The sequence below is a fragment of the Camarhynchus parvulus genome, chromosome Z, assembly GCF_901933205.1.
Source record: "Camarhynchus parvulus chromosome Z, STF_HiC, whole genome shotgun sequence".
In the NCBI taxonomy this organism is placed as follows: Eukaryota; Metazoa; Chordata; class Aves; order Passeriformes; family Thraupidae; genus Camarhynchus; species Camarhynchus parvulus.
The window spans coordinates 28,274,128-28,346,216 of record NC_044601.1 but is presented as its reverse complement, the minus strand read 5'-3'; positions in this window follow the sequence as shown (position 1 = coordinate 28,346,216).

The following is a 72,089-nucleotide window of genomic DNA, read 5'->3' as shown; positions in this document are numbered from 1 at the left end:
GAACCTTCAAGTTTTTCTAAATATAGCTGGAAGCACCAATAGAGAATTTTATGAACATTTGTTCACAATAATTAGGAAGTACTGATCCACTGAAAGTCTTTGGAAGGGGATTTTATCAAGCAGATAAAAACAAGTTCAATATTGGAAATCTTCTAACCAAGTATTTGTATTTCTTTTTGTGGCACATTAGCCTTGGCTGATTGCCAGACTCCCAGGCAGTCTCTCACACTGCCTCCTGAACAGGACATGAGGAGAAAATCAGATGAAAAAGCTCCTCAGTTAAAATAAAGACAGGGAGATCACTTACCAATTGTCACCACAGGCAAAACAGACTCAACTTGGAGAAAACAGCAAAATTTATTGCTAATTAGAAATAGGGCATGATGGTAAGAAACAAAGACAAAAATAAAACATCTTCCCCTATCCTCATGATTAAGTTCTTCTCATGATTAAGTTCTCTCCATCACTCTCAATTCCCCCCCTCCTTGAAAATGGCACAGAGGAGGGTTACAATCTGTCCATGATGGGTCCTCTCTGCTCCTTTCTCCTACTCACACTTTTCCACTGCTTCAGTATGGAGTCCCTTCCCACAAGATACAGACTTCATAAACTCTTCCTGTGTGGGTTCCCCACAGGCTCCAGAAGACCTGTTCCTGACAGAAAACCCGTTCCTGCGTGGGCTCCTCCCCATGGGCTGCAGCTCCTGCCAAGATTCTGCTGTGATGTGAGCTCTCCATGGATGGAGGTTTTTTCAGGATTATCTCCACCAGCCACAGTGTGGGGTTCTCAGTGAGCTGCACTGTGGATACCTGATCCACTCTGGCCCTCCACAGCTACTCATGTCTGCTCTAGTGTCCTTCCTCCTTCTCTCCCTTTGCTGTTTACAGCGCTGTTTCTTCCATGCTTTTCCAACTCTTCACTCTTAAAGCTGCTGTGCAGCATTTTCTGCCCTTTTCTAACTGCCTTCCCAAGGATGTCATTGTTCAGCTGTGGGGCTCAGCCGTGGGACTTGGCTCTGCCCTGCAGTGAGTCTGGCACACAGCAGCCCCAAGCCTCCTCACAGATCCCACCCCTGAATCCTCTCCTGTCCACTGACTACCAAAATGTGGACATGTGAACCCAACACACATTTCTAACACTTTCTTCCTGTCACATCAAGCTAGCGTGGGAAGAGTGAGAATTCTTTCTCTTTTCCTTTGCCATAAGTTCATTGTGAAAAATGAGTTAACAGGATAAACCAGGAAAATATCCATTTGAAGCTTCATGTATTTAATAAAAATCAGCAAATAATTCAATGATAACTTTTCTAGATCACTGTATTTCTAGAAAGAAAAATCATGTATTATTTTTTTCTCTGCTGTATTTCAAAGTTGGCAGCAAACTCAGGATTTCTTTACTTCTTGGAGCTGGGAAGTTAGGGCTAGGACTTTATACAGCTAGTGGCTTGTTCCAGGATACTGACATCACCTTCTACAATTTCTGTTTCAACTAAATTTGTAAAAAAGTGGGTAGAGTAACCTTTGAAGCTCTGAATGTGGCTCAGATAAAGCAGGTGAGTGATTCTGTGAGTGATTTTTGCCAGTCAATAGGGAACATCTTTTAATATGTGTTCATGTAACTTCTAGTGGTAGAAACATGCTCCTTTGCGTTGATGAGACTGAGTTCCACCCTTCATATTCAGTAAGGGAGTGTGTTTTCTCTTTCCAAGGCTGCTAGGAAATGGTTCCTTACTGAGAATCTAGAGAGCCGTGTTCCCCAGGAGAGTGTTCAGAGTTCAAGAAGTTCATCCTCTAAGTCATGACATGTTTTAGTTTGAAGACTTGTAGGGAAAAGGAAGCTGGACTCAATATTTCTTATGGGTCTCTTCCAAACTGAGATATTCTGTGACTCTGTAAGTGAGGCTACAAGTTCCACCTGTGTTGTTTCTTTTATTTGTAAAAGCCACAGCTATTCATTAAGAGCAAATCTCTCTACATGAGCATGTACTTTGTCTGAGTTTGTCTACACTTTCATCTCTGCACAGGCATTGAATTGCTGTCTTCTAATTTTAATATTGGAGATAGGTGGCATCTGTATGGGTGGATCTGCCAGTGTCTTCAGAGTTTGCACTGTAAAGTACTGGGAGAGCTAAGTATATGTGTGGAGGCTTCATATCAGTTATGAATCAATTAGATACCCTGCAAACAGAACCCAAGACAGTCAGAAAATGTGACTTGGAGAATTATACCACAGAGATGTTACTTCCAGACAGGGCTGACAAGACAAAGAAATTGAGCAGTTTGCAGAGATCACTGAGGGCCAAGGAAGTGATCTTCTGCACACAGATGTACAAACACTAACTCAAAATAGAACTGGTTTTCAAGTTAAATTTAATTATTTTTAATGCCTAGCATTATAGATGGCAGTATGAAAAGTTCCACAAACCACTGTGCAAGAAGGAAGACAGAATGTATTTTTACATCCCTGCCTGAAAGCATAGAAGCTAACTAAAAGCACAAGAAAATAAAGTGTTACCAAAGGCACTTTCCAACTGAACAGAACATGCAGACTCTGTTAGAATTACCACTGATGCTGATTAGGAAAACATAAGAGTCAAACATCTTTTCCAAGCAACCCAGACAATGTCAAATGTCTTTGATGTTTGTCAAGGACTTTCTTACTCTGGTGAGTTGGGGTGCTACCCATCTGTAGCCTCAGCAGAGATGGTCAAGAAAGCAAGTAGGGAATACTGGTTTTGGCTGTGATGGAGTTAATTTTCCTTATAGGAGCTCATATGGTGCTTTGTTTCAGATTTGCGATCAAAAGAGTGTTTGTAGGATAGGAGTGTTTTTGTTATTGCTGAGCAGTGCTTGCAAAGTGTTGTGATCATTCCCCCCAATCTCCTCAGGCTGCTCTATGATCTCAGGAATTCTTGTTAAGCCTTGGTCCTAATTAATGCCTGTGGATCATTAAGCTCCCCTCGAGCATATCAATAGTATTGCCTGTTCTCCAGAACTTCTGTTGCCAGCAACTTCTGTTTTCTAATGAATAGCTTTGGAAACTTGTTTTAAGCTGAATCACAGCTGGAGTGAAATAATATTATTGTTAGTGGACTTCTGAGGAAAATTACTGACCTCGATTGAGTCCAGGATGGAATCTGATGGGAGACTAAAGCTGAGCATCTCACCACCCTCTGAGCAGGGGTCCCAAAGGTGGCCCTTTGAGGTCCATGCCCCCAGGGGCTGTGCCAGCATGTCCCTTGGAGCAGGATGTGCCTCCTGGTGCTCATCAACCCACAGGTTTGGGACTCAAAGGAGCTTTGTCAAAAACTGACAGTGGGGCCTGGGCTGGTACGCCCTCCTCGAGGCTGATGCCTTTGCCCACTGAGAGATGCGAAGGCATCCCAGGTGTGCATTTCACTGAACTCTGGGGGAGCTTCAAACAGGGGCTTTGTAATATGCACACACACACAGAGCAATATTTGAATATATACATGCCTGTGTCTGTGTGCAGGTGTGAAAACTGACTTCAGCACTTTATAGCAAGTGTAGCATCAATGTTGCCATCTTAGATTCAAAATTTAGTTACTGTTGTGGTTATGGTAAATCTTACAGAACCGGTTTAATCAGTCAATGATTAAGTGCTGCCAAATCCTTTAGACATAAAGGACTGAGCAATTCCAAGGGTAGGTTTGGCAAATGGTCCGTTGTGAAATTTGTGACTCTGTGGAGGGTCTCCCTTCCCCTTCTGCATCCTTACCTCCTTACCTCTATCCTCACCCTTTTGCATCCCTGGTCTCTGTTGTGTGTCACTACAGATTGATTCCAGTTATCTATGTAACAGAGCAAACCTTGCCAGAGAACTTAGTCATGCTTTCACAAATTTGTTACAAAATTGCTTTTGTTTATACCGTTGACAGATTTTCTTTACGCAATCTTAACCACCCATTCACAATAACCTTCAAAGACTTTTCTGTTTGTCATGCCACCCCACAAGCAAGCAGGCTGAAAGTGCTCAAGAAGTTGGAAGGCAATACACCTGGGACACCTGATGCTGGTGACCAAAGGGATATTCCTTACCCTATGGCACCACATACAGAAAAAAAATTAGGGAAAAGAAGGAAGAAACTGGAAATTTCAGTTTGGCAGCTCTTGTCATCCCAATTAACTGTTAAAATGCTAAAGACCTGCTTTTATGGAAATGGCTGAGTAATTGCTGATGGGAATTAGAAAATAATTTCTAATTTTGCTTTGCTTGATTAGGCACCTTGTTCTTTTCCTGTTAAACTGCCTTTAACTCAACCCATTAATTTTATCACTTTTATTCTTTGGATTCTCTTTTCCATCCTCTTGGGGGAAGAGTGAGCAAGCAAGCAGCCAGGGGGTTAATCCATAATACAGGGTTTTATCAAGAAATGGAGCAGCTTGCTTCCAGGACAGAAATGGACTTTCTCAATTATCATTGCTTTTTTGCATGCTAAAGTGTACATCTAGGAAGACAGCTGGACTGCACTGGAGAGCTGTCCATGGGCAGTAAGACACTATAGGCAATTGAGGAGGACTATCTGTATTCCTAGGAGGTATGACAGAAGTCAAAAGTCTCATTTGCCCACTTTTCCATTCCTAGTATCCGCACTACTCCCTCAATTCCCATGCTTATACTCTCTAATGCCTTGCATAACACAGGTAGCTGCAAGGACAGACCTTGTTCCCTTCTCTTGACAATGACAAACCAGTCTGCTTCCCTACTCATCTCCAGTTCGCCAAGCAGAGTAAGAGGCTCAAATCATGTTCAAGTGAAGCTTTTAAGTTTAGCACTTACCAGGTAGGTGTTTGCTAGTCACAACAAACCAATTTACAGTGGCATAAACACCACTGCATGAGAAGGAACCTGACACAGAAAATCCCTTCTGTACGCAACACTCTGCGGAAATCCTACATTGCTAAAATACAATGTTTTGTCCCTGGCAGTTTTATCCATGTGTATGCTTCTACTGTGTTATTGGATAGACAGGGCTGAACACATAATTGTTTCCTCCTTCATTCTGTCGTGTCACACAAAGACAAAAAATAATATTCAAACATTCTCTTATAAATAAGGACTAGTCCCTTCTTCTCCTTCATAAACAACTGCAGTGCATTTTGCTAGCATCCTGCTTGGAATGAACACATTTAGTAGCATCATTCACCAGACATTATTTCCCATTGACAGAGATGTTCAATGGCTCTCCAAAGCAGCTCATTGGTGTGGAAGAAGGACTGTGAGGAGACAGTCTCATGTTTCAGAGTATGTTCCAGATTAGAGCCTGACTTCATAGAATCATAGAATGGTTTGGGTTCAAAGGGGACCTTAAAGATCATCTAGTTACAAACCTCTGTTGGGACACCTTAAATTAGACCAGGGTGCTCAGAGACCCAACTAATCTGGCCTTGAACACCTCTAGGGGAGGGGTATCCACAACTTCCCTGGGCAACATTTTCTAGTGCCTCACTACCCTCACAGTACAGAATTTCTTCCTAATACCTAATCTAAACTTACTCTCTTACAATTCAAAACCATTCCACCTTGTCCTGTCACACTATGTGACCTTGTAAATAGTCCCTCTCTATCTTCTTTTAAGTTTCTCCTTGGGTAGTGAAAGGCCTCTTTTTCCAGACTGAACAATCCCTGTTCTCTCAGCCTTCCCTCCATCCCTCTGATCATCTTGGTGTCCCTCCTCTGGACTCACTCCAGCAGTTCCATGTCCTCCCTGTGCTGGGACCCCAGAGCTGGATGCAGGGTTCCAGGTGGGCTCTCACCAGAGCAGAGCAGAGGGGCAGGATCCCCTCCCTCCCCTGCTGCCCACGCTGCTTTGGATGCAGCCCAGGACACGTTTTGGCTCTCTGGGCTGGGAGTGCCCATGGCTGGATCATGTCCAGCCCCTCACCCACCAGCAATGCCCAGTCCTTCTCGCTGGGCTGCTCTCCATCTGCTCATCCCCAGCCTGTGCTGGTACCTGTGTTGGTAACCTGACCCAGATGCAGCACCCTGCTGTTGCTCTTGTTAAACCTGATGAGATTCCCACATTCCCACTTCTCGATCTTCTCTAGGTCCCTCTGCATGGCATCCCATCCTTCAGGAGCATCAACAGCTTGAACAGCTTGCAGAAGACCAAGATACTAAGCATGTGGAACCAAAAACTAGTCCCATTTTACAATTGCCTGATTTGTGTGCACTAGTCTGTATGGACTTGCTTCAAATATGGAAAACATATTCAAAAGGTCACATTCTGTGACTAAGTGGATTTAAGAGTGGATGGACATGCATAGTTGGGACATTCAAACAGTTTCTTTAGAAAGTCAAACACAATATCAATATGTTTATATTCCATAGGGTTGTGAATAGGGGAAATGTTGAGAATTACATCTCTTCCAGTCTACTCAGAACCCGTGACCAAAAAATGTATCCTGTCCTCCTTATCAGCTCTGTAGAGAACTGCACTCAACAAGTCTTGGCAGAAGCAATTGGACCTGGTACAGGCACTTTGTCTCATGCTAGTAGCACTCCATTTTCCATTTAAAGAGAAGGCAGCAGCAGCCTGTTCCAAACCAGCCCTACACTGCACAGACCACTGCTTTGCTGCCCTTTCAGAGAAGCAGGTTGCCAACTGCGGTAAGGTTTCTCAGCCTTTCCTGAGCAGAGCAGTTTTCCCCCTTGGATTGCTGATTCCCAGGGATCCCTGCAAGCCCAGTGCTAGTATAAGGGGCTCGCTCCAGCTTGCTGCTCCTCCCCCTCAGACCACTGTGAGTGTTTGCATGCACACTGTGCCAAGAGTAAGGTCTCCTTCTCCACCCTTCTTGGTGCCAAAGTTCTTACACCACTGAACTACAGCTTTTGACAGCTGACCCACATTCAGAGTGAAGGTCTGGCAAACCAGAATGGTAATTTAATCTATTCATTCTAGTACTGGAGATTCTAGGGGAGACAGAATGCAAAGCAGATAATGGTTTTGCTAGACAAAAACAGAGTAGAAAAACCCAGGCTTCTAGCAACACCAGATCTATTGTAAAATATGTATTTAGAAAGGGCTTTGAAGATGAGCCAGCACTTTGCATCAGATGACAGGATATGATTACAAAGGAGTCAAACTTCAATTACAGTGTCATTACACTAAATATGCTTTTTGGGTAATGTACAACTAATTAATCCAAACCAGATTATTAATTACATTTTCAAGATTAGTACCCCTTATCTTTCATAGTCAATATATGTGGCTGGGACTCTCACTAGAGCTTGAATATTTCCATTTAAGAGCTAGAGGGGCTATGCAAATCTTAGCCTACATTTTCGTGACTTAAGACCATTAACCATTCTGAATTGATACAGACATAGATCTCCATTCTGCAGATAATATTCTGTTTATGTGAAACCACTAGTAGAAAAATATGTTACATAATTAGACACTGTCTTGTGGAGCAAAAGCAGAAATTTACATGAACTATGTATGTTTTCTGCTACTTTCTCTGTGTGACACCAAGTTCCCTCAATGAAAAATAACAAAACCCAGAAACTCTCAAATAACATGGTTCAGATGAGAAGCTGATTTAGTTTTGAACTGGAAAAGCAGCCTATTAGGAACAAGATCACAACCTTACAAAAGGCCTACAATGTGAGAGCTCTGGATTTTTGGCATTGCTTAGCCACTGCAGAGGAAAGGCAAAACAAAAAAGTTCTGATATGGACAAGGTTATCTTCAGTTTTCCCATGACACATTTTAGTTCATGGTCAGTGCAAGATTGAGAAGAGAAACCCATAGAGCATGGTGGCTCAGGGACCTCTGGCAGTTCTTTGAGAGTGACAGATATAAATGACAGTTTGTAGTGGAAAGCCAGCTTTCCATAGATTTGTCTGTGAGTATCTGCTGAACAGCAAGACAACTCTGACAGCCAGCCTCTCCAGGGGGCTTGGCTCATTCTTCTGCAATGCTCTTTTCATCTACAGAATTATTCTTTTTCAATCCTGCTTATTAAAAGAAACCAAACAAAGAAAACTTCCCTGAAATTCAGACTTTTCATTCTCAACCCTCAAAGAAGCCATTCCTTCTGGTGTTTATTTTTCACAACCCTTCACTCTTGAGGTGGTAATCTAGTTTTAGCTGGACTTGCAGCTAGCAGTTTATTTCTGCTATGAGTTCAAGGAGGATTAGAATCTGGTTGGTTTGTTTTTCTGTATTGTAGCAGGGAAGATTTGTCCAGCTTTTGTGACAGCACAAAGGGAAAAAGTAGCACTCCTTAAAATGGTGTCTGTTCAGGATGAGTGACAGAGGTGGTCTCCCAGGGTCCCTTTAAGGTCCATTTTGCAGCACATGGGGATGTCACAGAGATGAAGCCTAATAAGAATCTCAATTGAAATGGCTTTCCAGTGAATTTGTATATTGTCTGAAGCTTGAATTTTTTGGTAGCAACGCAGCATTAACTATCAGTGTTTAGATTTTTCTCTGCCATACATAATTCTCTTGATGGGAAGACACCAACAAGAATAAATGTTTTCTCATCTTATTTGACAAGACAGAGAGGAAAAATACCAGGGAAAAGGAATTTTTTATACAAGTTTCCCTTGTTTCCAGATGTCACAGATCCAAAGTTCTTTTTCATACCTCAGCTGCAGCATTTTTGAAATCTCACAGGCTAATTCTAACTCAGCTTAAGTATCCAGCTTCCCAATAAGTTTAATTATGTTTGTCATGGGATGTCATAAAATTCCCTGAAAGAATAGTTTTTTATTACAATCCTGTTTGCTGTGGCAGCACATTTGTGAATTGTATGTAACATGATTATTATTCTGACTACCAGTAAGCAGGATTAAAACATTTTTCTACAAGAATGAATTAAACCTGCCCCAAGGTTATTAGGTGCTGATTATTTATTTTCTAAGCAAGTAGATCACCTGGCAAAACTAAGTTGCTAACATTAATCAAATTGTCCTCTTGCTTTATCATAATTAACATGAAATATTTGGTCTTAATATTCTCCTGATTAGCACACAAAGCTGATGCACAGCATAGAGTGAATAAATGCAATATAGCTTTCTATGCTCTTTTACAGCTTCATTAATCCTAACATGCTATTTAGTTGATGCAATTGCCTGCGTGCTCCTCTGCAAAATCAGAGTAGACCACTGATCAGAATGAAAGAAGCTGCTGTTGCACTCATTCAGGATCCAGAAAGTGAGGGCGTTGCTCAAGTTTTGGTTGAGAGCTGGAGGACCATCTGGAGAATTCTAAACACAAGTGGCATAAACTGAAATCTATTTGCCACCAGAAAGTTTCACTTAATATCTTCATAAGTTAAATTTCCCTTGTGGCTTTTAAAACACATTTCTAGTTCTTTGTTTCCACTGAGGACAGAGAACAGCTTATCCCATTAGTCAATGTACCAATCTTCTCACCCAAGGAATCAATAATGGGCATACCTAGGTGCTGCATCCTGGATATGAGCAATCTCTCTTTTGGGTGACATCATGCTCACAGCTTTGAAGGACTACCTGAGACACAGCTTATCGCTGCTTCCTGGATTCTGCCAGAAATGCTAATGTAAAGGAAAATCATGAGAAAAACTGGAGGCATGAGAACTATAGACCATGCACCACTGCAAACATGATTTTAGAGCAAGATACCTGCAAAATGTTTTGAAACTAGTGAGAGAGTTATGTGTGCCAAACTGCTCTTTGCCAAGTTTGCAAGTCTGCATTTAGTCTGAGTCAACACTGTTGAAAATGCAATATTCTCCAACTTCTTGTGGCTAAAGAAAGGAAGATAACTTCCTCCTAGACATAACAAGGTCTCCAGTGAATTGGGGGGAAGTGTGGGAAGTACTAAGAAAGAAGGTAGACTAATCAGGTGAAATGACAGTGAAAGAAAAAAATCCATAGTATCTATCATTAGTTGTCATGTGATATCATTGACATGTCTCAAATATGTCATTGGAAGAACATGAGAGAAACTTCAGGGGAAGGGGATTCTTTTATAGCACAAAACCAGCCTTTCTATCCCTAGGTCAGTCCTCTCTACATAAGATTTCACAGATGCAGCAGTAAAGTCATACAGATGTCCTATCCAGACATGCTGCAAAGCATCTCTGCATAACCAGGACTCTTCCCCAGCTCTCTTGGCCCTTCTACTCTACGGTCTTTATCTTGGAATCAATTGCCAGCCTCCAAAATCAGTCTTGATTATTTTCTCCCTCTCCCTCCGCCAAGTTCTTTACTGGAGAGGGGACTGTGATTATCTCAGTGGTATAAGTGAGCCTTTGTGGGAAGAGTCCTGTGACTGGAATACTATGATGTATAGTAACAGGATTTTCAGCAGAGATGGGCAGGGAAGTTGGGGTGGAGGGATAGCACTCACTGTAAAGCAGGGGTTGGACTTTACAGCACTTCCAACTGGGGACATGTTGAGACTTTCTGGGTAAAGAATAGCAGAAAAATGAACAAAATAACAAAGTGGAAGCAATTCTGGAGGTCTACAATAGGTCACCCAGCCAGGATCGTGACATTAATGTACAATTATTCTGAAAGGTTTAGGGAAACCTCTAGATCAGCTGTTCTTACGGGCAAATTCAACTTCCCATGTGTGTTGTTTGTAAATAAAATGGTCTTGGGGGTGCTATGATTATTAGTGGCTGACTTGGCTACTGTGAACATTAAATGGTTATGTTTAAAGACTGGTGGCATGCAGAAAACTGTCAGCAGAGCTACTACCATGGCTTTTGGAAGTGCAGACTTTAGATTGCTCAGGAAACTAGTTAGAAAAGTCCCCTACAAACTGGTTTTCAAGGGTATTGAGGTCCATAAATGCTGATCCGTTTTAAGAGCTATCTTTTGAGAATGGAGAAACAGAAGTATGTGGAAAAATTCAAGCAAGTGAGGCAAAAATTCAGCTTGGCTGGACAGGAATTTTCTTCTGGTACATGGAGGAAAAAAAATTCTGCAGTCTTTGGAAGAAACTTTAGACTACACAGGACTACTGAGATGCTGTAGAGAGAAAATTCGCATTGCCAAAGCTTAGCTGGAACTGGCATACTATGGTAAATAGCAGAATGGCTTTTTAAAGTGTTTGTATTTTAACAGCAAAACAATTGTCCATTGCATGAGGAGGTTGGTCACCTCACAAAAAGAGGTGAAGATAAAGCAGCGACATTTAGTTCCTTCTTCACATCTGTCTTTAGCATCAATGGAGGGCCTTGTGACCTCTGGAGCTTCAGGTAGAGGACCACAACTGTGGAAATTATATGCTCACAGTCAGCTTTGAACTTGTACTGAATTTTCCACTGCAGATGAATGGACAGAAGTCTATGGGGCCCAATAGGATTCATCCCAGGATACTGAAAGAGATGACTGATGGTATTGCAGGACCTCATAGTTTATCTACAGTCTTGTTAATCTGAAGAGGTCTCAGTCAATGGGAAGCTAGCAAATATTATTCCTATTTTCAAGAAGGGCAAGAAAGCAGACCCTGGTAATTGCAGGCCTGTCAGTCTTGGTTCAATCTGGTCAAATTATGGAGAATATTATTATGGGAGTTATTGAAAAGCACTTCCGAGGAAAAGGAGTTGTTAGTCAAAGCAAACATGGGTTTCTGCAGGGACAGCCATGCTGTGCTAACTTAACATCCGTTTATGAAAAGGTTACACATCTAGTGGACAAATGAAAGGCAGTGGATCTGTGTGAGTTTTTATTTTTGAATAGTTTTTGACTCTGACTTTCACTGTATCCTCCTGGACAAATTGCCCAGCATCCACGTATTTCATGAACAGTTGCCTTGAAGCCTCTGGCTCAAAGAGCTGTAGCAAACAGGGTAACATCTGGTGACCAGTCACTACTGCTGTGCCCTGCTCTCTTCAATGTTTTGTCAGTGACCTGGACACCAGAGCTTAGTGTGCATTAAGCAGGTTTGCAGCGATACTAAGCTAGGATGAGCTGCAGACTCCCTTGAGCATAGAGTGGTCTTACAGAGAGATCTTGATAGATTAGAGTGCCAGGATTCACCAACCATATTTAACAAGGATAAATGCCTGGATTCAGCTCTTGCAATGGTGCAATCCCCGATGTCTGTACAGCTTTAGAGAGTAGAGGCTGGAGTACAGCACTGCAGAAAGGGAATTAGGGGTTTTCCTTGATGATTAGCTCAGTGTGAGTCAACAATGTGCCTGGGAGCCCAAAAGTGCTTTAAGTATTTCATTAAGGACACTGTATCTAACCAGTCCAAAGCAGTGATTATCCCATGATACTCAGATTGGTGCAGCTTCACATCAGGTGTGTGCAGTCATTTACAGTATAGGAAGGATATAAAAAATATTAAAATGTATCCAAAGGAGGGCAACAAACATGACAATACATGCCAGCTGAGCAAAGAAAGGAGGAAAGGGAGCCCATCTGATTTTGTTTTTATTCAGCTGGCACAAGAAATATTTATCCCATTGAAGAGATCATGAAGTATCAAATGCTTGGGTTGGAAGTTTTCTTGTTATTATAAACAACCAAAAAATATTTTACTTTCCTCATAGACTTTAAAAATAAATGAATATGTATATTGCTACATATGTATGAGCAAAAGTCAAGCTCATTAAAAGTTTATCCCCACAGAGAGAGAATTCACAAGCAGATCTGTTAGTAGAGAGGGATTAATACAGGAACATAATGCTTGCCACTATCTGCAGCTGCCACTGCAGTATTAAATATTCTTTTGTCCTTGAGATTGTCTTGAGATTTTCTTTCAGATATCAGAATATCCTGAGGATGCTTCCATTACTGGAAGGACTTATTTCTCCATGACATAGGTCAAATTCTACCCTAAAAACTCCTGCAGTCTATTCTTCAGTCATTCTTCATACGGCTTGTGTTCCAAGCCCCTCACCAGCCTCGTTGCTCTTAAGCTGACCAGAAGTGGTCTAATGGCTTGCACAGGTCTAAATGAAGGCAGTGCTTGGGAAAGGGCTGCTCTAGAAATTATGACCAAATTAATTCCCCTTGCAAGAAAACTTAGAGGGAAGTCAGCTCTGGGAGCAGTTGTTAAGTGACTTAATTGCTCATTTATAAAGCAGCAGCAGGGAAAAAACCTTAACTTTAAGCCATCAGGTGGTTTGCGCTGTTAAAGTATACTTTGAATTCCCATATGAGTGACATTTAAAAGGAGTTAAAGGGCAGAGTATGCATTAGTGAATTAAATTGCACAGATGGTGTAATTATGCAGAAATAAGCATCAGAAACACAGGGAAATTAGTGTTACGCTTAAAATTAAATCTTAATATATGAAAATGCAGTTAAAGCAGTCAAAGAGCCTTATCTTTCCCTTATAGTGACACTATGAGGGAGAAAAGGGAAAGGGAAAAAGGTATTAAATGAACTGTACCTTCAATTTCACTTGCAAAATCTGTAATATTTGAAGTGTTTAATCATAAATGCATGGGCTTCGTCTCTACTACAGCAAGAGAGGGAATTGTAGAGAAAACATATCGGCGGGAGAAATGCGGCATTCAATATGAACGATCAGCAAGACTCGAACTTTATTGATAGGCATACATATTTATATTGGTGTTAATGAAGCTAATGCATATTGCAAAGGCGAGCTCACAATTGGTTAGTTACTTATCAGTCAACTACGCCTACTTCTGCATTCTTATGGCTATTCTATTGAAACTTTTCTTCATATTCTGGCTAAAGCCTCTCTCCCACATCCTAATGTTGCACCAAGGGCACAGTGTCCTTTGCTTTATATGGACACTGACTGCTGACTCTTATACTTGTCTATCTCTTGCTTATTCATTGGTATCATGTCGACATGGCCTTTCTCAGCTAACCAACTGTCCACAAAATCCTCTACAATTCCCCCGTTTTTCTGTTGAACAAGCATGGTCTGATTAAATGCAGCAGATATCATTTTTTGCACCATGTTCTGTAAGCATATGCAAAAACACGGCAAAATTAACATGATTAACAAAGCTACAATGCCTACTGTAATGCCAACCTTAACAATAGAACGTAACCATGATCCTAGGCCTAAAGATTTAAGCCATCTATCAATACCGAGGCCTGATTCCACTTGTAAATTTCCAGTTAACCGTCGCAGCTCAGAGAGCTGAGAGTGGACAGACTGTGCATGGTCAGAAAGGTTCATACAGCACATACCCTCAAATTCTTCACAGCCATGGCCTTGTGCTAGTAAAAGAAAATCAATTGCAGCTCTATTCTGAAGTGTTGCATGGCGAATAGAATCGACATCAAGCAAAAGGCTAGAAATTGCCAAAGAGGTGGCATTTGTTTGCTTAGCAAGCCAGCATCCCAATTTGTTTAGGGTGGCATGAGCACCTGCAGCTGCCACTCCTGGAGTCAAAAAAGATGCTGCAATTATAGCCTCTGGGGACCAAAACTTCACATCATCTTTGCAATCAGCAGTAAATGCATGAGTCATTCTTTTACTTTGATGACGGCGGTGGCTCATATTTAGTATCATGGACATATTGGGTGTGAGTAGAGACAGCCGTCCAATTGTACATGGCCCCCCACGCAGCATCGATGGGACACCGGCCCAAGCACGGTCCCCACAAATTAAAAAGTAACCTGCTGGCAATTGAATAGGGTCATTTGATGAGATTGACACTGTCTTTGTAGTATAATTGCACCAGGCTGTTGCATTACGGTAAATAGCCATGCTAGAAGTAACAGTAGTAGAATGGTTCTTGGCTGGAAGCTGGCTTCTGTGATTAAAATTAAGACATGCATCTGCCATCACTGAACCTAACAGCTCTAACTCTTGGGGTTCCTGCGGTGCTAAGGGAAAATAGGAAACCCATTGATCCCAGCTGTCTACACTTGCTTTAGCATTGTTGGTCTTGCAGGTGGGTACATTTGAAGGACATGGCCAGGGATCTGCTGGTAGCCCAACCAAACAGGTTGTAAATGGGTTACCGGGAGAAGATAATGACAGGCAAATAGCCTCCTGGTTAGTTAAGTTTGCCAGGGTGACCCAAATATTAGTTTTGGGCTGAGGTGGGACCCATGCTTGATGGGCTTTCACTCCTCCGGCAGCGTCTGCACTGTCCATGAAGAGAATGAAAATTAGTAAAACAGCAGCATAAGTCTGCCACATCACCTTGACTTTTCCAGACGCTGCTCTGAACCACTCAGACATGTTTCTAAGGATATTTTTTCTTTCCTTTCCTCTTATTCCTCTTTGGTCTGCCCAGATTTAATCTCTTTAGGTCCCTTATACAGTCTTGCAATGCCTGGTTTGGATCTTGATCTCTTGAAATTGGACCTATTACTGTTGTCTGCGATAGAGGAATACTCCGACCACACTTAGACTGTAAAATACACGACCGAAATTGCCCTAAAATGTATTCAATTAAGTGCTGGAATTCCCACCTATACCATGCAAGAATTTTCTGTTCTGGTGATTCATACAACTGTAACCCTTGGCGACCAGGTAACCCTGTAAAGGTTTGAAGATCTCTTTGCCAGGAGTTAATCTGCCAATAAAATCTACAACGCTGGCACCACAACTCAGGTATATGAGACTGGTGTACCCACTTAGTTTGTTGACAACCCCCGCAAAAAAGCAATATCCATGCAGCACAGCGTCTATCTTGACATTTGATACAAGCTAGATTCTTAGGCCCTCTAAATTCATATGCAGAAAGCACCGAACGCAAGCTTAATATATCATCAAAAGATCAGCACTGATCAACTGCTCGATCAATGGCATAACTACATTGTCCTTTTAATTTAAGTAATATTGGTTGAAGGATGATCAACAGCTTCGTCTCCACTCGCCGACGGTCTTCCTCGCTCAGCCGATGAGGGTCCTGTTCCATTTAACACAGCTGCTCTGGTCCACTTAGCAGGTACCCACAAGGATCCCATACGTCTTGTTTCACACAATCTTTTTCCTGTACATAGTGTCGAATTACAGCAGGAACTTTACTTTCCCCAAATACACACAAATGATTTAAAACAAACAGACATCTTAACAATCTTTCTTGTGGCTTCTGATATGGATAACAGAAAAAAGGATGCTTTCTCAGCTTAATTGCCCTCTGTAGCTGTATAAACAGCTCATGCAACCTCCTATTTTGAATCTCTTTTATAGAGGCATCTTCTATTCGTTCACACACTCCTGCAACATACAAAGAATCTGTCACTATGTTAAGAGGCCTAGAAAAATGCATCATGGCCCAAACAACAGCCAACAATTCCATCGTTTGTAAAGTATCCAACTCCGAAGCCTGGAGAATCTGATGATGCCATTGTCCCTTTTCCTGCCAAGTTACAGCAGCAGTTCTGGATTTCCTTCCTGCATCCGTGTAGGCTGTTATAGCATCCGACAGGGGTTTCTGTGATCTTTTTGGGCATTGAATCCAACCCCACTGCCCTATCCAATTCAATTGTATATTGGGAATATCATCAGTGGCAATCACACTTCCGGCTCCCAACAATGCCTCTTGTAATTCCATACTGTTTATCAGGTACCAGGTCAATGTATCTTTCTTCATTGATATCCGTATCTGATCAGGCTCCTTTCCCGTAAGCTGTACCATCCGTTCACGACCCTTCTTAATCAAATCAGCCAAAATTTCGATTTTTTGAAGAAGGGTTTTATGCTGTTGAAGTGGAGGAGATATCCATTCCAAGGCCCACACCTCCCCCATTTTTCTGTTTTGCTGAGTAAGTGCACCCAATAAAAATTTAGTTCCACACCGAACTGTTAGCTGTATGGGGAGGTTAAGTGGTAAGGTAAAGGCAAATCTCCGAGTATCTTGAGGATAAAGTGCAATAGTAAAAAAGCAGTCTTTAATGTCTATAATCAATAATGGCCAGTCTTTTGGCAACATAGCCGGGTTAGGTAAGCCTGGTTGTAAGGCTTCCATAGGTTCCATTTGTTCATTTACAGCCCGTAAATCATGTAACAAACGATATTTCCCGGACTTCTTTTTAATAACAAAGATAGGGGTATTCCAGGGACTAATAGAAAGCTGTAGATGTCCTTGTTTATACTGTTCTTGCACCAATAAATGTGCTTGCTCCAGACTTTCCCTTTTCAAAGGCCATTGTTTAACCCATACTGGTGTACTAGTTGTCCAGGTTAATGGGATTGGGAAAGTCCACGCAATGGCCATTAACCCAAAGGGTGCTCATTTGTCAACACCACACCCATTTGAGCTAAAATGTCCCGACCAATAAGGCACTGCACAGTAGGGGGTAAAGGTACAATTGAAAAAACAGTCCATAAAGTTTTTCCATCAATAGTTACAGACAACATAGGTGACTTTCTTGCAAGTGTTAAACCTCCAACCCCGGTAACTGTCGCTGTGGTTGACTGTAATGGCCAGTTACAGGGCCAACAATCCGGACTAATAATGCTGGAATCCGCACCAGTGTCCAATAATCCTTCCAAGGTTTGCTTTCCACCCTGGTATTCTATTATTGCAGTGCGCTTTGGCCGATCATTCAAATTCATTGTTAATAAAGTAAGTCCTTCAGTGGAACCAAAACCCCGTTCCCCCCTCGACTGTGATTGACGAGGAGGTAATGATTTAGTCATTTGCTCCAATGGAACCAATTGTGCTATCCTTTGTCCTTTCTCAATTTGTATTGATAGAAAAGGAGTATATACCATAACACAAACTTCCCCTGTAAAATCAGCGTCTATTACTCCAGGTAAAACAAATAATCCCAGCATGGTAGCCGATGACCGTCCCAAAAGCAAAGCTCCCATAGGTTGTTCATCAATGATGATTGGCCCCTTTATTCCAGTTGGAACCTTTTCCGGCTGGGTGGTCATCAATGTCACAGCTACTGATGATGCCACGTCCATCCCGAGGCTCCCGGCGGTGGCTGGTTGAAGAGAGGCTGTGGCTGGTTGAAGAGAGGCTGTGGCTGGTTGAAGAGAGGCTTTGCTGAGGCGTTGACAGCAGCTACTTGTGTCTGGGCGCGGCGGCTGCCTGTTTTTGTAATCCTATTCCTAATTCCTTTATAGCTTCCACTAACATCGCTTGATTTCCTATGGGCATATTTGCCAATCGTTCTAATGCTTCCTCTATAGACCAATTAGCTCCAAAGGTATTTAAGACATTCCTTGTAGCCTGATTACAATTTTGGAGCGCACACTGCTTTAACAAAGCCCCCTTCATGTAATCAGGAACTCCTGCCCTTTCGATAGCAGCGGCTGCCTTATCTATAAAAGATCCAAATGACTCATCCCTTCCTTGTTTTATTCCCATGTAAGAAGGAATTCCTCCTGGCTCTTTGATCCTGTCTATAGCCAATCGCACCAGGCGCATAGCCTCTTGACACTTATCGGGACCAATTAACGCCTGCGCTTCTGTGTGAAGAAAGGGCCCTAAACCCATTAACTCGTCTAAGGTAATTCCGTGTAATGGGTCGCCTGGCTGCCTCACCACCCCTACGAATTCCTGACAGAGTGCTTGCCAGTGTGCATTAAACAAAAGCTGCTGATGTTGAGTAAAGATAAGCTTCACTATTCCTCGACAATCAGCCGGCAGTAACACCTGAGTCCCCCAGATATAATCAAGCATTTGCTTCGTAGGCTCACTGGTCACTCCAAACTGACTAACTGTAGACCGTAACTGCGACAACAACTTCCAGTCTAGTGCAGTAATTGTTGCTTGCAAACCACCCCCTGCCAGGGGTGTAAATATAACCGGACAGGTAACATCCATAGCAGCTGTTATAGCCTCGCTATCCCCCGAATTCATGATTTCTTTTGCTACCGCTGCCCACACCTCCCTTCTCTCCCTTGCAATGGCCCCCGTTAGGTCATTCCCTGCCCTAGAGGTCGGCTCATTAGGAGGAGGGGGAGAGTTTGGCCATGGCACAGGTGATGCAGACGGTGCTGTTACAGCACCCGCGGGGGGGGAGCTGCTGCTTGAAGGAGGAGCCGCTGTTGGTGGTAAAATGACTGTAGATGTGGCAGGGGGCAGCGGGAAATCAGACCTATCCCCATAACCTTTATTCTTATCTGTGCCATACTAGCTTGCTGTGCAGCCTTCTTTTCTGCCTGATACTGTAACAACTCATTATGCACAACTCGCCATAACTTTCCCATCTTTTTTGCTAATTTGTCATCATCTAAAGCTGCATCCCACAATATATCCCAAATTTACGCCACTCTGTTAATTCATGCATTGTATGAGGATTTTGAAAAAATCCCTGTGCACACCCGTACTCTAACAATGAAGGAAGCTCTTTCTGCAAATCTATGCCCTTAACCTGACGCTTTTTTTAAAAGCAAGTAAATAAATCATATGCTGCTTGCCTTTCTATTTCCATTTTTGATAAAGTCAGCGCGCTGTTGCAGCTTCACAAGGTCTCGGCAGCACGTATCAGCCAGGCTCTCCAATGAGGTCACCCAGGGCACGGCACCTTTCGCTTTTTCAGCGGTGCTTATTTGCCGTCCTCGCTGCAAAGGACCCGAACTCCTACACCGATCCACCGTGGTTGCCGTTACAGGGATCACGTCGGGGTCAACCATTTGTGGAGAAAACATATCGGCGGGAGAAATGCGGCATTCAATATGAACGATCAGCAAGACTCGAACTTTATTGATAGGCATACATATTTATATTGGTGTTAATGAAGCTAATGCATATTGCAAAGGCGAGCTCACAATTGGTTAGTTACTTATCAGTCAACTACGCCTACTTCTGCATTCTTATGGCTATTCTATTGAAACTTTTCTTCATATTCTGGCTAAAGCCTCTCTCCCACATCCTAATGTTGCACCAAGGGCACAGTGTCCTTTGCTTTATATGGACACTGACTGCTGACTCTTATACTTGTCTATCTCTTGCTTATTCATTGGTATCATGTCGACATGGCCTTTCTCAGCTAACCAACTGTCCACAAAATCCTCTACAGGGAATCAACAACTTCCATTTTTTAATTGCTACTAGGTTACAGACCTTTCTTAGTTTTGAGGAATTCTACATGAAGATAACTGCATTTCTAGACTTAGTGACAATACCTTTAAGTCGTGATTTTTAATAAGCACAGGAAATTACAAGCAGGCAGCTGATTATGAACCTAAAGAAACTGAAAAATGTAGTACTGGAGACAAAGAAATGACAGTATGGGAATTTAGTCTGAGGATGAGAGTATGATGTAATGAAAGCAGGATCACAATCAGCTTTAGGCAGATTTGTAGCACAGGCCACTGCTGGAAGTTTCCTGGCATTAAACAGTGGAAAGTATGAAATGAAGGAGCAGCATCTATCTGGCAAGATATTAATGGTCAAGTTATTCTTTAGACGAACATGTACTTATGATGCCCATCTAAATCAGTGAAGAGAGAGTCACAAATATTTTATTAAACTGATCAAAATTATGATAACTGACCAGCACAAGAATCCAGATGAAAAAAATAACTTTGATGCCAACAGGAAGGTGAAGAATGCAGAACTACTTGCTTTGAGTGTGTGGGTATCTCAGTTGTTGGGTTAGAGATCACAAGTATTTCATTGCATATCTGCCACTTAACCAGGCTTCCTCACACACCTGTTTATGAAGAAGCATCAGTCTTCTAGTACACACAGTCTTCTAGAATGACAATTCAGATTACCTCATCTTGTAAGACCTTTCACATACAAAGAGCAGACACAATGACAGAATGAAGTCCAGAATGAACTATTCACCAATCAGACCTCAAGTGACGCTATATATGGAAAAGGGGAAGTTCTCTGACTTTTGCAAAGTCATAGAAATACCACTCCATTTTCAGCACACCACCTCCTGCAGCTCCACTGCCCCTTCCTGGAAGAAGTCTAGTCAGGTTAGCAGTGCCCATTGTATTCCAAGACTTCCTTTCCCTAAGGTAAAGAGATGGTGGGAAAATCCAGGGAGTGGCCAACCAGTCATTCACTGTCTTGTGTACCGCCTGCCCAGCTGACCCAGCACTCCAACATTTGGAAGAGATTATAATAATGAAAGCACAAACCACTGGACCCCCAAAGTCACAGATACATTTTTCTTATCACCCAACAAATTCAGTGTGTGTCTGAGGTTAATCACAGTTGCCACTGTGATTCAGTTTGCACTTGTCACAAACCCAGTTCTTTCTTCTTAGTCAAAACAGCTCAAGTGTCTAGGTTCACTTCCCTCCGTGGCCTCAGCTCTTTCAGACACACATCACTTAGTAGAGCACTCGCATGTGCCAGGGTTTTTTAGTGAGGAGCAAGGAAAAGCACTTATAGGTCACAGATTCTCTCCTAAGGTTCCAGCCCTTGTTCTCAGCAGGCTTCAGACATCTCTTCAAGGGAAGCCAATGGGTTGTGCCTTTAGAAAGATGAGAGCATGTGTCCCACAGAGCTAACATCTCAAGGCACAAATGCTTGCAACTTCTTGCTGATGTGGGTAACTTTCAAACTAGGAGAATGGCAGTCAAGTGTGCCCCACACCGTGAAATATCACATGCACATCCTTCAAGAAATCTTCAAGAAGTTCTGGGTGTCAGGACCTGACCCCTGGGATATGCTGCCTTGCAGAAGTTGGTTTTCAGATTTCTGAAAGATGGTTCTTACCTGCAAATGTGTTAAGGCCCTCTTTAGGAAAGGCCTAAATTCACTAGTGCAAAGAAGAAAGTGGGGTCAGATCAGATAAAAACCTCACTACATCAAATACGAAGCAAGTGCAAGAAATACGATCTTGATAAACAGATCATTTTAGGTCAGGATTTGAACAGCAGTTTCACATGTAAATGCAATAAATACAGCTGAGGAAAGATGTAGGCATCTTCATTAAAGAATACCACTACCATATTTTATTAATCTCAGCAGTGAAAAGAGCTAATCACTAAGCTGAGTTTAACAAAGAAAAAAACTCCAGTTGATAGCTGCGTCCTTTTCCAAGACTATGTCTTCCCTTGAATGTTAATATGGGGACTTCTCTTGTCCATTCATTGACTTCATCAAACTATCTGTATGAAAAGAAGAGAATAGGATGATTTGCTACTGAATATGCTGAAATAGGAGAAAGAGTAAATTGTGTGTGAATTGAAACGAGTTTTTGACTTTTTGAGTTTCTAATTTCATTTTCATTAACACATCAGAAATACAATTTGTCCTGCTAGCTGTGGTTTCAGTAATATCAATTAGCCAGACTCAGAGCATGTGTGATTATCAAGACACGGGCATGACCTTTGAAAGATGGAAAGGTTTCTGTCTATTTTTGAATTCTCTTCTGTGACACAATTATCTCTGTGCAAGAATATCTTTCACTGTTAGTAGTATTTATTAGGCACAAATGAATTCTAGCAAAAAGAGAAATTAAATTTTATTCATAGATTCTCAACAAAATGGAATTAATGTCACATTAAAGATCACTCATAAAACCAAGAGACAGAAAGAATTAGGTTATTACTAGTGCAGGTGCAAAGATGACAATTCCATCAGCAACTGGAATTTCCACCTGCGCCCTCACAGAAAAGACCTTCCTGAATCTCCAGTTGTGGAGAAGCAGGAAGGGTTTCTCCCCTAAACCTTGGATCAGTCTCTGCAAAAGGCTCATTGCTGAAAAAAGGGGAGGAGGAGAAATATCTTCCATTCATGTTATATGCCTTGGAGTTTGGGTATACACAAGCCTTTCTCTGCTGTGAAGCAGAATCAGTAAAGTTCAAAGCAGTTCCACAAGTCAAACTCCTAAATGAGAAGCAGAAATTTTGCAAATGTGTCCCTGGAACTCATCTCACATAAGCCCAACAAAATACAAGCTTGGTAGAAAAAACCCAAAGTTAACACAAATTATTAAGTCTGCATAGTAGTAAGTATGTCATGTCACAGCTTCTTCATTCATTATCCACTTTTATTGAAACTGTTCGACAGATCTTTCCTTGAGGACTGGCTCTGGAACTTCTCTTTTAGCTGAACTTCCTAGCATGGGCCCTGGAGTGCCTTGTTGGAGTTCTAGAACAGGAAAGACCAGGATCTGATGAATCCTGTGAAGCTTTCTATTTCCATAAAGATTTGTTCCCTCAGGGTACGTACAGGGTCTCAAAGTCTAGAAGTAGAGCACTTTAGCTCTAAATAGGTAGGTCTACATTTTGTCATACAGCAAACTTTCTCAAATAAACAGCATCTGTTTCAAGGGCAGATGCATTTCTTCTGTCTCACCTGGTGCTGGACAGTCCCATCTGTTTGTGCTGATTGTTGCATGTAGTGGAAGTGACCATCGCTTCTTATCTATAATCCAAAGTCCTGTCTTCCTTAATTTCTGTGGCAATTACTTGATCCTCTAGCAACACTACCCAGCACAGTGAATGACCCAAAGACTGAACCAGAAATGTAGCTGCTTCTTGGGAGAAAAAAATGATTTCTGTAGTCATCAAGCCATCATCCAAAAAGGTTGGCTTCCCACACAACCCAGGCCTTACTTCTGTACACTCGAGCAAACCCAGTTCTGGGTACAACCCGTTCCTCTGGCAGAATGTCCCAAATGATATCCTTCTATTGTCCTTCCTCACCAGTAATTATTCTTGTCTACATTTCTTGTAAAGTCTTGAAAGAGACACTGTTCTAATGCTGCTCTGGAAGCCATAAAACAGGAGATTATAGGATCAGGAGTCACAGGAATGGTTTGCTCAAAACCAGGATGCAAGTAATTCACCTGAGAGCAGGGCTATGCTTTTGTTTTAAGGCAAGTCTGAGTAAGCCTGGCAAACTGCCTCATAAACACACAGCACCTGTCCACAGAATGCTGCTTTTCCCTCTCTTTTGAGTGACTTCTGAAGACCAGTCAGGAATTCCACCTGTGATTGCTCTAATTGCCAGTACTCTCAAATCCAGTAATCATTTCCATTTCCCAGCTACTGGCTTCACGATTTGAGGGAGCATCTGTTGAATGGTCCATGTGTCATGCAATTGCCTTCCTCACACACAAATTCAATTAAGACAGATCCCAAGGAAGTGTGGTGAATCATGAAAACTTCAAATGTGCTGGGCCTAGGATATATCACAGATGTTCCTCTGAGATCTGGAAGGAGAATTGCTAAAATTTGTAGTCTGTCTTGAGAGTCAAGACCTGGAAGTAAATTCATCTTTACCTTCTCTACCACGGTACTGACAGACCCACAAAACTGGTAATGCTACCTCACATTAAGAATTTTCCACATTCATATGGACTTGCAGCCAGCAGAAGAACAGCTGATAATGAGAAAATAATTAGTTAAAGGCAGCTTATAATGAAAATCTACAAGTCTTCTGTGAAATTTGGTCACTGAATATTGATAAAAGGTGTTCTCTACTTCACTAAGAGTCTAAGACTGCGCTTACTGATGCAGGAGTTATTTCTTCCTGCCATATATAACTTAAAGAAGGTTGAGATTTCAAATAGTTGCTGATTGTTACATTTCAATCTTGATTAATTCTCTCTCTAGAGAATCCCTGTTCTCTCTCTAGAGAATCCCAGTCAGAATTGAAAGACCAATTTGAGAAAATAAGCCCACATGTGGCTTTCTAAAATTTTCAAGAAAAGTGAGGAAGAAGGGTAAACATTCTGGTGATGCCATTTCTTAGAGAGAAAAAGAGTGTTTCTCACAACCTGCTGGGAGGGGAGAGTACAGGGAAGAGCTCACATTAAGCATCTCACCTAATTCTTTTCTTTACAGCCAGTCACATCCTATGCACCCAATTTCAGAAGCTTTCAAAGGTCTGGCAAAAATTAGGAAATACCAGAAAGTCAAATACAAATTTAAATTTAGGGACAATGAACTTCTGCTCACAGTCCGAGGTACCTTACAGGCTGATGCTAGTGCCCTGTCAGAGAAAGTGAACATGGAGTCAATTATGGTCCTGTGTGTTTGACCTGATATGGTACAAACAGCAAGCTGTATCACGTCTCTTGTTATGCTAGAATCTGTACAAACAGTAGCATTAATTTAGTGCCACAGATAAATATTCAACAAAAAGTTCTCCTACCTGTAGAACATCTGTATTTTTATAAGTTTGTTTGCAACTAGTGCAAGATTCAGCTCATACATACACACACATACACCTTTAGTGCCTCCCAGATCCCAAAGAATGTTAGGCAGTAAAAAGAATTCAATAACCAGAAGCACAGCTGGGCATCTTTTGAGTGGCAACCTCAAAACAGTGGTTTTTGTTGCTTTACAAGAGACCCAAATGAACAGTTAATTTGTTTAGTCAAATCCAAAAGGAAAGATAATGCTTTTGAAGATGTAACCCTTTACTGGCACCATTTTTTTTCTCTGTTGTCTTCAACATTCAAGCTTCCTCTTGATATGAATGGATCTTAGTGGGTTAAGAAAACCATTCATGAGGGAAAGAAGATGGGAGGAAATTATCTCGAGTGACAGAAGTAGAAAGGTTGCCAAAGGGGTTTATTTTAGAAACTAAACTCCAAATATAAAGGCTGAAGCAAGAGCTGTGTAAGTCAGCGGAAATATTGCCCTGAGCGTGTTCAAACACTGCGCTAGGAGGAACGTGTTCACTCAAAGGTAGTTGTGTGGAGCTAGACAAAAAGAGCTTGGTTTGAGACACAGGAAGGAAAGAGTATGACTTTTATGGCATTATTATCCTTCATAGCAGCATTACTGTTTAAGATGCAAGGAAAAAATACCTCCCTTCGAAATACAGACAGCTTAATTCAATACAAAATAAAGCCTATAGCTCTGGCCAAAGCTGGGATGCCCTTTTGATGCAGTACTTGAGTCATGTAAGAAGGAATGTGCTGCCTGCAGTTCTGGAGGCCTCAACCTATTGAATCTCTGAGCCACTCTTGGTCACCCTGTTGCTCACACGTTTTACTTAGGCTAGAAAAGGATCTGCTACCTTAAGGATACTATTAACACTTCACTTATTTTTGTTAGGCTTAATTAAATGGCTCTGAGTAGTAACTACCTGGGAATTAAGGTAAATGGTTTTTTAACATGAATGCAAAAAGAAAATGGCCAGGAATATGTGTTGGAAAAGGTATTGCAAATTAATTTACCAGCTTTTCTGGGGAGCAAGGCTTTATTTCTCTAGACTTAATGATATAAGACTTGGGAAAGGACAGAATTTATTTGCTTCTGTTCTGTTCTGTTCAGTACGGTCCAAACTAGACTGAACTATAATTAACATCATCAATGGCATTGCTGCTGGATTAGAGACCCTGTGATCTGCCTCTCTCCAGCGCCCATTGATTTGTTTGATTGGCCTTTCTTGAGCTGTGATTCTAGTCACCAGAATACCAGTATATCAGCACCACAGCTCTAGATGTGCACCCAAAACCTCTTTGTTGTCTAATGAGGTCAGCACTGTTAATTCAGCAGTTCTACACTGAGCATTATCCTACAATGTGTCTACATGAGCTCATACAGTGTGACAGAAGCACTATTAATCATTTAGACAGTCAGAAGCAGGCTATAATTCATCACTACACCTGCATAAAAATAACTTTATTTACATTCCTTTTGCTACTCCTTCAGGATTCCTTTTATCAATAATCTGCCCAGTATAAATATGCATAGTTGAGTTAATTTCCTTAAAATCAGACTTTGTACTCGAAATGGTCACAGAACCATTATTATCTCTAACAATGTAGCACACATCATTGTAATATTCTTTCAAATCAAATTGAAATCTAAAAACTGACTGACTGTAAAAAAAATAGTAATTGCTGTTTTTTATTACCCCAATGAATGTAGCTTGTACTCCCCAGAAGATTTCCAATGCAGTCAGTACATAAAGACGACAGACACAGCTGTCACTAGGTACATATTTCAAAGAAAATCTTTGAGAACTTCTTGTGATGCAGTCAGGGGAAAAAGGATTCTAATTCCGTGAGTATGACAGTTTCTTCATTGCTTTTAATTCTCTGACCATCTTCATTTTTGTCCACAGCTTTAGGAGCCTTCTTGATTTATTTCTTCTTTAGGAGTCTTCTTGATTTGTCGCATTCATGTGGCATCATCAGCTTCTGTTAAATGCCTGGCCTAGCAGAGACAAGAACAGCTCCAGGAAATAAACCCAACCTGACAAGAGCAGCTGATATTTAGAGGGGTTTTAATTATTTCTGAGCTATGGTAGCATGGATAGGATTTATTTGAAACTTTCTCTCATAAGAAATGTTTCAGTTTAGAGATACATCAAAGTTCAGTGGGGGAAGGGGTTCACGCTGTTATCTTAAAACAAATGAACTAAATCATCCTCTGGAGCTACAAAAACACCTCTGGTGGGCACTGGCCTTTTCTGAAGAGCTGAAGTCTCTCACATTATGAGGGCATTCAACACACTACCAGTATGTTACCAGGAGCGACTGATTTTTCAGAAATACCTGTGTCCAGCTGGCCTGCTGTTCTGGGCTTAGTCACCTTCATCCATAGGGCACTTTTTCCACAAGAGGGATCAATTCCCTCCCTTCCTGTATCCTTGGTGTTATAAGTATCCAAATGCTTAAGAGCAAGAACTCTCATGTGCCTCTTTCATTCAGCATACACAGCACACACACACACACACGCATGTATGCCATTCCTGCATAGTTCTTTGTAGGGAGAGGGAATGAGGTCCCCTGAGGAAGCAGTGGCTTGGTAGGTATGGTTGTAAGGTGGTTTGGTGGTTTGGCCTTAAGGTTTTTACAACACGTGCAGGACATGACTATTCTGAGGAGTAGTTCTTCCAAATATTTTTCAAAAGAGTAATTTAACCTTGCTATTGAAGCCCATTTAATCATGAAGCTGTAATCAAGATTCAATACTTATGAAATTAAAATATTTATGCCCTTCTGAAATTATTGTGCTACAGAAATACTGAAAAGAGATACAGGAGTGTTGTGATTGCTTGTCTCTCACTCTGAAATCATGAGACTTGTCTTTATGTAAGACATTCCTTAGAAAGATATGTAGTTAATGTACTCTCCAGCCAGACTTTCATCAACCTTTCACCACTCCATCCCAGTACCCGACTATCTTTATTGCAGAATGATTTTCTCAGGTCTAGGTTTCTTTTCTTGAAGGTTGATCCATTCTTCATCATTTCTAGGAATTCATAATATTTCAAATGGTATTTCTATGATTTTGGGCAAGCTTTCTTGGATAACTTCACTGGGGAAAAATAGAAGATTTTGGCCCCAAGACACTTTTGTTGTTCTACTTGGACTGGGCCAGCATAATGGAACGAATCTTCTGGATGAGGAAGTAGGACATAATGCTGTAAGCATGCATCAATCTTGTTTTATATTTATCATAGTACCACAGAATCATAGAATGGTTTGGGTTGGAAGAGAACCTTGAGATTATCTAGTTCTAATACCTCTGCTATGGCTAGGCCAGGTTGCGCAGAGCCCCATCTGACCTGGCCTTGAATACATCCAGACGTGGGGCATCTACATCTTCACCTATCCCAGTGTCTCATTATCCTCAGAGTAAAGAATTTCTTACTAATATCTAATCTAAAATTACTCTTTCAATTTGAACCCTTTCCCCCTTGTTCTGTCACTACATACCTTTCTAAATAATCCCTCTCCATCTTTTCTGTCTGCTCCCTTCAGGGACTGGAAGACCACAGTTGGATTATTCCAAAGTTTTCTCTTTTCCAGGCTGAACAGTCCCAATTCTCTCATCCTTTCTTCATAGAATAGGTCCTCTATCCTTCTGACTGTTGTGGTGTTCTGTTGCATGGAGGAAGAGAAAACTCCACAACTTTTAGTTATAGAGCGGTCTGTTTATTCAACGCTGGACGCAGGCCAGAGAGACAGAGACTGCTCTCTTTAAAAGGGCATGCGCCCCTTTGCGAACCCCAGTCCTCCCTTTTATCCCCCTTTCAAATGCATATGCATACAATTTCACAATAGGCTCATACATATTAATTTCTATGAATTTCACAGTGACTTTTGCTGCTAATTTTCATTATCAGAAGGAATTTCTTGTGTCCCTGTCCTGTTCCCGCAGCATCTCTGTTTTCATTTCACTGTCTCCTCGTTATCTTCTTGCTTTTTATCAAAGCAGCTTTTCTCTTTGGCCTTAACTTGACACAGAAAGGCACCTTTTACCCTTTTTACTCTAGAGGGGGATTTTACTATGCCTCAGTTCCTCCTCTGGACTTGCTCCAACAGGTTCAGGTCCTTCCTCTGCTGGGACCCCAGAGCTGGATGAAGGATTCCAGGTGGGCCCTCACCAGAGCAGAGCAGAATCCCCTCCCTCACCCTCCTGGCCATGCTAGTTTTAAAAACAGTTGTCAGCTTTTGAAATATGTGTTTGGGGTCTTTTTTTCAATTTTATTGAATCGTTTGTAATCAGGAAGATATGGCAATTATACAACACATGCAGAGAAAGCCTTCATTTTAATAAAATAACAATGATAGATAGTTTTCTTAACACAAAACAGGTTTTTACTTATGCCATTATGTCAAGTTATGCTTCAACAGAAACTGAAAATAATTAGAAGTCTGTAGTACCTCTTTAAAAATCTGCTTTTATTTATATTATCTGCTTTAAGTAAAATATACAGAGAAAAAAAATCAGAACAGGTTTTGCATCCTGAACTGATTTTTCAAACAAAATCAACAAAAATACTGAGCAAATGGGTTTAATAGACTTAAGGCCATCAATGGATTTCAAGATCTCAAAATAAGTTCCTACTCATATTACACCAGAAAAAATACCTTCTGCATCTCTTTCTCCAAACTTCATCCAGTTTCCCAACTCCCAGTAAACCAGTCACTGAAACAATTTTGGTATATTCAAGGGCATTTTTGCTTCAGTATGTACATGGACATCAGGCTTATGTCCATTGCCTTCCTGCACCAATATGGCTGGGTTTTTCAATACAGCCTTTCACAGGTCACATTTACTCATGTTCTGTTCCTGAAAGTGCATTATAGAGATAAATCACTTGATCAAATGTTATCAAATGTAGTTACCTTCAATGCCTATTACATTGTGAAATTATATCTGTTGAAGGGGTTTTCTATATTTACATTAATTTTTAGCCTTTAAATCATCAAGAAAATTTGCATTCATTTTGGAGCTACAAAGAAATACAACGACCTGAGAATGACAACAAAGTTCTCCTCAGGCAGGGATATCTGTCTTTCTCTGCAGAAACAGAAATTAGACAGAGCAGCAGACCTTTATATGTCACAGTCAGTAGATGAGGTATCAAAAAAAAACAACCCTGTACAGCAGTAGACCATTTTTTTGGTATCTTTGTTTTCCTCCATAGTTGTCATATACTGAAATGATAATGCAATTTTGGAAACCTTTCAACTACCAGAATCAGAATCTATGGAGTTGTTTAGAATTTCTTCTCTAGATTCATGCGTTCTCTTGTGACTATTTTGCAGCGGAGACTTTCCTCATTCCATTAACACCACCTACATGTCTCTTTCAGGATGTCTCAGTGCTCAGGCAAGAGAAGTACAGCTGCTTTCCACTTCCAAATGACCTTGTAAGAACCATTAGCTAGTCACGCAAGAGAGAAAAGAGCATCTGAACACAAAAGGCCAAAAATAGATTCACTTCATTTTCTAAATTTCTGCATTTCCAGACTTGTTAAAATGACTATGCATTTCAGGAAAAAAAATCACCCTTATCTACAGGACCCCTCTATGTCCTGCATTTCTTTAGCACCACAGAAAAGGAGCTAGTTCCAGCAAGGTATGAGATCTAGGTGCAGAAGGCTTACTGGATGTTCTGTAAAGGGTCTAGCTTCATGCCTACCACACAAGCCTGGATATGAACCATGTGTTTCCCTATGCAGAAATGGAACTGTTACCTGACTGTACAAAGTTTGCCAGGTTTGTCTCTTTGCAAGATTGTCACTGCACAATCAAAGCAGAACATATTGCCTTTCAGTTATGGTGGTAGTACTCAAGAGGCAAGATCAAGTTCACTGGGCCCTCTAGGCCTGTGCTACCTCTTTCTTGTAAATGTCTTGAGAGATGATAGACTACTAAAACTAAACTTTCTCCAAAGGTCTTTAACCTCAGAATGCCCAGAAAGCATGAGGTATATTCAGTGTGGAAAAGAGACTAGTACTGCTGTCTGCACTACATAAAGTCCCTTGATAGTGAGCAGTGTAGAATGAAGCCTTCTTCTTCCACAAGGTAGCCAGTGTGCACCTTTCAGCGCACACTTACTTCATCACCTCCTGGGGACATCTAGCATTAAACCCTGGTCTGAAAACAAGACAAGCCTCAAATACTAAAGATAGTGTGTCCTAGAATAATCCACAAGCATGTTGCTACAAAAGAAAGTATTTTAATCAAGTCAGCCTAACATTTAGGATATCATTAACTGTTCAAAGCCACTGACATGCAGTGCTTCTGCTAGATAAAGTATAAACCTTTGGAATAAGAAAACCGATAGGACCCTAGGAAACAGGAAACCAGAGCATACCCTGGCAACAGAAATTGGTCTTCAGGACCAGATTTGCTCTTGTGCTTCTGTTCAAAGGCAAAGTGTGAACATATACACATACAAACACACATGGGTAAATACAGGTTCAGAAATACATATGGGCTTATCTGACAGGAAAGATAAAGGTGAAAGTGTAGCAAAGAAGAGGGAGGGAGGGAGGGAGGGAAAAGAGTAAAGGAAAAAAAGGAGGGAGAAGGAGAATGATGGACATACATGAAGTTACACAAGCACAACACAACTCTCATAGATTGGTTTCTCTTAGTGGAAGACGTCAGCTGACAGGGTCTTAATGTTTGAGAGGATTGACTAGAGTGTTCTTTTGTAATTGTCCCAAACTACAAATATACAGGAATTTCTCTTCTCAAGGAAGTTAGGAAGAGAGATGAAGTGCCACATTATTGTTAGAGAGCCAATACACATCTCCCATAATCTAAATGAAGACAGTTCAACAGATATTTAGGAAAATACTGTTGTTCTTACTGCAATGCTGGAGACTGATACATTAAATTATATGGAAATCCTTTCTGGGTGACTCTGAATTCTCTGAGATTGCATCCTAAAAGAGAGCAAGTAAACATCAACATGTTGAGCTAAAAATTCTGGTTTGTTTTGGTGTGAGTCAGAGGTTTTCTGCAACAGTGACTTTCTCCATAAATAGAAAATTCTGGTTCAGTTCCATTACTGAGAAGGTATCTAGCAGATTCAAAGCATCATAGAGTTCCATGCATAGCAAGTGTGTTGAATTTTTTTGAAACAAACACGAGCTTCTTATGGTATGGCTAGTACTCATTGCACCAGAGATTGACTTCATGGTCTAGAAGATAGAATGAGGAGTCTTAAGGCTATCTTGTATTGCAAGCAAAAAACCTTCAATACAATGATGATAAATAAATGAGTGCTTTTTCAAAAAACAAAAAAACAAAACAAAACAAAAAAGAACCCCAACCAACCAAAAAAAAACCCACAAAAACAAACTAACAGAAAAAACCCAACAACACAAAAAACCCCACACCATAATAGTTTATCACTTGGCAGTAGGAATTCATTTTTATGAAATATTTTTTGAGATCTCAAAATGGGAATGTGATTATTTATTCTTTAATCTGATACAAAGCCACATTGAATTTTTCTTTCAAATCCTGAAAAACATTTTACAAGGGACTTAGGAAGATTAAATTCCTTTCAGATTACATTTAACATGTATGCCAGCTCTGATAGGGGCTTTGCTCTTCACACTGGCTTACATTTATGTCAAGTGGCAATTTCCAAGGTCTTCCAGCACTGTGAGAAATTCGGTGCTAATTAATGCTTTTTAAAAGCTTAGTAGGTTTTTTATTTTTCAATTTCAGCTTTAAAAACACAGGAAAATTTTCTATGTTGACAAATCTAGTCTGACACCAGGTCACAACTCTTCTGGAGGCATTAATAATCATCTGGAAGCCCTGCACATTTTATGTATTATGTAGTCTGGTGAAGATATTTTAACATTTCTTGTTAGACAGTTAGAATGCATTTAAGCTCTTAAAATTATGACACATTAATAAACATTGTAAGAGGGTGATGTATATACTGCAGGATATACTCAGGACTCTTTCCATCGAGGAAGGTGAAAAAAAACAGTGTAATTATTCAGAACAGTCTGTTTTCCTATCAACTGTCTTTCAAAAAGGAAAAAAAAATGTCTCTTACATAGGGTTCCAAGCAACATGAAAATGTTCTGGCTTGCTTCAGCAAGTCAAATTTTTTCTGTCTGAGCCAGTTCTGCTTGCTCTATTTGTTTTTGTATGAGTATGGCAATTTTTCAGACCTTTAGTTTGCTTGTTACTCTGTCCTGCCTCTCTTACACAGTCTGATTTGAGTTCTCCACCTGGATTATGGATACCTTACTCTGAGAAAAAGGCATTATTTATCTTGGGAAGCTTTATTTGCAGAATTGCAGGATGGGGTGTTTTGGCAGATTGCACAGAGAGGAGTGTGACAGTACAAGTTCAAATAAAATCCAAATATTGAATCAATTCTAAAATGAAATGCTGAGAATATTCTTTTTAAGCACAATCAAAATATTTTGACCCATCACTATCATTTGCTGTAGAATAATAATTCACAACATTGACATTTTCCACAGATTTGCAATTTACACAAAAATGTAGCGTGGTAGGCATTTCTAGCAATTTCCAGTACTCTCCCTTTGCTTAAAGCAGGGTCAACTAGAAAAACTTGCTAAGGGACTTCTCCAGTAAGAGTTTAGATATCTCCAGGGATCTCCCCAGCTCTCTTGTAGGCTGTACAGCTGTCAAGGGAAAGAAGTTTTTCCACATGTTAGATGAGAATTTCCTGTATATTTATGGCCGTCACCTTTTATTTTCTCACCATCCAGAAAAAGCGTGCCCCATCTTTTCTATATTTTTCTGTGAGAATGAATCACTCACGACCACACACTATGCTAGCAAAAGTGGTAACAGACAAACATGAGTGTAAACTGTGTGCCCGACACATTCAAAATTGCCTGACATGGCTTGAGCCCCAGCTGATGGTTGAAGAGAAGGATGACCTTCAGACAGATCAAACCTAAACCAGGAGATTACTGAGCAACTTTTGAACACAGGGAGAGCCAAACAGAAAAACAGAAAAGAGGCATGGAACTGTGGGGATGGGGAACACCCCTGGCGGGGAGCAGTGAGGTCAGAGCAGGAGTCAGGCCAATTTGGCATTGTAAGAAAAAGTACTGCTGGTGTCACACTCTCCATCACAGACAAAGGCATCTCCACAGCCTGGAACATCTCCCTCCCCACTGCCAGCCACTGCACTCCAGCTGGCTGGGGCTGAAGGGCATGCAACCCCAGCCCTGGGTATGCACAGGGACCACAAGACACCTTCCCATTGGAGTAGGATATTTGGACTTTAAGGAGCAGCCTAAGCACTTCTGAACTTTGTGTTTCCTACGGCACAAAGACGAATTGTGGTACAAGAATCACCTTGACAGGAAAGAGAAATGCATGAAACTCACATGCTCAAAGTGCAGGAGGGACCTACACATAACTGTGTGAATGTGGAGTAGGTGAGGGCTTTTGGAGGTTGGAAAGTGTTTATGCACATTTAGTAGTTTATCTGTTGTGATGCTGATAACAGTATGATAGACTCACAAGACGGCTGAGAATGGCTGGAACGGATCTCAGGAGTTCATGTGGTCCAACTCCCCGTCCTCAAGCAGGACAAGGAAAAGTCAAGTGCCCAGGACCATGTCAAGTGGCTTTTGAAGATTTCCAAGGAGGCATAATGCACAGTCTCTCTGTGTGACCTGTGCCAATGTTTTATTGTCCCTACAGTGAAAAATTATTTCCCAGTATTCAGGAGGAACTTCTGTGTTTCATTTAGTACCCACTGCCTCTTAATGGCCAACACTGAAAAGAGCTTGACTTTACCTCTTTTCAACTTCCTTTCTGGTCTCTGCATGCATTGGTAAGATTCCTGCCTAAACCATCTCTCCAGCTGAACAGTCTCAGCTTTCTAAATCTTTCCTGACGTGAGAAATACTCCAGTCCTTTAAGGCCACAGTGGGGCTTTGCTGGACCCTCCCAATATGTCCGTGTCTCTCTGATACTGGCGACACCACAACTGGAACCCAGTTCCACCACTGATATGATCTCAACAGCACTGAGCCAGCTTCCACCTACTTGCAGGTGTATTTATCACATCAGGATTCATGGACTTATCTTTGTCCAGTTGGCATAAGTATTCCCTGACCTGATCACCTTTTCGCATGCTCTTTCCTCCAGACTTTGCCTGGTCTCTGGGCCCTGGGATTGCTGAAGGCCAGTCTCACCAGTAAAGTCTGAGACAAAAGAGGGCATAAAGTACTCACATTTTGCAATGTCCAATCTCAGCCAGACTCCCATGTCATTCAGCACTAGGCCCACATTTTTACTGGCCTTCCTTTTGTCACTATATACTTTAAAAAGCCTTTAGAGAAGCTCAAGGCTGGATTCTGAATGTATCATTTCCTTATCAATTATGTGTACTTAATAAATCAATAAACCACTTGGATTTTCTTTGATTAAAATTAAGTGGACTCACCAGTTTTCCATTGAGATATCTGTCCAGACTGATGTAGAAGCAGGACAAGATCCCCTTCACATGCTCATTTATAGGCTGATCAAGAGCTTTTCTTTTTTTTCAGACATCTCTCTAATCTGTCCTGCTCTCAGTCCCCCCCACTGACTTGCGGAGGAAATTATGAGACATCTTCCCCTTTTTCTTCTGTTTGCCGGATAGTATTTACTAATGAATATCTTTCTCTACACCTGGAAATCCATGTTACCAATTCTCCATATGATGTGCGTGCAATTTTAACTCCTAGGAATATGCAATTGCTGGAAGAGTGTATAGCAATCCTGAGTACCTCAGTATCTGCTCATTATTTTTGCCACTTTGTAGGAAGTAGTGCACTTAGTGTGTCTTGTCTCAAAGAGGCAATTTTATTCTTCATAAGGCTTGAAGGTTTAAAGTGCATTTTACTGTGCCAATAGGAGGGTTATGACAGACATTTACACCAAATGGGAACAAGCACAAAAGAAGCACACAAAGGACATACAGATTATAAAGAAGAAATTTTAACTTTTTAAATGTCTTGTCCTAAGTTTATTCCTGTATCATCATTAGACAGCCTTCAATCCCTCCTCCAGCAAGCAGGAGTGCTAGGAATCACAAAGCTTTATCTGTCAGCTTTCTGCCAGTCCGTGATAACTAACCCTTTTTATTTTCAGCTCCTTGCAGAGTTTTAACTTTGTGGTGACAGACATGGGATGGCACAAAGCATTCCATACGATTCAACTTTTCCTTCTTTTTGTTGTTAAAGTTTCTTCATTAGTGAGCTCACAACCTCCCCATAGTCACTCTTCTTCCCCACCTGTAGCTGTTTGCTGGTTAATCTTGCAAGGATCTCTGAAGACACATGATTTAAGGAGAAGAAACAAAGCAGTCTCTCTCTAAGTCAGCTGATTTAACTCACAGACATTACTCACAGACATTTTATGAGCATCCTTTAGAGAGCTGTCTGAAAGGAAACCATGGTGACCTCAGGAAAGGAATAGTTTCAAAGTGTCATACCTCCTTCTGCTTTATATATTTTATATTTTCTACATGACTTTGTAATGTTCTTGTGAAGGTGGAGAGCTAGAAGTTGAATCATGGAAGTTTCTATAAAAAGAGTGTTTACAAGTGCTGACTGTTTCTCCTTAAATACAATTTAAACAGTTTGAAATATGAGGAGCTGTCAGCCAAGTCAGATGAGGGTACTGAAGCAGTTGTACAAGAGGTCTTGTAAAGTCCACTAAGTACAATTCAAGTAAGCTCAACATTAAAGAACCGGTTCTGATACAAAGAAGATGGCAAGATCTTTGAAATCATGGTCTTTATTTTAGACTCGGTACATATGATAAGTCAACCTATGCTGCTTTGTTTATTCCAGCTTTTTTCTGTCTAACAAAATACAAAAAAATAAATGCTTCTCAGAGCTATCCAAAGAATCAAAAACAGGTACAATTTTCTTGTTTCTGATTTCATGGGTTTTTTCCCAAAACTTCAGTGACTCTTGTCATTGGGAAGTATTTAATCAATTCATGCCAGAAGAAAGGAATTTTTCATTGGGAAGGCGAAATTAGGCTAGAAGCCATTCTTTGTGAAAAATACCCTTTAAAGCCATCCGCAAAAATATGGGAAACTGCACAAAAAATTAGAAAGTGAAGAAAACAGAAACTACAGATGCAGCACTTACTGCCATAATGAAACTAAAAATATTCATTGTTCTTAATCAAATGGCCATTATTCTTAATCCAGTAATGAATAACTCAAAGCAATAGAGACTTTGCTGGGGTAGAGTGATGTCATTGACATCACAGCTGTCAGGTGGAATCTGATCCACTAGTACACCAACAGAAGAAGTAAGCAGGAAATAATCTTTTCAAAAAATACCGCACAGTCTTTGCCCTGGCACAAGACTGACTGGGATAGTGAACTAGATGGAAAAAGCCCATGCAGTTATTCCATATCAACCACAAGCAATCTAGGTAAAAGAAAAATCTTGAAAATCAACTATAGGAAAATGTCAAAGATCCTTCAGACCAGGCATCACTCATGAACATGAGTCTTTCACTGTGAATGATAAGCTCTCAAAAACTACTCTCTGAAAGACAGAATGGGAAACTTCAGGGAAACAAGCAAAGTTCAAAGGAGCGGCGTTGTGTTGCATTTAGACCTCCTTGCACCGGTGATGGGAAAAAATGTTACTGGGTCACGTGGATGGTGTATTCCCCCTTCCTATCACACGGTTCCTCCCCATGCACCCCTGGTGGTCTGCCTCATGGGTACCCCTCCCCTCGCCCCTCCCCAGTGGCATCCCATTGGCCATGGTCCTTTTTCCCCGCCCCCTTCCCTGGGGTATAAACCTGCCCTGCAAGGAGGCCACGTCCTCTTTCCTACCTCGGTGGTCCCCGTAGCGGGAGTGTCCTGTCTCAAGCCAATAAACAGGATACCTGCACCCATGTGTGGAAGAGAGCTTCTCGTCTTTTGTCCTTTTGTCTATGCAAGTCCATGTTGGGCTTGGCTTCGAGCTGGCTGGGGTTGGACCCATATAAAGCCCAGAGAACCAACAGATCATTGCAGAGCAGGAAACATTTCTCTTCCATTGCCTAAATCCACTGACCAGTGTCTCATGGGAAATATCCTTGAAATTATTTTTATTCCTGAAAAAAGTCTGGATCCATTAAAATCACAAAGGAAAATATTCCTCAGTTTTGATTCAGCCAATTTTCTTTCATGCTTCCTCATAAATGACTTAACAGTTTAGCATCTAAGCAAGCTACTCTGATGCTGTCCCTCAGATCAGCTAAGCCACTAACTGGACATGGCAAATAGGGCAAAAGCACCATGTGAGGATGGCTGGTGTGTTCTGTTTGCCTTTGTAGCAGCTGCACCTACATGTACCTTAGAACACACTTGCCTGTACATACACATATGCTCTGTCTTCCAAGGACAAAACAGGGCACAGGCAGATGCAGACACAAGGCATAGAAAATTTACAGCTGAACTATTCAGAGTATACAGCAATCTGGGTCCTCTGGTATAGAACTAGTCAAGGAGAATTTAAAGAACATATAGCTAGAACTTAACATATATATAGAACTTAAAGCCAAGGAGAACATATTCTTATCATGTGCTTCATGCAGGCATCTGAATCAGAAGTGGAAAGGATATAAAAATCCTATGTAAAATCTTGAGTTTCCTCATAAAAAAAAAAAAAAAAAACCAAAAAAACCCCCACCAAAAATGTAGCAGTCCCTATGGACATAAGCAAGGCTCCTTGGAGGATTTGAATCAGCATTTTTACTTCCTGACTTCCTGACCCCCACCCTAGAGCATATCCCTGTAACCCTGTAGGTTAGGACTTTAACCCTTTGCCATTGGTCCAAAACTCAATCCTCCTAAATCCTATAAAAGGGGCACATTTTAGCCCACTCGTTAGAATGAGTGCAGACCGGACCCTTCGCATCAATAAAGACATCTCTGCGGAACCTCCGTCGCCTCTTCTCCTCTCTCTCGTCCGCCGCGCCTCTCGCCCTGAGCTAACTCTGCCTAGCAAGCAAGCTGAGACACTGAGCTGAAAATCACTAAGAGCTGATAATCACTAATGCTTGCTGGCAATAGCCCTGTTGCCACGCCGAGATCGCCGGGTCCTCGGGCGTTCTGTTCTCAAGGGGAACAGGGCTCCTGAGGCTAGCTGAGGCAACAGAGAGGCATTATTAAAAAAAAAACACAGCAACTTCTTTAAAAAGTCTAATAACAGGCTAGAGGAAAAATACCGCCTCTTCCTTCAGTCAGCAATAATTCTGTCAGCAGCACAGGCATAGGCATGATGGAAGTTAAAGAGGGTTCCCAAAGACATATTACTGTTTAGCAGAGTTGTTGTGGCTTTTGTGCTTGTGAGAAGTAGTAATGCAGATCCTTCCTTAAGCAAGCAGCTTGGGGTCCCAGCTTACATTTTGGGAGAGAGAAAATAGGAAGAGCTGTGAAGGGTATTAGCAACAGATCTAGTCACTCATCCAGTCTGGGAAATGGTAACACAGCTTCACTATATACCAGCTATTTCCCATGTACAGAGCTTTCTGTGGATGACAGATTTCTACAGTTTCTTTTGCTTTCTGATTTCCAACTCAGAGACTCTCTTTCTCTCTCTCATAATTCAGTACAGACTTTCTCATTGTTCTCTGGTCATTCTGCACTGGAATTACTGCATGCACATGAATTCTGCACTGGCCAGTCCTTTTCATAATCTCTTGTAAACTAGCACGTCTAGTTTTGCAGACCTTGTGCAGTCCTGTAAAACTTGACCTAGCCCATAAGGAGACATCTTTGTGAATGTAGATGAAAAATGAATAGATTATGCAGCAGGCTGCCTACAATCCTATTTAACTTGGGGTCCTGGTGGCCTGCTTTCTACTCCAAGTTTTCTCTTGCATAGCCGACTATATTTTCTCCTCCCACCCCTATGCTTTTCTGGCTCACACTGTGATCCCCAAAGCAGCTCTCCTGCCTGCCTAATTTTTTCTTCACCCACCATCCCACTCAAATGACATGTATTTTAAATACCACTGATTCATGAAGGTGTTTGTAGCTGCTGGAGCTATCACCATCTGAAAGGACATGGACAAAGCATGTTAGAAAGGCCAACAAGAGGCTCAGCATCTCAGATCTGGGTTTTCCTATGCAGCATACTTCCCTTAACCCAGTTCAGTCATATGCTTCTAGAAAATCACCTCTTCTCTACAGCATAAGGGTAGGAAAGCAGTGACAGTCAGCAGAGCATCCTCTCAGCAACAGAGCTGTGGCTACATCCTGTGAAGAACAAGCAAAGGGACACAGAAAAGAATAAGTGGACTGAAGTTTGGCAGGAAAATCTCCAAGCAAATGGCTTTGAATGACCAAAGTACTAGAAGCAAAAACATGACATGCAGATGTGATTTCAGGAGGAATAAATAGTCTTGAAGGATAATCTAACAAAAGCCTTTGTATTAGTTTAATATGGGGTTTTTGAGCACTTTGAAAGTAAGAATCATACGCTTCTAATTGGATGCATTTCTTACCGCAGAATCTTCTGCATCATTTCTCAAAGGTGAAAACTGAAGCTTAACTCACTTTTTTACCATAGGATATATGTTTTGGGGAGAAGAGAAAGAGCCTCTGTCATGAAAAGCTTTAATTGATTATGGGGAATTGAACAGTAAGAACAATTCATAAGCATGTGTTGAAGAGATGGATGTCCCTGTAATTCTCAAGTTTTAATATTTTTGATGATTTGCTACAGAGATCAAACACAAAAAGAAATATTTTTTCCCCTTCCAAAAAGGCCTCAGAATTACTTCATTTCAAGCACCCACAGCAAAGACAAACCATACCCATGAAGAAGAATTATAATGAATATGCACTGACCATGGAAGAAAGACTATTAAATAGTTGGGGATTTCCTGTGGGTCCAGAGCAGGTTTATCCTGCTGCATGGAGCAACCAAAATAAGAAAACTCTTTTATGACACCTTGTGTTTCTACCTGACAGGACAAATGCTAGAGACATCACAGAGAGAGATTATATCTAATTAATAAATGATAAAATTGTTTGACACCTCATTATTTACTTTATGAATGTCACCATTATATTTATTTTCTTTATCAGAAACAAAAATCTTTTGGAGCTTTTTTTCAGTCCTGTACCCTTGAATTCCCCCTGTTTCTTTCTGGTGTTAAAACAAAAGGAATATGTGACGAAAATTGGTAACAATTCTGAGAAGTATCTTCCATATACCTATACAATTTTCAGCCTACCATCAGTTCCACTTGATGAGGAGGTCTGAACAATGATGGAAATGATGAAAGATTTCACTGTTTCCACTGCATTCTTTCTTTGCACTATACCCAAACCAAACCTGATGGAAAGTTTTTTCAGCTGATTGTTTCAGAGGAAAGAAAAGCAGATCCCTTTTTTGAACTTTGAGTATGGAAATATCATAATACCACTGTTCCTGAGTAGGTGAAGACTATTCCCAGCTTTATTGCAGTAGCAAATATTCATGAGCTATGAAAATCCATGCACTATCCAGATTGTGAAAGAGCCATAGTACAGAGAGATACTGATATAAAAATTTAAACACCAAGTCTGCATCGAGAAGAATTCTAACACATCTAAAGCTGGCAGAGCACAGCAACAATCCTCTGTATTATCAGCTCAAAATATGTATCCATAATGTAACAAACTCAGGAAAGGAATATATTGCAGTAAAACATTAATGGGCTGGCACCACCAAGCTGTGAACACAAAACCAGCTTTCTTGAATCAAATTAATACCACTACTTGGGCATCCTGTCCCCATTTGCAGCCTACAATAGCTGCATAAGTGAAGGGCAAAGTGACTCTCTATTTTATTACACATCCTAAACTTCTGCTGAGAGGAGCCTTAAAACTTTTCCTGCACTGCAATACCTGGACTATCATAATACATTTATTAAAGAACAAAGAGATGTCTTACAATTCTGACAAAATCCTGCAACAGTGAGTTTCACAACAGAAGTATGAATTCCAATCATTCCTTAGACACAGGTGGCTTTCACTTAATCGCCACAGAAAAGGAGTAAGTACGTGAAATATAAGAAATATAGAATTTTGTGACTTAACACAAACCTTAATAATGCTAAGAAAAGGCAAAAAAAAGTACTTATAGCTGTTAGAAACTAACTGCATATTTCCATGTTCAATTCAGTAGAATTTCCTCACATTACTCAAAATCAAGCTGTCATTCTGAAAATGTTCAATGTGTTCACTAATAAAGCTGTGTAAACAAGCTCTGAGGAGAATCACAGTGTCTTCCTTGACAGGAATTTCTCCCTGTATCTGCAAGTACTCCCAAATATTGGAGTACCCCAACACAGAACAGCCACAACATCTGCATGGTGTCATCAGTTATGACTGAAACCAGAACAATTAACCTGTTGTGGCACTAATGCTCGAGAAGTTTCTTACAGTGGTGCCTTATCAAATGTCAGGAGTACATTTGCATGTCATTGTCCTTGCTGTTGTTTAGACAAAGCTCAAAATACTTGGATTAATAAAGCATTGATGTGGAGAAGGGGAGGAGGAATCTTCAGTAGAGCTGTTTATAGCACACATTTACTTTCTTGAGAGACTACTGAGATATTCCCTCTGTGTCTCCTCTACGAGAACAGGAAAGGCAGTTCAGCTGGATGTCTGCTCTGCAAACCAACAGCTCACAGCTACAAGATCCTGAAGACAGCAGACCCCAGAGCCCTCTGCCTCCTGGGTACATGCTCAAGCCACGCTCCTGTCATCTCCATGGTAATTCAGCAGCATGGTAGGCTAAGACCCTTGTCTGAGGCTACCCAACAGGACTAGCATCAATGGCCAGGCTCAGAGACAGGCTCAAAGGCCAGAAACAGGAACATCACAAGAAGGTGCCAGAAAAAATATTACATGACAGGAGCTGCACACTATCTGCCAGTCTTCCTGCTCAGGGTACAGGATGGTTTGTGGTAGTCAGTGGCAGGACAGATGGTATGTCCATAACAGTGTCTGAAGGACTGTGGGAAATGTACCATTAGCAAGGATTGAATCCTCACTGGTTTGGGATCAGAGGACAGCGCCTATGTGTACATGAACTTGGCTGCCAGGCCTTAGAGAGAGGTATCTTTTATTTAAAGAAATAGTCCAAAACTCCTGCAGAGAAGAGGATCTGTCTTTTTATGGAAAATACAGGCAAAATAATTGGAAGGGCCTGTACAAGATTGTCTCTAAGATGCTGAAAGCTTCTTGGAAGAAATAATTTTCCTTTACAAATATATGTCCTATTGAAGGTGTGGTTGGGAATAGCAATGGCTAAGGTAATTAATCTGATGTGTTACAGGTTTGCCTGTAATAAATAAAAGGGAACAGACAAGAATCTATCAGAATAAAAAGAAACATTTCACTTGTTCAAACGTATTGATAAATAAGAGGAAACATTAATTCGAGAGTTTTAAAAAGCGCCTAAGGTGAGTAATAACTTCGTCATTGCAGTATTTCAAATAACTCCAGCTTAGGAAACAGTGGTTTGGGATGGGTTTGTTTTAACATTGTGCAGAACTCACCAGCAGAAAAGAAAATTGACAAATCTACCATCTCAGATTTTCAGATGCAGATGCAAAATTTGGATACTCAAATGACATATCACTGAGAGGCACAGAAAGATTTTTTTGTTCAACGCTAAGGACTTCTGGTACACCTGAATGATATAACTCTCCCACATCTCTGTGATGTAGCCACATGATAGGAAGTCACTGTACATTGGATAAATAATCTCTCTACACTACATGACACATTTATTTCCACTAGGGTATCCAAGACAGTTTTGCAGTTTCAGCCCTGGCTCAGATCTTGGCCAACAACCCACACCACCTGAAAATCAGACAGTCCTGAAGCATCCCTGAAAATTGCAACTGTGAGTGCACTTGGAGCCCCAAAGAGCATAGAGCTTCCTTTGGCAAAGGGTTAAAGCAGACCCTCCATGAAACATCAAATAATTTTGTCTGTGCTGGCCAAGTACCTGGATAGTAAGTGTCTTCTAGGACACTTCAGCATTCAGAGAAAGAGAATGCAATTCCCACCAAAGCCTAGACACTTGCTTGGAGGAGTCTGCTTTGCTAAGTTTTGAGGAAGAAGTAAAATCCAAGGTATTCCTCAAAATTTAGCAAAGCAGACTGTTGTTGACAGCAGAACCCTGAGGCTGGTAACATTGCTCATCTTGAGAACTTCATATTGTAATATTCAGCTGCCACAGTAAAAGATGTCCTCCACAACATCATCCCTTGCTTTTTATCCTGCTGCCTGTCTCTCTTTCCTGTTTACTTTTATTTTCTCATCCTCATTGTCTCTGAGTATCAGTTTTATGCTTTTCTCCAGCTTCTGATCAAACTCACACCACTCCCCTAACAATTTTTAGCTTCCACCCTACAGCACCAGTCAAGAAATAAGAAAGTTGAAGAGGCTTAAATTTTGGTTGATATGAGGTGGAAAACAACAGCTTCTCAAAGCTGTTTTGCATTCTTCCCTATCCAAAATAACAGCAAGGAAAACCTGAGTCAATTCTTTTCCTGGAGCACTTAATATTACCTCTGCTTGTTTCTCAAAAATCTCCAATCCTCTTCTATTATTCTCTCCCTTGAAACTCAATCTTCCCAAAGATCTAATTAAGTTAGAAGTTGTGCAGTAGGCTTATTACTTCTATTCATCTCTGCTCAATCTAATTAGTTTGTGCATACACTTCTTTCCAATATATCTGATTGTATGTGGAAGTTTATGTTTTGAAAATATATTCAAAGAACAAAGGACAAATTTTGGCTAGTCTACCTTAAGGCTATGAGTTTAATTAAACCTGTTAGGCAATGAAGTTACTATCCAAACCATATTTTCCTCTTTGTTTTACAGATTTATTAGTGATTACCAGTTTTTTAAATACTTGGACCTTTTAGGAATTTTTTTAAGAAACAGGTCCATGTATCTCTCTATAGAACCTTTGTAATCTTTGGAGAACTAAAAGCTTTTGCTGGAGTTTCGTAGGGGGAAATGCTGTCTGTTTTGACTTTCTTTACATTGCCAAGAGTTTTGAATGCAAGTGTCCAAGTTCTGGCAGCAGTGGGCTGCAACACAGTCAGTGAGAGGAGACACCAGGGCTGCCCTGTCCCAGACTACGGCACTTTCAAGCAACACCAACAGACCCACTCCAGGACACAGGTCAAGGAATGAAGGTGAGCCAGGGAAATGGAGGAAGACTATAGTTTTCCCCATTCTGGTAAATGCTTGATTCTTTTTCATGTTTGTTTTCCAATGGCCAAATCAATAATTCCATAATTGTATATTTATATATTTCATAGATACAAAATTGTATTCTAATAGTAATGTTATAGTCAAATAACTATATATACTACAGAGCTACATGAGGTATATATTTTTATATTTATATTAATATACATCTATATAAATTATTTTTAACTTATATATCAGTATAAATATTGCAGGTATGTGCATATAAAAAACAAACAAAACTATTTACATTGGCAATCAATTAAGCTCATTTTCTCAGATTGAGTTGATTTTTCCCATAATGGCAACTGGTAAACACTACCCCTGATTTTACCTTACTCATGAGCTTCGCTTCCATTCTTCCTTCTCTCTTCCTTCTTTTCCAACTGGGTGAGCAAGTGGTTCAGTGGGTATTTGGCTCCTGCACCAACCCACTACACAGCTAATGATAACTAATATTAATCATGTCTTTACTAGCTCAAGAAAAATGTCCTAAAGGACTCAAACTTAACTAGCTTCTGCTTATTTTCACTTAAAAATTGACTTCTTGCTGAAGTTTGAGCAGTATTAATTTTCTTCCAATTAGCTTCCTCCCTTCAGCTGTTATAACATCAGGGGAACAGTAATAAAGTCATTTTCTCTAGAACCAGAGCGTGCATTTTCTTTCACTGGTTAGATGTATCAAAGGGAAAAAGCTAATATTTTGCCTGTTTTGCAGACAGCATAAAATCCAATGGGTTTTACCCATAGCTATTCTTGGACTCTCAACAGCAGAAAATAGTTCTTTCTGTAAGCAGAAGATTGTTAAAATGCATTCTACACAGAGGAGGATCAAGCATTCCCAAGAAGTTCATTTCAGCTTAAACATACTCAGATATAGTCTTACTATTTCTCTAATAATAGAATAAAGAGAGGTTATTTCTGTGTCCATCCATCTATCAAATCTTCGTCTTGCCTATTCATTTTGGAGACAGGCAGCTCGCTTCAGATTTATCTCTGTGTTGCAACAGCCAAGAAGGAAAGTACTACCCAAGGCTTTTATGAAAATGTATATGTTTGATAGAGAAGAACAGCAATATTTAGTGGACAAATGCTGATCCAATAGTAAGGAGATCTGGAAGGACACCACAACTTCACAACAGAGCTGTACAAAAAAGTGGTGTCTAAGCTTCTCTGTAGGCAAATATAATGTAACCCTTCGTCTCTAGCAAAAGGTAATCCAGACCTAGACTCACAATTTTCCATGGCTGTAAAAGAGCACTTGTGGGCCCCCACTGCCACTGATGTCCCATATACAAGAGCCCTGATGACACTTACCTGTCCTTTGGAGACAGTGGTGACAAGATTCCAGGCAGCCAGGTCCCTTGCCAGCCAGGTCTCACAGGCATAACACCATGACTAGGTACTCTGATGTGCGACTGCCTTTGCCTGGAGGTGGCAAGTCACCATGAAAGCATTAGAAAGAGCTCTGACCAAACTAACTGAACATTCCTGCAGCCTTTTGTGAATTAGGAACATGCAACTACCGCTTTCTTTCTCTTCCTTTTTCTTTCTTTCTTTCTTTCTTTCTTTCTTTCTTTCTTTCTTTCTTTCTTTCTTTCTTTCTTTCTTTCTTTCTTTCTTTCTTTCTTTCTTTCTTTCTTTCTTTCTTTCTTTCTTTCTTTCTTTCTTTCTTTCTTTCTTTCTTTCTTTCTTTCTTTCTTTCTTTCTTTCTTTCTTTCTTTCTTTCTTTCTTTCTTTCTTTCTTTCTTTCTTTCTTTCTTTCTTTCTTTCTTTTCTTTCTTTTCTTTTTCTTTCTTTCCTTTCTTTTCTTTCTTTCTTTCTTTCTTTTTCTTTCTTTCTTTCTTTCTTTCTTTCTTTCTTTTCTTTCTTTTTCTTTCTTTTCTTTCTTTCTTTTCTTTTCTTTTTTTTTTCTTTCTCTTTTCTTTTCTTTTCTTTTCTTTTCTTTTCTTTTCTTTTCTTTTCTTTTCTTTTCTTTTCTTTTCTTTTCTTTTCTTTTCTTTTCTTTTCTTTTCTTTTCTTTTCTTTTTCTTTTCTTTTCTTTTCTTTTCTTTTCTTTTCTTTTCTTTTCTTTTCTTTTCTTTTCTTTCTTTCTTCCTTTCTTTCTTTCTTTTCTTTCCTTTCTTTCTTTTTCTTATACTTGAAAGAGACAGCAAGGCCCTGAGCAACATATCTCCGAAGCTGCTTTCAAGTTTAATGAATAGGAAGAAGCAAAAGACTGTGTTGTCCCATTCCTAGTGCATTATTCAGGTACTAAGTACCTGCGTTTCCCACTGTGACTGAGTAGACCGTGTGTTTCATCTAGAAAATGCAAAGTCAGGCACACACAGGCTTTGCATGCCAATTTCCTCAGCTGGGAGTCCGGCTAGTTTTGCTTTTGAAGTGTCATAACCTCAGTGGGTGAAAAAAATGCTTCACCTTCTGTCCTCTGCAAAGCCCCTTAGCAAGCAAGGGAAAGGTTGCTCTAGCAGCCTCTTGTCCAAATGCCTTCCCCTTCCCATGCATGATACTACACAGTTGCTTGAGAATTTGGAAATCTCATCTTAGTGCAGTATGAACTGATTCTACTCCTAGAGTAAGAGATTGAAGTAACCAGACATCAGTATAATTATTTCTTCCCAAACTACCGAAAGATTAGCATATACCTTGCAAAAGTGAAATAATTTCTTCTGAAATTCTCTGAAAACAAGGTGAGAAAAATTCTGCCTAATTATTAGCTGACAAAAGGAAAGGCCAATTCAGACACTGAGGAAAATTAGTTGCTTCCAAAGGACAGAGTTTGCCATGGCATTCTAGTATGTGGTTCATACATCAACATAAAACATGGCTATTATAGCTACTGGTTTTTTGTCACCTTGTCAAGGCTTGCTGTGAAAAGACAGCCTTTCAGCTACATCCCAGACTGAAGAGGGTAAAAAACAGGATGCGGAGATGAGGTCTTCTTACCTCACAGGAAACAAGGTCTGCACATTCAAGTGGATGTCTGAGGGAGACCACAAAACACCTTCCCACTTCACTTGAGAGCGCACAATGGCACTCAATATTCAAGGAGATATACTCAAGGCAAGAACAGGATTATTTTAATATGTTCACCAAGCCCTAGGCAGAGTCTCTGTTTCTCTGTTTTCACGGGGTAGAAAATCACAGATATCTGGATGTATTTGAGCTGGTTTGCATTCTAAAAGCAGCTGCAATATTACTGCAGAGATAGAGGTATTTAGTGTCAGATTTGCAACATGAGCTGCAAAAAAGACTTTCATAAAAGAGATTTCAGATATAAATAGGACATCATGAGAGGGCTTGCATAAGTTTCTCATTGATGTGCTGGAACACAGCTAGAATTATAGTGTACAGCTGGTTTGACCATACTGTGCTCTGCAGCTAGCCAGAGCAGGCCAATCTGTCTCGTAAGAAAGCTGTTTGCTTTGCATGGCACGCTTTTGTCTGCAGCAGCCTGGGAGCAGCAGCGAGCCACAACAAGAAATGGGCCCACACCAGCAGGTGAAGCGTGGGCACCACTAGGCAGTGTCCAAACAGATTTAATGACTCTTATTTGTACATCCCATAAATTATAAATTGCATTCACCACCTCATGCATGGACACAGGGACCAGAAATGCACAATGAAATGAAAGACTTTTAGGAAAATATTTGTGTGTTTTCAGCTTGTCAAGATTTGTGGTTTGGTTTTCATTTTATGGGTTTTTTGTTGAAGGGAGGATTATTTTTTCAGCATCAGACCTGCATTTTCTACATGCATTTTAATTAGAAAACAAACAAACAAGAAACTCCAATATGACTAATAAAAAAAGGGGAGAAGAAGATCTTGCATGTTCAAGTGGATGAACTGAGAGATACCACACATTCACTCCTCACTGGAGAGACACAACATTTATTGCTTACCTATAACTTTTGTTGTTACCTGTTAAATGTTGATCTATAACTTTTATTGTTTATTTATGAAATACTGATATTTCTGAATAAGATCGCAAAAAGAGGAACAGAAAAATTATCTCCACCTAAAGTACTCATAAAAAATGTTTTTTGGCTGGTCGTCTTGCAGTCATGACAAAATGAACTATGTATTTTTAGTTTCAGATACTAATTTGTCCGTAAAAACATCACTGAGATAAAGGAGAAGGGTGACTAAAATTCCACAGCCCAGATCACGTCTACACGTCCTTACAGGAATTGGAACTAGTTCTAATAGGATTTGTGAGGTGGTGATTGCTGGTCCCAGCACTTGGGACCAGGGCACATGTCAAGCCACAACAGTCCTCTTGCAGTCAGTAGCAAAACATTTTGATGATAGGAATCTTCAACTTTTACCTCAAGCAGGTTTACTCTGAGAGTCATTCAAGCAGTGAGTCCTTTTCCCTCATCTCGGATACTTATTCTACATATTACCATCTTCAAGGCAGGAAATCATGGGCTGTGTTATTGAGGACACAGTCCAAAAGCAAGTCTGTTCTGTCTGAGAGAATTCTGTATCTACATTTAAATAGAAACTTTTCCACACTGCTCATGGGAATGTATTGTGGCCAGCACTGGGTGGTAGAGAGCACTATCCTTTCTCTTCGCTGCATAGGGTCTCATGCCTGAGCTATCATAAAAATCTTGGTATTTCCTGCCCCTGGATATTGTAACATGGTCTCATTTCATGCTGAATTTTACAGGCAATGGGCATTCAGGGCAATACAAGCATCAGCCGTTGCAAGAATATAGCTGAAAAAGTATGTCCCTAATACCTACTTTATTTTGACATTCCAAATTGCATTAACATCTGGAGAAGAGCTGTTTACAAAGCAGCAACCTGAAATTCTGTGTAGGTGGAGGCCTCACCTTAATTGACAGTGAGTATTGGAATAATTTTACTATTACTGCTCCTGGTGAGAATTTTTCTTCTGTCAGGATTTATGATGTGTCATCAACTTTACAATGTTTACTGCTCCTTTCTCTGACCCAGATTCTAGATCCCTGAAGCCATATGAGACTATGTACTTCCATTTGACAAAGGTTGTTTCTAGCCCTGAGAGTCCCGGAATTATTAACAGATCAGCACAGGAATGCATGCTTTGAAAATAATAACTTTGCCAGTAACTTTTAAAATTAACTAATACACCATTTTCTTGGTTTTGAACAGTGCCCTGCTGTTTTCTGTTAACTTTGCCTATGATTTCGAAGCAAATGGGGTCTGTCCCTTTGTGTTATCCACCCTACTAATGTTGTACACTGTTAATCAACCTGGCCTGTGCGGAAATCACACCAGCCCACAGGTGACCTATTAAAGATGTCAATGTAATATGTCACCTTGCCCCTATGAAATCCCTATCAATATATATTGATAACTGTTAAAAGGCACATTCTCACCCGCATACTCATTTGCACAAAATTTGCATATCCAATTTTTTTTTATTTCAAATCCTCTTGCCAGTAGAATGTCTGAAAGATCTTTCTCCCCATCCTGCCATTATCCACAGAGACAGCCAAATCCTTCTTTCTTTCCCCAGCAGTTTTCTGCTGCAACATTTTTCTTTCACTACCAAATTTCTTTAGAAAGCATCTGCTGACTTTCAGGAAGGTATTTTATTGGTCATGCTGTAGTGGGGTCCACACAGGAAGATTTTCGCTTGCTTCTACTAAAAATGTCCTCTCTCTTAAAGATACAAAGCACATGGACTCTTCTCAAATCAGAACATAATTTCTGGTAAGGAATCATGTGTCCTGAATTTCTCCCAGGCAATGCAGGAGAGCAGGTTGTTTAATATGAGCATGTCTGTGTAACAGATGGACTGTTGCAGAGCTGTGACCATATGAATAAATGAGCATAATTAGCTCCAAGGGGATAATGAGGAGAGAAGAGGCACCATTCACTTGCGGCAAGGGCCAATACAATATGAGGTGCATCCATCTTTTATGTCTGGACTGTGATGGCTCAGACTATGCCAAAATTCACAGACGCAGAACAATTTTGTTCACTGTAGATCAGAGCCAAGGATCAAAAAACACAGTATGGATGATGCAAGGTATTGATTACTAAGAGTACAAAACCATTATGTGAATCAGGATATATCCACTGATGTTCATTGCCCAAGTCAGAACACAAAACAATCATCCTGATTTCCATTTCTTTTTGATCTTCTACTAGGTTTGACAACTGCTATTGATCTGAGGGACATCCAGTCATTTTTAAGCTAAGAACTGAAGCTAAAAATGTTCCTGTTTCCTAAGCCTGAGACTGATGTGATACAGGTTGTCCTAAAAATTCGACAGCTATAATAAGTTGCCCTAGCTTGTCTTTCCCATTGAGCCTCACTACCTAATAACTAAGCAGGGCATTACAAAAACTGAAAAAAGGGCAAAAACAATCTCCCCACTCTCAGGAGTCTTACAGAGAATGGTAAAAGTCAAAATAATCTGTGAGAACCTGTGGCAGTGTAAATGACAACAGCAATGTTGTACCAAAGAGGACTTATCTGTGGGCATAAATGTCTGAGAAAACTTGGGACCCATTGTGGGTCTCCACAATGAAGATTTATAAGGAATATATAAAGATTCAACAAGTCATACAGTCTCCCTCAAGTCAATGCTCAGTCACCCAAATAAGCAAGTTGGGATTTGCATCAGGCAGTGGTGATTTGACCACTGGGATTCAGCAGTTGTTACTGCAGGTCACCAACACTATCATACCACAGAAGTACCAGGAAAACTGCATCTTACTGCTATGTTTTTGGCTCTCTGCAGCATTGTCATGTGCTAAAAAAACATTTTCCTTTTTTTTGGAATTCCACAGGAAGAGACATCTGAAGCCATGAGGACAGCAGAACAAGGAAAACCTGGTGTTTTTAACAGTAACCTCTAACTTTTCTACCAAAGTGATTTTGAGCCAGTTCCACAGCAATTAGTTCTGCTCTTTATATTGTGAATGTTCCTGATGAGACCACATGATTTAATTTTTAAATAAATACCTGTATTATTTTAATAAAATATATAATTTTAATTTATATTAGACTTGTTAAAGAAAAGGTTAATTGGTCTGAGGTTATCTGGAAGATTCATACTCAAGAATATGGATTCATATCTTTGTTCAGACATGTGCTTTGGTGATTATTTTCTGGTCCAGATTTCAGCTCAGAAGAAATCCCCTGAGCAAGCTAAAAACCTGTCCTTTTCTTGCAAGAAGATAGTTTGATCTTGGAAGAATGTTGCAAGAGAAGTTGGCAGTCAGTGCCTATCCAGTCCTTTGGGAAAGTCATGGCAGATAATTTGCTGTAGATGCTTCTAGATTCCTGATGGATCACTTTTTCCAGTAATACCCATGGAGAGAAATCAGATTAGCACTCACCAAGTTCCTTTTCCTATTGTCCCAGGAACAGCCTGAATTCAAGACTGCTGGCATGCTGGCTCACACAGTTGTTTCTCTCAGAGAGGCTTAGTTCTGCTTGTGATGAACATAGATTTTAGCTGCTCTGGCAGTGGACAGCACCGAAGACCTTCTAGAAAGAGCACAGTGCTCCTGTCAGGGGGGAACATTGATCACCTCTGATGTTGCTTATCAGCAGGTGAAGGACAAAAAGGAGAGCTGGAGGCTGACAGTAGCTAGGACTGTGATGTTGCTGTGAATGGCCTTTGTGGAGGCACGATGTCCAAGTTCCAGGTGCCCTGTGATGATTTCCCCTGGTAACACCAGCAACCATAAAGCCAGAAAACCTACTTCTATAGCTGTCCAGCCACTGACAAGGGAACCATTTTGATTCAAGAGTGCCTGAAGGGAATATATTCTACATGGCAATAGAGCCTTCCAGAGCTAGGAGACATGGTGGAAGCAACATAAAAGGGAGAGACAGACAACATGCCAAGTTGAAGCACCTTAGTGGCTTTTATCCAGGAGTGCTGCTCTTTGCCTTATGCACCTGATATGTTGATGCATTGTGGTTAAATCCATATAAATTTGCCAGTACCATCAGGGATCATGAACTACATCCTGGCTACAAAACCCTAAGTGATTCTTCCCTTTAACAGATTATGTACTATTTACCATAGTGTTTGATGTTTCTGTAGTTTATATAAAGCAATTACTTTCTTCATATCACATTATGAAATACAATTCACAATCTATGGGTTTTTACAGCAGTCATGTTATATTCTTTGGTACATATTAAGTTAGCTTTCACTGTCTGACATAACATATGGTTTCTCTCTTAAGAAAGAAAGCAAAATAGACAAGGAGTGTAATTTCAGCCATTTCTCTCATTTTTCATGATTTAATGCTTTTCCTTTGAATCAATTTGAAGAGAAGATTCTTCATGTAGGCATATATACAAATCTCCTATGATTTCCAGTTTGACTAATATGACTAGAATCACTCCACATTAATTTTCCTTCTCTTACTTCATTTTTGCTTCTTTCTATCTCTATAAAAGCTAAAAGTACAACATATCAAAACAAATCAGCCAGTTTTATTCAAAACTTTCCTAAATAAAGACCATATACCATATACCGTATGCCAAACATCCCTCTTTTCAGGTTTCTTCTTTAGAAGAGAATAAACACTTTTCATGCTCCCTCTGACATAATTTAGAAATATTTGAGAATAGATAAGTACTGGACAGGGGTAACATTTTTGCAGAAAATGTAGACACTTGATTTCTGTCCTCTCAGGTAATAGGTTACATTATTTCTGTTGGTGCAGAAGTGGTCGATTTTCTTTATGGCTTTGTAAGAGAGTGCTGCCAAAAACTAAGCAGCGATGAGGAATGGGTGCTGAATTTTTGAGACAGAAAGCATCCAAAGTCTTGAATGACAGGCTCCTCAGAGAAGGTGGGAAGAATACGGAAAGGACACAAACTGCAGTGCTGATGTCAATGCCAGATGAACAGGCCAAACCAAAATGCCTTCCAAGGAAAAACCTTTCCCAGCACTTTGGAGTGCCAGAGACGTGCCTCATGCCAAAGCCATGTTTACATACCAAGCCATCACAGAGCAAAAGATTTTCCCTTAAGGATATAGAGGGAATAGTTTTATTGTTCTCGTTGAGGTGATGCATTTTCCATGACAGCATTTGTAAGTTATCAAGCAACAGTAACTTGGTGCTGCAGATTTATACATGACTCATGGGGTTACAACCCCACTCCCTACCTCACCAGCTGGATGTCCTTGTTTCCCTTCAACACTATGCTGAGGCCCTCTTCTTGCACTGTAAACCACAGTGCAATCACATTTTACAGCAATGTTGATAATTCCATTTTCCCCTCTAAGGTCAGAGAGCACAGAGTACAGCTGGGCAAGAATTAATAAAGAGAGAATTTACTGCAAAGTACACTCAGAAATACACAGCTTTTCTGAGTATTTTTAAAGTAAGCTTGAAACTACATCACAATTCTGGTCGAAATTATAATTGTATTAACATACTCCTTTTGTAAAGGAAATATTCCAGACATTGATTTTGAGCAAACAATTTTGCTTTTAAAACGAATCTGAATGGAGAAAGAGATACAGGAAAATACTGTAGAATACTCTGAAAAAGGGAATAGAATAGAGAAAGAAAATGTATATGGCACCCAGAAAATAATTATTTTTCAGTACTTCTGTGTTTGCCACCAGAACAAAATAATCCATTAGTCCCAGAGGTGTAAAACTCATTGATTTAGAGAAATTAAATGTTGGTTATCACACTAAAAGTTAAGATTATTATCCGGGGAAAAAAAAGAAATCTAATTAATTTTAAAGAGAATGTGTGTTTTTAGTGAGAATCTAGCCCTAAGAAAATTGATCCAGACAGTAGATTTTTCTGTCGACCAGTTAGCTGGAAAACAACACCCCCAATACTTTCTGTGAGTGGTAGATGGGCATTTAATTTCTCAGCTCTTCATCATGTGCCTCTTCTTTTTTTTTTTTTTGGTTGACAGACTTTTCCTTAAAGTCCCAGCTGATCTATTCATGGGATTAAGTGAAAATTTGCCATGTTTAAAAAGATAAATTTTTCTTTTAGCACTGTTGGACAAAGCTGGAAATATGTCTCAAGAAAATAAAGGTAAGGATACCTGCTCATAAGAATTTAGAGGTTTCAAGCATAGAGCCAGACAATTACTTTTAATCCAGTTGTGAGTAAAAGATTTTACTGAAGAAGTTTCCAGAGATCAAGGCCCACTACATTATAAAGCAAGATCCAGTGAAAACAAGAGCCTCCTGTGGACAACAGGCCCACAGACACCTTCAGCATCACACACAGGCCTGTTTCCACCATGCTGTGTCCAAGCATGTGGAATGTCATCACAAGCACCAAGTTCCCCAGTGGTGTCAGCCTATCCTGGCTGCAGGGGACAGCACCTACACAGCTGTGTGTGTCTATGACAGAATAGCAGTCCCAAGAAGGGAAATTGCTGACAACCTGCTTTTTGCATCCCACTTAAAAATCTAAGTATGAGTCATTGATGGTGTGGTTTTGTTCTTGTGGTTACCTCACACTTAAGTGTCCAGAGACAGACAATCCATTGCCTTCTAGACAGAGGGAAGGCCACAGGACAGACACATGGTACTGTTATTCACTGTCCCATCTCCAATGGACAGCAGACACTTTGAAAGCAAACAAATTGCCCCTACATGAGGCCTGCACATAAGGACACTTTGCATTTCCTTCAGTAAAAAACCCCTCATTTTCTATCCTCATTTAGCAATTAGTTTTTTTATTGGTGAAGTTTTTTAACAGTAGATCATTAAGAGGAATGCTCTTACAGAAGAATAATCTTCACCTACCCAAGCATTACAGACCTTACATACCTTTTCAATATGATAGTTAAATAAACATTGTAAGTACTCAAGAACAATTTATAATGGTAATTAACAGGCAAAACTAAAGTAAGCCATTTGATAATAGAGCAAAGGCACTACAAAGAATCCTTATATGAACGTATCCTTAGGAAAAAGTTGCTCAACACTTCACTAGGATCTGTCAAGCTCCTCAGTTAATAGCTCATCATTTGTTGTGTCTTGTCCATTGTGCGGCTTTCTTCCTTCACATTTTCAGCAAAATATGAAAGTGAGGCCAGGGTTTTAAAGGGTTTAAATACCAAAACATTTGAGCATTTCTCCACTTTGGATGGGAACTGTTTCTCTGTTGATAGTGATGTTTCTACTTCTCTTCTGTCTCCCCCTTTCACCTCAGACTGACATGAGAATAAGTAGTGGTCAAATTCTCCCAAATGGTGAGTAGGACCAGCACAGCTCCTAAATGTTCTCAAAGAAGGGACAGTGTTTGACCTGTCTGGCACAAGGCAGCTTCTTCTACCAAGCACAGACTCAAATGGAATTGCCTGGTGCATTGGGAAGAAAATACTTTCTTGTCAAGGCATTGATTTCCCTCTTCAACACCCACACTTGTTCTCTGACTTGTAAAATGGGCATTATACAACTACAGGCTTCCAGTCTGAAAGTGCCTGAATGAGCTGCTGATGAGACTCTTTGCTTGAAAGGCACAAATAACAATCATTATTGAGCTATTGCTATCCACAGACCCTTCCTTCACCAAGTTAAGAGTAAGCAAGTGCAAGGATGAGCTGGCAGGTATGCCTGCTGGCTAACAGCAGCTAGCAAAAACAAGTAACAAAAGCAGTAGCTTTGCTCTTCAGGGTAAACAACACTTCAGGTGATGCCTTTTGAACCAGGGGGTTGCCTGGCAAGAGCTGGTAGAGTTCCACCATTTGACATCTCACCAAGCCAACCAACATTTTAGGTGTGATATTGATGAAGGAGACTGCATGGGAGCAGCGTCCTTGCCTTGCCTTCAGCCAACAAACTGCTCAAGAATTTTGCCAGGGGCACTGCAGTTCATTCTGTTGAACTGGCTACAATCCCTGGCTCTAAAACCAGCTTCCAAGATGACCTTGATAAGTCACTTAATTTCTGCATGCCTTTTGGTTCACATATTGCTTGCTTGAGCTTGAATTGTGAAGCCTTTGCTACACCATTTTTAGGCCTGAAGCAGTCTGTGCGGGGACAGTAATAATACAATTCATGTTTCAGCCTGGACAAGACCTCTAAGCTTGAACCTTTCAGTCTGCTGGTTGTAGGGTATGTCTAATCTGCATTCACTTTGCAGCATGTCTCAGAGCCCGGACTTCCTCATTGTCCAAAGCATGAGCACTGTTGCTTCTCTCCATGGAACACACCCCTTTGGACTCTCTGGGTCCCCAGTTTAAACATTACATAAAGTAATATATTAAATTAATAAAGCTACTTTTTTGGGGGTAGCTGGTAAAGCTTCAAAGATCCACCAAAAGCCAAATTTGCTGCATTTAAAACAGGAAAATCCAGCTCCTATTTTCAGCTAAAATTGTTGTATTTCACAATTTACTTAAGCATAAGAATGTAAGGCAATATCAATTCCGACACTAGGACCTAAAATTGTTGAAGGTGCCAGTTAAAAAAAACAGCAAAACAAGGATGAGAGCTCTAAACATCTACTTTTAAATATTTCTTTCCCTTCTGTGGTGGGTTTAGGGCTAATTGCTAAGTGACTCTTCCTTGTCTTCGTCTTGACACATACAAGATTTTTTTAATTTATTTTCTCCTCCTGTCCTCTTGATATGGAAGAGTGAGAGTGTCTTTGTGGGCGTCTGGCAGCCAGACAAGTCTAACTCTCCACATCTCCAATTTTATTTCTTCAGAAAACAATTAATGATTGTTTGATTGATTTTTCAATCTATCCTTAAATTACCAAGTCCATTCACAGTCAATCAATTTCAATGTTAGAATTTAACTAAAGAAACAGCATTAGTACAAAATAATGTTGTTTTTGCTGAACTCATTCCTTTAAATGATCATAAATTCTATTAAATTGTTATAAATTATCAAATCAGTAGCCAAATTTATAAGAAAATTTAACAATGATTTATTGGATTGTTAACAAAAATGGAATTTGGAAGAAAACACCACCATAACCTCGGGCAGTGTTGAACCCGGGTTTCGGTACTGGGTGAACCTGGATCAGACAAAGCGTCAGCGTCTCCCCGGTGGTTCACCCTGACTGCTTCATGCAGCTAGCTTTATACAGTTTATTCTGCCTGGGGCAGAGATGACTGAATGTTCCTTTGTGTCTCTTCACATGTAGAACTGGGGCTATACATGTGTAGAAATATACAAAGGACAGTCCAGGTGTCTGGATAGTTGTCTGTACTCTTTGGAAAGCCTTCATTCACATGTAGCAGAGTGGCGCCAGTGTTTGAACGTGTTAGATGCAATCTTCCCAGGTGCAGAATCTCATGAGTGGCTTAGACATTCCAGCAATCATGGTCCAGGAAGATTGCATCATTAGATGCAATCTTCCCAGGTGCAGATGCATTCCAGGGAAGTGAGCAATCATGGCCTGGGAAGGTTTCATTCATACGTTAAGAGACCCGATATTATCTTAACGTAGTCCGGGAACTGATTGAATAGAAATGAGACTCTGCTCCCAGCCAGAGTGGTCAAAGACATAACTTTGGACTTTACAATATTTTATACATATATAGCATGAATTATCTCTACCATATACTACAATATGAATATTAACCGATGAAAAGGGGAATGCAACTAAGTCCACCTAAGAAAGCTAACAGTATTCCCATACATTATACAATGTTTAACTAATTCCCTTTCACACCAGGGACTCCAGGGATATCCAGTCTGTTAAATGCGCATCTAAGCTTACTGCGGTCTATATGTGGTCCTGTATCTGTACATAAGCCATTCCTACTGCATGTCCTACAGATATGCAATAGAACACAAAAATGAAGATCAAAACCAAACTGCAATCAATGACATTACCAGATGTGCAGCTTCTGTGAGTAAGCCAATGTACTTCGTATTCCTTGCAAGCTTTGCTTGATTAAATACGTTTGTATAGAGGTGGTGGGAGTCAATAGTTTCTGCATTTTATCTCTCATAAATCCCATATTGTCAAACTGACCTTTCCAACATGGTAACAAGCACAACGTTATGCACAGAATTTAGCAGAACTAATGACACCTTGATACACTCAGCAGTGCAGCTACACAGGACAGAGTAATTGCCAGAAGCTCCAGCCTGGGAAGCAAACAGCCTAGAGCTCAAGAAGGAAATTTTAAAAGCCGGTTGAACAGAAAAGATTATTTCAGTGTGCAGCATCGTAAAGCACAGCAGTAAAAATATAAGTGAGACTTCCATCTGACAAAAAGCCATGCAGTCTAAAATTTCTTTCTGATGGTCTGTATTCCATGTTAAAAGGCATTTCCTGAACAGCAAGACTTAGAGAACTGTCCAGGTCCATGCCAAGACATGGACAGGTACAACCGTCCTTAGCCCTCCGTATTTTCCAAAGGCTCACAGCATTCTCTAGCACGATTATTGATACAATGCCGGGCAACACCACAAGAGCTGCCGGCCTCTGCATTTGAGATTTCACACAATGATTTTCTGATAGTGAAAGTTGAGAATCCAATACTCCGGGTACAATCCAGTTATCACTGTCGCGAAGGGAGACAGGGATCTCCATGTTGGATGATAAGCCAAGGACACAGTTGCCTGGAGTTAATAAGAGCAGGTCTGACATATTTTCACTCCCTTGTCCCATGAGACAGAGGATCCTTATATATGGATACAGACAGTCCCCATACATTATACAGTAAAGAACTAAGGCTCTTTAAATAAAAAGGACTCTTCTTATTTCTACTTCTCATTGTCCAACTAAAGGATTGACTGCTCTGACTTCAGAACTATCTAAAGATATGACTAACATCTCATCCTTTCTGTAAACAAGAGGAGAAAAACTCCCTGATTGCTACACTTTTGAAGTAGGTACTGCACCTCTCAGAAATTTTTACTTTTGATTATTTCAAATGCATTTCAGGAACCCATTTAAAGAATATTATTTCAAAATTATACCAATGAGATCACTGTAAAACTGAAGGCTCAGAGAAAATATTTGTGGGGATTCAAATGTTTCTTCCAGGGCTCAGCGAACCAGATAAGATGGCTTTGAGCCAGATGAATTCTAAATAAGCCTTGAGTAAAAATTCATTCTAGTCATAATTTAAGATCACTATAGCAACATAATCACACTTGCCAAGTATGCAACATTATAAAATTACAACAGACTTTGAAGAAAAAATCTGTTTTCCAGCCATTTTTTAAAATAGATTTAAAACTGTATTATGAAGGTGGCAACAGTTGTTCGGGATCAAGATCTCATTTTATTCTGGATGGTTAAGAAAAAGCTATGTCATACGCTAATTAAATGTACAGCAGGTATCTCCTGGAATATGGAACCAGAGTCTTCTAAGAGATCCAGGAAATTTTACATCTCAGAAACAGATGGTACAGTAAAAGGAGGATTAAAGGAATGATGCAATGAATCTGTGTAAAGTCCACTGTGCAGTGGGAGAGAAGACTGAGAAGGAAGGTGTGCTAAGGCGCATCCTTCCCCACACACTTTCAGCCATTTGTGCCCAAAGGGAAGCCATGGGTTTTGCAGAAGAGCAGAAATGACACCTTTGTTCTGAATTCAGCACAGTTCATCTCAACACAGAGCAGAGATACCAGCTAGAGCAGCAACCTTGACCTATGCTTGTGATGTACACCACCCAACACCTGAGCTACAAATTAAGCTTCTCAGCTCATTTCTTCCCCATAATTTAAGCACAGATAAGTTCCTGGAGAAAGAACTACAAACAGTTCAGCCATGTCCTTATTTCTTTTGACAGCAGCAAAGATCCATGTTCCTCAGTGGGAGCACTGCTAGGAGGATCCCGTGCACACAAGGCAGTGCACACTCATGTTAAATGCAGCACCTGGACTGGGACTGGCACACTTGGCTTCCTTGCACAGGAATTCTGCTGGTTTTATGTAACAGCCTTGCTGCAGCCTTGCAGGCATCTACCTCCACTAAACGCATCTACCTGGCCTGCTGCCAGACTGAGGATAATCTGGAACCAGTGCCAGATATGAGAAAATCCTGCAGAATCAACAGCCCCTGCAACTGGGATTTAAAGGTGTACAGGTACATACTTGTATTTACAGAAGATTTGAAGAGCTCTTAATCTGAGATGCTCAAATGAAGAGGAGGGTGTCCCAACTTTCTTCTCTTCTCTAAGGAAAGTTCACTCCCTAACAGCCACAGAACAGCATCAAACAGCCAGATAATTTTGTGCACTGTACCTCCCATCACAACATCTCTGCCACACAAATTACATGGTGCATACAACAGTCTTTGGCAGGGCTCAGACCAGCCTTCCTCTCTTGTAGAATAAGGGGCTGGGATGGAAAGTCCAGAAGACTGGATGAGGCACAGATAACTGCAATGTCACTTGCTCATGCAGGGCAGTGAAGTGGGGGAAGTGACTTGGGGAAGCTGCAGGTAAGATGCAGGAAGTCTTCCAGTGTGGTTTCAGCATTGCTTCTAAGAAAGGGAGAAATCAAAATGCCTCCTCCTCCATTGATGCCTTGCAGAAACAGACATACCTAGATTTAAGAGAACTCATGAAAATCTTCCTCACCCATAGAGTACCTGAAGAGGCTTTACAGGAAAGCTCGAGAGGGGCTTTTACAGGGGCTCAAGAGGACACATAATGACAGAACAAGGTGGAAGGGCTTTAAACTAAGAGATATTAGGTTTAAGTTAGAGGTTAGGAAGAAATTCTTTACTCCAAGAGTGGTGAGATATTGAAGAGATTGTGCAGAGAGGCTGAGGACTCGTGATTCTTTTAGGCTTTCAAGGCTGGGTTGGATGGGGGCTCTGAGTAACCTGGATTAGTGGAAGGCGTCTCTGCCCATGGTGGGGGGGTTGGAACTAGATGATCTTTAATGTCTTTTGCAAATCTAGATGTGCTGTGATTCTAGGACTCTATGATCTATCTTACTGCTATTGGATTTCTTAATCCTGCCATCTGGAGAGAATTGCCCTGTAGTCAGCCTGAACACCACTGTTGGGATCCAACCATCCTGCATGTTCTTTAAATTATGCTGGTTTCATTTTTAACTCAAAAACCTTTGATTAAGCAGTGATCTTAATTACTCTGATTATCAAGACAGTTCAAGGTGTACCTAGTCAACCTTCCTTCACATTCCTAAGTATGCTTATTGGAATTTGTCTCTTAACACCAACACTAAAAGTATGAGCTTCCTGTGGCCCTGCTACACAGATCTACAGTGCAGAGCACACCTGAACATCTGCAGTGATAAGAGACACTGATTAAGCATCCATCATTACCCTGATTTTTGTCTTCCATGCTGTAAGGGCTCTTTCACTTCCCTCAACACTCACAGCTCAGGGAAACTGCTGGGATCCCTTGGAATCAGGTAGAATTATCCCCTAAGAACTTCCATTTTACTACTATTCTCTCTCATGTTTTTGTAAGGAGCAATGGGTAGAAACAGGAAGGAAGGCAGAGATTTCTTATTAATATTTCTCCAGGATGGATAATTACATTAATAACTTCCCTTGCTATTCAAAGTCTGATCTTTCCATAGGCTGACTCCCTTATGCTACAGATCTCTACTTGAAAGCTTTTCCCAGGAGCATCTTCCTCCCAGCCTCACCAGAAGACAGCTGGTCTGCACCATTTTGCTGCAGGAAGGCAGAGAGCAGCACTTGCTTTGACAAACTTCAACATGTTTAACCAACAGCCAGCTGCTCACCTTGTCTTGCTGGGAGTGGAATCCTGGAGAGAAGCAGCGACCAGGTGTTCTCCACATGAAGAACAGTCATATTTGTGTGCCACAGTTTCAGGTGCCACAGCATAAGAAAGACATTAAGCCATGAGTGATCATCCAAAGGAGGGTGACAAGGAGGGTGAGGGGCCTTGAGGTGAAGCCCTGTAAGGAGCAGCTGAGGTCGCTTGTTCTTGTTCTGTTCAGCCTGGAGAAGAGGAGACTGAGGGGAGACCTCACTGCAGTCATCAACTTCCTCATGAGGCAAAGAGAAGGGGCAAAGATGGATCTCTCCTCTGGGGACCAATGACAGGACCCAGGGGAATGGCCTGAAGTTGTGTTAGGGGAGGTTTAGGTTGGGTATTAGGAAAATATTCTTCCCCCAGTGGATAGCTGGGCACTGGAACAGGCTCCCCAGGGAAGTGGTCACAGCACCAAGCCTGACAGAGTTGAGGAAGCATTTGGACAACATTCTCTGGCACATGGTGTGACTCTAGGTGATGGTGCTCTGCAGGGCCAGGATCTGAACTCAATGATCCTTGTGGGTCCCTTCCAATGCAGCATATTCTGTGATTCTGTTTTGATCAAAATATATGCTCTCAGAAATGCAGTTGTTCTGATGTAGCCATTTTCCTGCTTGAGATCTAGTAGGACCCTGAGGTTCCAGTATGTGGTTGCATACAAAATGCTAAAAATAAAATCACTTTACTCTTAAACCTAAAGACCTGGCTAATATGAATTGCATAAATAGCTCAGCTGTGCCACTTGAAGTGATACACATTTAAACCTTCTTCATGGGGGGACTTGAGAACTTTTAGCAGGATATTGAAAAGGGCTCTCAACTGCTATTATCAGCACAATTTTATGGACATCAACAGGCTAGATGACCCAAACAATCCTCTTCATAGTGAAGTGTCTACCTCCTCTACCTCCTGGTTCTAATCTTATGCTGATGAGCATTTCTTTGCTGTCCCACTAAAGAAAACAAAAAATGATAAGTTTTATTTAGTAGAAAATATTTCAAAAATGTTCCTCTTCTTGTCTAGGCATTTTCTCTCATTCTTAGAAGTCTGTACTCAAGCAAGTCAGATTGCATTGTCCTCTTAAATCTGACTTATTTCAAAATCACTTAATTGGTGACTTTAGTCAGATATTTGGAAATTACCATCATGAAATTTTGTCCAACATGAACAATTTCTGTATGTATCCATAGTCAAAAGATAAATTACCTACTGTGAAAACTCCCTCCTTTTTCTGCACATGTGCTGAAGTATCTATGTTGTATTAGGAAGCATATTGAAAATATTCTCCCTAATGTATCATGGCTTTGGAGGACAGGTTATCAGGGAGAACATGAAAAATTCAGTAGACTGCTGCTTCTGCTGATGCACTTTTTAGTTCTCCATTCAGAAATACAGAAAGCACAGAAACTGTGTTATATTTGGGCAACTAATTTTGGCCATCCTGAGTAGCCTCAACAGCAACAGCACAAAGTCCTGGAGATAATACAAAAACTGAGGCAGAAATAGGACTCTAAGGTGGTACTTCAGAGTAGCTGGATATGCTACAACACACCCGTGGTCATGTATTGGACTATGACACATCCTTCATGGCAAATCCAACACCAAGCAGGCCCACCAAAATCCAAGTTTTCATGAAAGACAGAGAGAGGGGAGTGGAAGGCTGCAATGGCTCCTGTTAGCATTTCTGAGTAAGATGGCTCAATACACTTGAACAACATTGGCACAAACAACATTCTTAAATGTCTGTTCATTCTACATTGACTTGTGCATAGTGGATGATGGCTGCATATATATTTTATATAATTCAGGATATTAGTTCTGAGTACCAAACACTTCACTATCAAGAAACCTCTGATTTTTAATGAGAATATTGTTGTTTGCCTGCGTGTCTGTCTTCATTGGACAGTATCTGTCTTTCTCCTCTCAAAGAAATGACTTATCAAACAATCAAGAGACAAGGAGGAACTTCATAACAGAGAAGAAAAAATGTTTTAAACATGGAACTTTTGTTTCATTTCATCTCATTGTTCACAAAATCTGTCTGAGTAAGTATTGGTGTCAGCCACACCCCAGATGGACCTGAGTGAAGAATAGATGTTAAAAGAACATGACCAAATGGACTGCATGCTGATGAGACAGGATGGGAATGCGCAAGCAGTTTGCATACATGGATTTCAAAGTGCCAGCAGACTGAAATGAGAGCAGGGAGGCAAGAGGAGCCTCCCAGTTTTTCCCAGTTCTAAAATAAATACAGTTCTCTCCCAGCTCAGGAAGAAGAGGAGGCAGGTGATGTGTTTGTAGATCCATTGTCTTCCCCACAGCAAAGTTTATCCCTTCTGTCAATATCCCAAAAGCTAGAGACATTCAGGTGCTACAATGACCCTGACTGGATATTTTAGCTGGGTCAGCTGTGATACCACAAATCATTGTATTGGACATCAGCAAGTCTCCTTCAGCAGAGTGAGAGTCAAAGGATCTGTTAACTATGCTTCTAGCAAAATTTATCCCCTCCATTAATGGCCCTGTTGCATTTGTGACATCAAGACTGTGCTTTCTCAGGAACTGATTCTGGCAGAACAAAACTATGGATTCGGCTGATGCTTCCTCCAATTGATGTTATCACATCACAAATCCTCTGGAAGACCCAGGAATATGGACATGACAAATGGGTAACAGTAGTAACCCACCATCTCCTCCAGCATTTTACCTGTATGTTGCGAAACCAGCTCACTGTCACTCTGCAGTGGCCAGAGACCTATTTTGGACCTGATACTTTTCTCCAGCCACAGATCCAGAAGCTTTGTATATCCGTGTTTCATTTTGGCATAGCCCCCTGTGGTGTTTCACAGAGCACAGGCACAGCGGGTGTCACGCACAGGCAGCAGGGTGAGGCTCTGCCCGCCAGCACTGACAGTAGACCCCACAGAGGGGCAGGAGCAGAGACGATGGTTCCTGCAGACAAAGCCCTCTTCTCCCACCTGCAAAGGCCAGGACTCTCTGGTCTGTTTCTTGCAGTAAGGATTTGGCGTTTTTTCAGCCTTTCTAACAAAGGAACCACAAAACGACACCCTGTAACTCCACTTGCAGGTAATGTGGCTTATCTAGCCTATCTATTGATGGCTCATCTAGTCTAGTAACCATCCTCTGATGAGCTCTGGATTGTCATGGAAAAGATAGAGTTCAGCAGCACATACAAATCCATACATAGTGCTATTCAAAGCTGGACTACAGAAAATTAATGGACCACCTGAAAATTAATGTCACTGCAAAAGAGGACTGGCAGATTACACTGTGTAATTACAGAGCAAAAGAGCCATGGTGGACGCTGCATTTTATTGGTCAATTTTGTGTCAATAGAGGTTAATGGAAGTTGTTGACTCTTTCAGTCTCTGAGGCTGTTACAAATTGCAAAGTTTGAGAAAAGCTTTTTACTCTGTTGTTAGCACTAACATTAAGTAAAAAGTCTTTGTTTTGTCAAAGAATTATGTATCAGTATGTATATCTTTTTCATCACCACTATTTTGCTAAGTGCTAAAAGAAGTAGGCTTTTCTGTTGCTATTAAATGTGTTATTTTTCTGTCAAGTTGCTTTTTAGATTCATGACTCAGGTGTAATTTTGATGACACAATGATGGTCCATTTTGAACTTCATGTACCGTTCTTCTCACCACAGCTATAATTCTATTAAATCAAGTACAGACTGATTATTCTACAAATAACAAGAGATATCCTAGATGAAAATTGCTCTTCAATACACTTTTTTTATTATTTGTAGTGAGGAGAAACCGTCAAATATATTATTTCAATTACTTTTAATATTGCATTACATTCAGTGCAACATCAAGTATAGCAATGACCCTTTAGACCATTATTAACTCTATTAAAGCATATTAATGCTATTGCAGAAATCTTGGTTAATTGGTTCCCAGAAAAAAAATTTCCTTAGTGAAAATATTTCAACAAACATCAATTTTAATGCACAGAAATGGCTCTTGGTACTCTCAATAATAATTTATGTCTAAATGGTGTTTGTGGACAGTTACACCTCATTGAGTGGTTTGTGGGCTTGGCCTGCAATGTTCAGAAGGAAGCTGGTTTGTTCATTGAGTGAGGATAGCCAAGAAGTGTTGAAAGGAACAGCTTGCCTACAAATGTGTTTATCAAGCCAGATCTGTACCTCTGCCCATGCCACTAGCCCAAGGTTTGGCTCATTAACTTCTCTTTTCTTACAGAGTAAGCATCAGATCTCTCTCACCAGGAAGGATGGGCTGGCATTCAGAGGCACATGCTGCACAAAGCCCTGGCAGAGTGCCCTCGCAACAGTCTCACACTTTCCTGGAAGGATCTGCAGTGCAGAGAGGACAAATCTCTGGTCAGCTGTCTGTCAGCATCCAACTGGGTGCAGACTTCAGCTGCTACCTGACCCTCAGCTTTATCCTGCCTGCCCAAATAGGAGTCTACTGACCATGAGATCACATGTCAGGTAAATGCCTGTGCAGGAGGCATGTGACACAAGCCTGCTGCAGCCAAGAACAAAACTTAAGCAAACAGAACAACCCCTATCTTCCCTTCCCTACTGAGTGATGCATTGCTAGGACCAGCCACAGTATGGCCTCTGTCCTACTTCCTCACAGCAAACAGGGCAAGTCAGAAAATCCTATCTGGCACATCACAGTGGCCACAGATGAGGAAAGGATCTAGGATGCTGATCTGCACATGCTTCTATTTTACCTTCAGGGCAACAAACAGAAGTGGATATGCCACTGAAATTTCTGGGTCAAATCTCCAGTGAAAGAGCATGCACAAAGGTTTCTTTTCTGGTGCTGAGGAAAGGAGCACAAAACTGATTACATTGTGCTCTGGGAAGTGGCAACGTGGTAAGTATGAACAGTTCTACTCCATTGACTTCATATACACAAAAGTAGAGAGGCATAATAATCAGCAGCAGTGGTAGCAAGACTGAAAGAGAGAACTGGGATGAGGCCTGACAAAGTGTTGTGTTCTTCTGGACATATGATCATGGAGGTTAGCATGCAAACCTCTTGATAGTTAAGGCTAATAGCTGCTGGGAACTGTTCTTTACCAAACAGACATGACTATTCTAATAAACCAGACATGAGCCGCTGGAAGACACAGAGATGAAAAAGAAAAAGAAAGTAAGCTGGAAACCTTGAGCATTATATTCTGAATGTCTGGCACTCCAGAACACTTGCAAATATCCCTAAGGACCAGTAAGAATAAATAATTTTGCACTGACCCTAGTGTCAGTGGCCATCTGTAAGGGTCTAAGGGTAGAAGTAATGCCATCTCTGAGAGTCTATAATGAAATAATTCTTGCAGTACTAGTGTTAAAATATGAAAAAAGGCTAAGGGGATAAAATTTATTCTACTAATGGAGGACTTCAGATATATATTACAGAGAGCAATGGTTAGAGTTCTGGACTAATTCACATATGTGAAGACTACAGTTGACTGCTACAGAGGTAGCTATTTAAGTAAATACAAAAGCCTGTATTTAAGTAAATACAAAAGCTTTTATCCAAATTGTGAACAACTCTTGGTGATCCTGGAGTCTTTGAGACCAAGGAGACAGACTCATATATGCACCTAATACAACCAGATACAAAGAACACACAAAACAGGATTTCTCACCCTTGCGCCTCGTAATTTCCATTTCTCTGTCTTTCATGACAAGAGAAATTCTCACTTTATCCATGAGTAATATCCATGCAAGATGCTGAAGGGTAAACTCTCCAAGATCAGGAGTTCTTTTCCAAAGGGTGAGTCATTATGCTTTAGTTCCTATTCTCATTGGCTTGCTGAATCTAAAGAAGATATATCAGAAGATTTTTTTTTAAAAGCAGAAGCCTGCTTTTAAAATATGTTTTAAAATATGTTCTTTAAAATATGTTTTTCCATAAGCTGTGGAATGTCTCTGTATAAGAGGAGCACACACTGGCCCCCCCTGCAATCTGTTGTAGACCAGGTACAGTTTCACAAAATAAAATTGTTCTACAGAGTTGAACCACTTACCCACTTTAGTTTGTTGCATGCTTTAAATGCAGATAACACCACAAAACACTATAAACATCACAAAAACCAGGCTTTACTTGCCAAGTCAGTGTTTCCTTTACAGAGATTGTGATGGATGATGAAATCACAGAAAGTTCAAGCTGACCATCTAAATTCTGTATTGCTTTAAATCTTACACATACTACCCAGGAAAGAAAAAAAAAAGGTCTTTGGAGATACTAGTTACTCAGTTTTGTTCAGCTTAAATTAATTGTCAATTAACACTTGTTTTCTTGCATAATACATATTTATAGTCATAATACAAATAGCAGGAGAAATGCAGAACATATTTACAGTAGAAATTTTCAACTTCTTTACTAGAGTCCTACAAAAAGCAAGTTGTTAATAATTAAAAATGTTTAAATTAAAAAAAAGGTTTTAAATCTCACCAGGTGAAAATGCAGGCAGGTGTATTACAGTTTCTATGCCTGACGTTCTCCTTGTAAAAGGTATATGTTACTTATAAGAATTCATAACCATTTGGTCTAATATCTTAACAAAAGTAAATTCTGTAATTGAGACAATCACTGTAGGACTGCATCATTTGCTCCTCACAGGTATGGGGCAGAGAAAAGATTCCTGTTACTTCCAGCAAAATGTTAGAGAATTCCTTTTAAAAGTAATTGCAAAGAGAGCAGAAGTGAAGTGGTTGGGAGGACCTGGAAATGAACTGACCAGAGTCCACAAGTACCAAAGACAGTGACTTCAACCTTAATTGTGAGCAAAAATAGCAGACTAGTCAGGAGGAGAATTTCAAAGACACAATCAATGAGTCTGGAGTTTTAGACTGTATTGATTTTTTGATACATTCAAAATTTGCCCTTGCAAAGCAGGCTGCCTACCCTATGGGAGAACTAAAGAACAGGTGGGTCTTCACCCTGCCTCTTTTTTCTCATTGTGGTGACCCAGTAAAGCTTACTGATGTCAAGGTCTCAGAAGAAGCTGTAGTTGCTGACCCAGGAATTGACACTTTCAAACTTACTGCTTCGTTCTTCTTCAGGTGCCTATTGACCACATTTTGGAAACATGGTACTAGAAGTTTCTTGGAATGACTGAATTGGAAACCTGAGTCTGTTTTCCTGATGTCTCTACTACAGTTACCTGCTTGCACAGATGTATCAACCAAACAGAGGATGTGACTTCAGTGTCCTTCTAAAGACCAGTCAAGGCAGCCAGACTTTACCATGTAATTACAGACAGTAAGGTTTCTTGGAGGTTAATCAATTCTCATTTTGATGGAAAATTCCAATCAGAATTTGCAGATGTCCCTTCAAAAATTCTTTCTTGAAATCTAGTACATTTCTTGGGAAAAAAAATGGCATTTTCACCCACACATTACCTCTGAAATGTCTACTTTGAACTGGTCCATTTACATGAGCACACTAGTCAGCAGTAAACAAAATATATCTTAAGGAAACCAGCTTCTTATTCACCAACACCAAGTTTGAGTTACTTTTTAAATTGCTGCTTCAGCTGGGCTAGAGACCAGCTGTAATCTAAATAGAGCACTAGTCAGAGTTCCAGAAAGAAAAAAATATCATGGACCTCAGTTTCAGGCATATAGAGGCATTTGCAGCCTGCAAGAATAGGCAGCCCTCAGCTACACTGCTCTAGGAACAAGGGCATATGGCAAGGACATAAGGTCCCATCTGCCCACGAGGCTCTCCTCTGCTGCCTGCCACCTCAAGTAAAATTAGCCTGGGATGCTGCACCATCTCCCAACATTTAATCAAGATTCTAAACACTTGCAGTTTTATTTGGTGGTGAATATGCCTCAGGTGTATTCTCAGGCTTTGATCTTCTCTTGGGCTGAGATGAAGAACAAAAGCCAAACTTCAGCAGAAGTCAAGACTGACATTGTGAGTAAGACATTGGCAAGAAAGGAGATTATTTCCTTCTCTCTGTTTCCATTCCCTGCTCTCTGTTTCATCTACTCCCTTAACTCATCAGCTATTACTAGCAGCATGTTGTGTTTACGTTTTGTCTCTTGGAGAGAAGTAAAAAATACGTAAGTTGAAACTTCCTTACAGATTTGGCTGCTCATCACACGAACACTGCATATTTGCTTTCATTGCTGTCCAATAACTATTTTACGCTTTTCTGACCTAGCAAGCAGTTTTCCAGAGCACACTGTAGGCAATACTAGTCAATTTTGCAAAGCTGTGAAACATCTGGTATGGCTGTAACGTGTTGGCAGTGCTATCCATGCTACTCAGCTCTTAATGAAAATTTTTTTCCCCCATGTGCCAAACTGGAGTTGCTGTGAGCTTTGGGAAGACTGCAACTTTCCCTAGCAGGTCATGAAATGAGTTATCAAGCCTGAATGAATCTTTGTATTACATGGATTACATGTTTAGTAGTCTCACTGAATATGTTTTCACATACAGGAAAAAAAAGGCAAGGATAACATTTTGGTGATTCTCTTTGCCATTAGACATGATTTTTCTTGGATTCAGCCTCACGCGTAGCCCACCCTTCACCCTGAATAGATCCCATTCCTCCCTGGCAGAAAGAATACATATAAATTAATCTCTGTGAGACATTTAAAGACATACCTCTTCTGTCATGTCTGAGGCACTTAAGCCCCTTACGATCTTATGATCCCTATGCTTCACACAGCCAGACCCCACACACAAGCAGCACTGTAGTTTCTCACTTGCATTGCAAATTTCTGCGTCGAGTGTGAGATAAGGATGTGGGCAGCAACATCCAGTCACAGAACAGGAGAAAATATGAGACTTCACAAAGCATTTAGAGTCTTCTTGGTTTCCTGTGACAGTGCCACTGTTTGGTGTCAGAAAAAAAAAGGCCTTTTTTCAGGCCTCTTACTTACCTAATCTTTCCAACAGCTCAAAGCCTGAAAATATAAAAGCAGCCCAGGCTTTCAGCAACATGAGGAGACAGAAGATAGCAGCCTTGTCACCTTCAATGGAATGCCACACCTTAGAAGAATTTACAAAGCCAGCAAAAGCTTTGAGTAAGGCCAGCTCTGTAAAGAGCAATAGCAGATTCATTATGTCGTCTGCTCTTTCCAGTTCACCAGCAAGCAGATCTTGGGCAG